The 71,787-nt window shown below is 50.0% G+C and overlaps 1 protein-coding gene across 3 annotated transcripts; it reads left to right on the top strand.

Moving 5' to 3' along the window:
• Positions 1-11,412: 11,412 nt before the first annotated feature.
• Positions 11,413-47,260, top strand: LOC144945127 (ubiquitin carboxyl-terminal hydrolase 5-like). Of its 3 annotated transcripts, XM_078873409.1 has the most exons (21): positions 11,413-11,518; positions 12,177-12,372; positions 22,240-22,365; positions 23,876-23,942; positions 24,232-24,365; positions 24,465-24,610; positions 26,231-26,415; positions 26,710-26,804; positions 26,908-27,101; positions 29,807-29,878; positions 32,821-32,893; positions 33,007-33,132; positions 34,868-35,021; positions 35,289-35,463; positions 37,369-37,457; positions 39,196-39,378; positions 42,673-42,816; positions 43,229-43,389; positions 43,806-43,959; positions 44,195-44,279; positions 45,636-47,260. In XM_078873409.1, the coding sequence occupies exons 3-21, from the start codon at positions 22,243-22,245 to the stop codon at positions 45,727-45,729; spliced, it is 2,454 nt and encodes an 817-aa protein (XP_078729535.1). In that variant the 5' UTR covers positions 11,413-11,518; positions 12,177-12,372; positions 22,240-22,242; the 3' UTR covers positions 45,730-47,260. The 3 variants fall into 3 exon arrangements, with proteins under 3 accessions (XP_078729535.1, XP_078729534.1, XP_078729533.1); XM_078873408.1 differs by lacking the exons at positions 11,413-11,518; positions 12,177-12,372 and adding an exon at positions 15,937-16,099 and having other exon boundaries at positions 39,196-39,324; XM_078873407.1 differs by lacking the exons at positions 11,413-11,518; positions 12,177-12,372 and adding an exon at positions 15,937-16,099.
• Positions 47,261-71,787: the final 24,527 nt, after the last annotated feature.

Below are 71,787 nucleotides of genomic sequence, written 5' to 3'. Positions count from 1 at the left end.
GTAGTTTATACTTTAGTTTTCTACGTGGTTGTTTAGTAACTGCAGCTACATATCAATAACATTCCTTTCCTTTGTTAATGCTACTCCCTGCACCCCCCCTTGGTGCTGTTGATCCTGCATAATGCATGGGCATAATATGCCTTTGAAACCCCCCCCCCGCCCACCTCCTACGCATTTTCCATGAATATGCTAAATTCCTCTTCATATGCACATTCTTTTTTGTTAAGGCGCTCTTCCACCTCCAACCCAGTTTATATATAAGCTCCTAGCTTGGTAGTGTCTCATTCTTCACCTGAAGACGGCTGCTTGTGTTGTAGCCGAAACGTCGTGAGAATTATTTCATTTTATTATGTTTTATTTTTATTATTTTATTACTTCCCTTCTACGTGACTTTACCGAAAGAACCAAGAAGATGGACCCTATTGACGTTGCAGCGAGATTACTTTTGGCACGGCATGACGACGGATGTCGTCGGGCACGTTTGCGCGTGTCCCGAATGTGCCCGGCGGAAGCCGCCTAAACACCCATATGTGCCGCCAATACAGTCTATTCAAGTGTCTCGGGTTAACGAGTTGGTGGCGTTGGATATTTTGGGACCCTTCCCACCATCCGCTAAGGGGAATAAATTCTTGCTAGTTGGGGTGGAGTACCTCTCCCGCTGGCCGATGGCCTGGCCCTTGCCCGACCAGTCGGCGGCGTCCATTACGGACGCCTTTCTATTCGGGTACGTTATGGACAAGGGGGCGCCGGAGAGGCTCCTCACGGATCAGGGCCGAAATTTTTCTTCAAAGTTGTTGGGGGAGGTGTGCGCAGCGCTGGGAACTAAAAAGATCCGGACATCTCCCTACCACCCGCAGACGGATGGCATGGTTGAATGGCTGAATCGGACTCTGTCCGCCATGCTGTGTCACACGGTGAATGAAAAACAAGCGGATTGGGATTTGCATATCCCTGGGGTACTCTCGGCATACCAGATGACGCCTCATGCGTCTACAAGATATTCGCCGTTTTTTCTTATGTACGGTCGCGAAAACGTGCCGCGGATGGATGTGCAGTTGGGAACAGGAGTCAGGGGACCTACTAAGCCTCTTCCTGATTACATTCAGGATACCGTTTGCCGCGTCACTGAGGCGCGGGAGGGGGCCCGCATGGCTACGGCCAAAGCCCAGGCCTGGAACGAACGGTGCGCTCGACGCTCAAAGGGGAAGTGCCCATGGAAGGTGGGGGACATGGCCTGGCTGCATTGCTCGCAGTTGCGGCCAGGGACCTCCCCTAAATTACATAAACCATGGCAAGGGCCTGTTAGGCTCATCGAGGTTCCCAACCCGCAGTCCGCACGAGTTCGGTTCGGATGTCGGCGCTGGTACATCCATACGTCTCGCTTGAAACCATACGTGGCCCCTCAAACGGATGCGTCATCTCCTGATGTTGCCTTGCCGGTGTCTGTTGCTGCCGACGCACCCTTGCCTGTGCCTGTTGACCCTGCAAGAGCGCCTGTCGTGCCTTTTACACCGCAGGAGACAGGGGACTCTGCTCTGGGTGGGCCTACCACGGCTGCGGGGACACCGGGCCCCGCCGCCCTTCCGACCCCGCCACAGACACGATTGCGGGACACCCCGGACTCTAGTCCTTCGGGGAAACGGGACCGTGGTGTTGGCGGGCCTCCAATAGTGACAGGCAGTTTTGATCCTGTCGCTCCTAAAACCCCGTCATGTTCTCGGTCTGCAAGGGGGCCGCCGCTCGTCCGGGACGGGCCGGCGACCCGCACGCGGTCCAAGTCCCTTACTTTTCGTTGATTAATGTTGTTCTTGTTCTTGTTATTATTGTTATATTCGTTGTATGCTCCGTTGTCCGTTATAGTCTGATGGTTGGTGGTCGCTCGCATTACTTGTTGTTTCAGCCGAGGACGGCTGGAATTTTCTCCACGGGGGAGGGTGGTGTAATGCAGGCATAAACGGCCTCGCGGATATGACGTAACGGGGGTAGGAGTTAGGTCACGTGGGGCGAAGGGAAAGCTCTTAAGGGCGGGAACTGGAAGAGACGGGAGGAGAGTGTAAAAATAAAGACGGGAGGAGGCCACGCAGGGCAGGGAGTGGAAAGTGGCGTGATCACCACAGGACGGGACTCGGCACCGTTGGCCAGTGGTGTCCGGGCACGGGGGAGACGGAGAGCAGCGGTGGGGCTGCAGAGAGAGAGCAGCCAAGAGACTGCATAAGGGCGGAGAGGATGAGAGGAAAGGCAGCAGCGGAGCTGCATCGGGAGCCAGGAGAAAAGGCTACGTGAGCGACGGCAGCAGAAGGGCTGCCGAGCGGGAGGTGGAGAAGGCTCTGAGCGAGGGCCGTGCGGGGCGAAGTTGTAAGAACCCAAATAAAGGACAACGAAGACAGACACAGTGAAAGAGTCCTTTATTACAAATAGATACTACTTACTCTGTTGTATGCAAGGTGTGTAGGTATATATACCTACGAGGGGTAAATATATTTTTTGAGGGGGGGGGGTCCACAATTTTCGGAAACCTTTTACATCAACTATTTACCCCACACTTTCTACAACTTTTTGGACTTGTGCAAGCCTCTCATATATTTGTTGGTATAGAAATGTACAAACGGCCCACCGGGCTTTCACAATACCTTAGTATATGTGTATATATATGTAAGGTTTTTAAGAAATATATTTTTCACCCGGGCAACGCCGGGTACTTCCGCTAGTCCCATCTAACCTATATAATTAATTTTTGTCTGTCTGTCTGTCTGTCCGTCCGTCTGCGTACGCTCGCTTCCGGGTGATTTAGCTCTCGGACCGTGGGGTCGCCGAGATTAAATTTTGCCGGTGGGCACGCCCCCGGCCCCGCGGTGAACTTAGGCATTTCCGATTTTTCGTCTCTAAACTTTAAATCGGACCGATTGTCGATTTAGTGCGATTTCTTTTTATTGATTTAATTACTTACTATTGCCGACCGGCACGTAACGAAGCACGCCGTTGCGCATGCACGAAGGCGGTTGCCCCTGGCAACGGGCGGTTGGCCCCTGGCAACGGGCGGTTGGCCCCTGGCAACGGGCAGCAACGCCGTCGCTTAGGGGTGGACGCCATTTTTAATTCCCGTTAAAAATATGCGCACGCATTAACACGCGACGCTGAGGTAAATTCATCAAAGTTTGATGTCCTCTTCACTCCCCCCACCCCAATGTGTGCAATTACTATCATAGGGTCGGTAGATAATAAAATTATAGCGATTAGACAGTATTATTGTAGCGCGGGGGGGGGGGGGTAACGGCCACAGCACCCAGCCTCGGCCGGGTGGGCAATCTAGGCGAGGCCGGAGACTCTGCACGGTACTAGGCCTCGACACCCCACACTTGTCCGGCGACGACTTTGTGCTATAAACTCGATATACCCAGCGTTGCCCGGGGGGAAAATACCTTTAAAATCTTCTGAAAACTTTAAAACATAACATACCAATGAAAATACAACTGTGTAATTTAAAATGTAAAACCGACCGCGCCAAGAATCGATTCTCTGAATCGTGCAAAGGAATCGAAGGTTGTAGATTCATTTAGAATCGCCCTGTTCCCGTTTAATATAAGTTGGTTATAGAGTTGATATAAACTGCTACGAATGGGAAATATCCAGCGTTGACCAGGGCAAAAATATAATTAAAAACTCCTGAAAACTTTAAAACAAAACATATCAATGAAAATAAAACTCTGTAATTAAAAATGGAAACCTCCTACGCGCCAGGAATCGATTCTTTGAATCGCACAAAGGAATCATCGAAGGTTGTAGATTCCTTTAGAATCGCCCTATTCCCGTTTAATATACTTACGTGTCACCACGTTTGCTTAACATTTCCGACACACACATTCACACATTTAGCTTTTACATTTAACATACAAAACGTCAGCATGTACTGCTGTCATCATAGGCAAAAATATATACACCTTCACCACTCTCCCTCACCACTCTCCCTCACTCACCATCACCACTCACCCTCAACACTCTCCCTCACCACTCACTATCACTCACCACTCACTATCACTGACCACTCACCACTCACACTCACCCTCACCACTTACCCTCACAACTCACCCTCACCACTATTCCTCACTACTCACCCTCACCACTCTCCCTCACCAATCACCCTCACCACCACCACTCACCCATACCACTCACGCTCACCACTCACGCTCACCCTCACTACTCACCCCTCACCCTCACTACTCACCACTCACCCTCACCACTCACCCTCACTACTCACTAATCACCCTAACCACTCACCCTCACCACTCACCACTCATTCCCACCACTCATCCTCACCACTCACCCTCACCGCTCAGGTGTATATATTTTTGCCTATGATGAGTGGTGGTGGTGAGGGTGAGTGAGGGTGAGTGGTGAGTGGTTAGGGTGAGTAGTGAGTAGTGAGGGTGAGTGTTGAGGGTGAGTGGTGAGTGGTGAGGGTGAGTGGTGAGGGAGAGTTGTGAGGGTGAGTGTGGTGAGTGGTGAGGGTGAGTAGTGAGTGGTGAGCATGAGTGGTGGGGGTGAGTGGTGAGGGTGAGTGGTGATTGGTGAGGGTGTGATTGGTGAGGATGAGTGGTGAGTAGTGAGGGTGAGGGGTGAGTGGTGATGGTGAGTGGTCAGGGTGAGTGGCGGTTGTGAGTGGTGATTAGTGAGGGGTGAGTGGTGAGGGTGAGCGTGAGTGGTGAAGGTGAGTGGTGAGGGTGAGTGGTGAGCGGTGAGGGTGAGCAGTGAGGGTGAGTGGTGATTGGTGAGGGTGTGATTGATGAGGATGAGTGGTGAGGGTGAGTGGTTGTTGTGAGGGTGAGTGGTGAGGGTGAGTGGTGAGAGTGAGTGGTGAGGGTGAGTGGTGAGCATGAGTGGTGAGGGTGAGTGGTGAGCATGAGTGGTGAGGGTGAGTGGTGATTGGTGAGGGTGAGTAGTGAGGGTGAGTGGTGAGCGTGACTGGTGAGCGGTGAGGGTGAGCAGTGAGGGTGAGTGGTGATTGGTGAGGGTGTGATTGATGAGGATGAGTGGTGAGGGTTAGTGGCGGTTGTGAGTGGCGGTTGTGAGTGGTGATTAATGAGTGGTCAGGGTGAGTGGTGAGGGTGAGTGGTGAGCGTGAATGGTGAGCGGTGAGCGTGAGTGGTGTATATGTAATATCTCAATTACGGCGGGAGACGAGTTGACGGGGCAGCACTTATTTAGTAACACTGATGCAACAGTAACAGTTACAGCCGAGATACAGCCTACGCTACGCGTGCCTAACTTGGCCACAGTAACAGTTACAGCCGAGATACAGCCTACGCTACGCGTGCCTAACTCGGCCACGCTCTCAGGCCTTCCGGCTACGCTCTCCCTACGGGGAGCTATCGGACCCGCCTTGCCAGGCACGGGTCTCGACCTCTGGGTTACACAGCCCGGCCCTTACAAGGACATCGGGCCGTGAATCCCAAGGTCTCGCCTCTGAGCCGCACAGAGTCCCGGCCCTTACAAGGGCAGCGGGGCTAGGGGTCTCAGGGCCCTATCTCTTCCTCCGTCTTCTGTCTTCACTGGTTGACTTCTCCTCGAGTGCTGCTGCGCATCGCCTTACATAGCCCTCCGTGCCAGGGGGCGGGGCCTATGCGGACCTCGATGTGGACACCTACCTGCGGACCGTGATGTAGCCACCCACTACGCGCTGTCTCACGATCCTCCCCGCCTGCGCGTACCACCTCTACATATACTTGGTGACACGTAAGCAAGTTTTTTAAAAACTGGAATAGGGTGAGTGGTGGTGGTGAGGGTGAGTGTTGAGGGTGAGTGGTGAGTGGTTAGGGAGAGTAGTGAGGGTGAGTAGTGAGGGTGAGTGGTGAGCGTGAGTGGTGAGTGGTGAGCGTGACTGGTGAGTGGTGAGGGTGAGTGGTGAGGGTGAGTGGTGAGGGAGAGTGGTGAGGGAGAGTGGTGAGGGTGAGTGTGGTGAGGGTGAGTGTGGTGAGGGTGAGTAGTAAGTGGTGAGCGTGAGTGGTGGAGGTGAGTGGTGAGTGGTGAGGGTGAGTGGTGATTGGTGAGGGTGTGATTAGTGAGGATGAGTGGTGAGTAGTGAGGGTGAGAGTGAGTGGTGAGGGTGAGTGGCGAGGGCGAGTGGTGAGGGTGAGTGGCAGTTGTGAGTGGTGATTAGTGAGTGGTAATGGTGAGTGGTGAGCGTGAGTGGTGAGGGTGAGTGGTGAGCGTGAGTGGTGAGGGGGGGTGGTGATTGGTGAGGGTGTGATTGGTGAGGATGAGTGGTGAGTAGTGAGGGTGAGTGGTGAGGATGAGTGGTGAGGGTGAGTGGCGGTTGTGAGTGGTGATTGGTGAGTGGTGAGGGTGAGTGGTGAGGGTGAGTGGTGAGCGTGAGTGGTGAGCGTGAGTGGTGAGCGGTGAGGGTGAGCGGTGAGCGTAAGTGGTGAGGGTGAGTGGTGATTGGTGAGGGTGAGTGGTAAGGGTGAGTGGTGAGCAGTGAGGGTGAGTGGTTGTTGTGAGGGTGAGTGGTGAGTAGTTGTTGTGAGGGTGAGTGGTGAGGGTGAGTGGTGAGCGGTGAGGTGTGAGTGGTGAGGGTGAGTGGCGGTTGTGAGTGGTGATTAGTGAGTGGTGAGGGTGAGTGGTAATGGTGAGTGGTAAGCGTGAGTGGTGAGTGGTGAGGGTGAGTGGTGAGCATGAGTGGTGAGGGTGAGTGGTGAGGGTGAGTGCTGAGCGGTGAGGGTGAGCAGTGAGGGTGATTGGTGAGGGTGTGAGTGGTTAGGGTGAGTGGTGAGGGTGAGTGGTTGTTGTGAGGGTGAGGGTGAGTGGTGAGGGTGAGTGGTGAGGGTGAGTGGTGAGCGTGAGTGGTGAGGGTGAGTGGTGAGCGTGAGTGTGAGTGGTGAGTGATGAGTGGTGAGGGTGAGGGGTGAGAGAGTGGTTAGTTGTGAGGGTGAGTGGTGAGGGTGAGTGGTGAGGTTGAGTAGTGAGGGTTAGTGGAGAGTGGTGAGGGTGAGTGGTGATTGGTCAGTGGTGATTGGTGAGGATGAGTGGTGAGTAGTGAGGGTGAGCGTGAGTGGTGGTTGTGACGGTGAGTGGCGAGGGTGAGTGGTGAGGCTGAATGGTAAGTTGAATGGTGAGAGTGAGTGGTGAGGGAGAGTGGGGAGTGGTGAGGGTGAGTGGTTAGGGTGAGTTGTTAGGGTTAGTGGTGAGGGTTAGTGGTGAGGGTGAGTGGTGATTGGTGAGTGGTGATTGGTGAGTGGTGAGTGGTGAGGGTGAGTGGTGAGGGAGATTGGTGAGTGGTGAGTTGTGAGGGTGAATGGTGAGGGTGAGTGGTGAGTACAGTCAATATGCACTGCTGTAATCATAGCAGGTACCACCACCACAGTATGTACTGCTCTCATCAGAGCAGGTACCACCACCACCACAGTATGTAGTGATGTCATCATCGCAGGTACCACCACAGTATGTACTGCTGTCGTCATAGCAGGTACCACCAGTCAGTATGCACTGCTGTAATCATAGCAGGTACCACCACCACAATATGTACTCCTCTCATCATAGCAGATACCACCACAGCAGTATGCACTGCTGTAATCATAGCAGGTTCCACCACAAGATGCACTGCCGTAATCATAACAGGTACCAACACAGCAGTATGCACTGCTGTAATCATAGCAGGTACCACCAGTCAGTATGCACTGCTGTAATCATAGCAGGTTCCACCACAATATCCACTGCTGTCATCATAACAGGTACCAACACAATATGCACTGCTGTAATCATAGCAGGTACCAACACAGCAGTATGCACTGCTGTAATCATAGCAGGTACCACCAGTCAGTATGCACTGCTGTAGTGATAGCAGGTACCACCTCAGTCGGTATACACTGCTGTAGTGATAGTAGATACTGCTATCGAGTTGGTAGATACTGCTATATAGAGTTAGTAGATACTAAAACAGTCAGTATATACCACTACAGTCAGTCAATACTGCTACAGTCAGTATATACTACTATACAGTCAGTACATACTACTATACAGTCAGTACATACTACCACGGTGAGTAGCTACTAGTCAGTAGATACTATTATAGAGTGAGTAGATACTGCTATAGATTTTGTAGTTACTACTATAGTCAGTGGATACTACTATAGAGTCAGCAGATACTATACAGTTAGTCGTTACGAGTATATAGTCGGTAGATACTACTGTAGGCCCAGTAAATACTACTATGGTCAGTAGTTATTACAGTCACTAAATACTACTACAGTCAGTAGCTACTACTGGCTCAGTAGATACTACGGTGCAGTTTAACACGTAGGCTTTCGCGACCAATGTTATTCATAATCAACGATTTTTGGGTTTAGATCGCGTTATTTATAAATGTGTCGTAACCCTCCACCACCCGACACGGCCAATCAGTAAAAATGTGTCACGTTGACAAAAGACAAATAGTTCACTGCTTTAGCCCACCGGTGTGTTGAAGCTACAACATTTACAATTTGAGTACGACGTTTCGCTGGTAATTGCATCTAGCATCATCTGGCAATTCGCCAGAATGGTGAGGCTCTGCTGTGTCTCCCGTTCTTATATAGAGCAGCAGCAGGGTGACGTCATCATTAACTCATTAACTCATCAGGTGCAAAGATTCAAGGGGGGAGTGATTGTAATTATATACTAGATTAGTAATCAGGCTATTGTTACGATGCGAGTTGTAGATTAGTAATCATTTGGAATGTGTTTTATTGTGATTATGCTACATTAGTAATCAGTTAGTGGTTGTTTCCCTTATAAGGAATTGTAATGTATCTTATTTAATAATACGCTTCCAGGCCGCACTAAGCCTGTAGCTGTCTGAGCGATTAAAGTTATTTCTGTTTCTCTCAATTTCAATCGATTCTCTAATTAGTCTTTGCCAGTAGTAACTAGTTTTACACAACACTTCCACGTTGTCAAAATCAATTAAGTGTCCCTGTTGGCATGCATGTTCTGCTACTGCCGACAGTTGTGTTTGTGATAGTTTAATATTTCTCTGGTGTTCTTTTAGTCTTACACTAACGTTACGCCCTGTCTGTCCAATATAGCATCTGCCACATACACAATTAATCCGATATACACCTTCTGTTGATAATTTAGGTAATTCGTCTTTAGTGCACGTTACTAGTTGTTGAATTTTGTGTACTGTACCAAATCTTACTGTAATGTTTTTCTTTTGCAAAACACGGGCTAATTTGTCAGTTACTCCTGAGATAAATGGTATTTTTATTGTTTTAATAATCTGATCGCTTTCAGCAGTGTTGCTTTGCGATCGTGATTTGGCTTTTAGTGCTCTGTTAATTTGAGCATTATTGTAGCCATTCTGTCTTAGTGCTTCTTTAACATGTAGATGGTGAAAGTCTAGTGAGAGAGATTAAACATGTTAAAGAAGCACTAAGACAGAATGGCTACAATAATGCTCAAATTAACAGAGCACTAAAAGCCAAATCACGATCGCAAAGCAACACTGCTGAAAGCGATCAGATTATTAAAACAATAAAAATACCATTTATCTCAGGAGTAACTGACAAATTAGCCTGTGTTTTGCAAAAGCAAAACATTACAGTAAGATTTGGTACAGTACACAAAATTCAACAACTAGTAACGTGCACTAAAGACGAATTACCTAAATTATCAACAGAAGGTGTATATCGGATTAATTGTATATGTGGCAGATGCTATATTGGACAGACAGGGCGTAACGTTAGTGTAAGACTAAAAGAACACCAGAGAAATAATAAACTATCACAAACACAACTGTCGGCAGTAGCAGAACATGCATGCCAACAGGGACACTCAATTGATTTTGACAACGTGGAAGTGTTGTGTAAAACTAGTTACTACTGGCAAAGACTAATTAGAGAATCGATTGAAATTGAGAGAAACAGAAATAACTTTAATCGCTCAGACAGCTACAGGCTTAGTGCGGCCTGGAAGCGTATTATTAAATAAGATACATTACAATTCCTTATAAGGGAAACAACCACTAACTGATTACTAATGTAGCATAATCACAATAAAACACATTCCAAATGATTACTAATCTACAACTCGCATCGTAACAATAGCCTGATTACTAATCTAGTATATAATTACAATCACTCCCCCCTTGAATCTTTGCACCTGATGAGTTAATGATGACGTCACCCTGCTGCTGCTCTATATAAGAACGGGAGACACAGCAGAGCCTCACCATTCTGGCGAATTGCCCGATGATGCTGGATGCAATTACCAGTGAAACGTCGTACTCAAATTGTAAATGTTGTGGCTGCAACACACCGGTAAGCTAAAGCAGTGAACTATTTGTCTTTTGTCAACGTGACACATTTTTACTGATTGGCCGTGTCGGGTGGTGGAGGGTTACGACACATTTATAAATAACGCGATCTAAACCCAAAAATCGTTGATTATGAATACTACGGTAGTCAGTAGATACTACTACAGAGTCAATAGATACCACTTCCTCTGTTGTATGTAAGGTGTGTAGGTATATATACCTACGAGGGGTAAAGATATTTTTTGAGGGGGGGGGGGGTGACCACAATTTTCGGAAACCTTTTGACATCAACTATTTACCCCACACTTTCTACAATTTTTTGGACTTGTGAAAGCCTCTCATATATTTGTTGGTGAAGAAATGTACAAACAGCCCACCGGGCTTTGACAATACCTTAGTATCTGTGTATATATATGTAATTTTTTTAAGAAATATATTTTTCACCCGGGCAAAGCCGGGTACTTCCGCTAGTATATAATAAACCACTGCAGTCTGCGCTCCTTCAACGCAGAACATCAGGCAGGACACGAAGCGTCTCTCCTGAAACCCTCTCGTCGTGGCCAGCAGACCTCGACATTGCACCTGAACGCATGACCATCAGACGTAGAATCTGCTATGAAAGGGCCATTGCTCAAAACGTTGACCGGAGTGCGAACGTTCCTCCTTTGGGGGGGGGGGCTGAGTTTCGCAAGCAAAGAGCGCGATTGCTGCGTCGCTTGGCCTCCTCCATTCGCCCAATCGTTATGACGTCACCTTGACGGTAGTTTCTGGCGGCCATCTTGCCCAGAGCCATGGGCCGCGCGAGACGTCACGCTCATTGTTTCCCGTAGCAACATGGCGGCCGGAAGCTTTCGTCACTCGTTTATGGCGCAGGAGGCGGCAACGGATTAACCACGGGAAGTTGTGGGAGGGCGGGGTAGGGGCGGTGAAGCGGTTTTGTGACGCTGCGCGTGTGAGAGGCGGCGGCAGTGAGACGGCCTCCGCGATGAGGTAAAAAAAAATAGTCCCGGGGACGCCGATTCCCGCTGCAGCGGCAGAACCGGGCGTTTGCGCAGTGGGGGGAACCGGATCCCAATTGCGTGGCGGTCAGGATCCGGATCCTCGTGTCAGGCAATGATGATGGGTTTAACGCGTTCGTGACAAATATGATCCATCATAGAGGGGCGGGGGGTTAGCTCGCGTAAATCTAAATGTTGCGGCGTTAAACCCGCCACCACCCGACACAGCCAATTAGTAAGTCATTAAATGCATCGATTCGTGGCGTTGACGCAGGTTCCCTGCGAGTCCACAGCCACGTGGAACATTTTAAAGATTTGTTTTGCAACCTCGGCCACGCACGGCCTCCTCCTGCGAGCGCCTAATCTTGGCAGCGGCGTTGGTTCAGCGCAACCAAGACTCTGGCCTGGTTTCGACAATCAGTTTCTCATCAGCAGTCAGGCTTGGAGCCGTGCTGGTGAGCTGCCCTGCAGGGACCCTGCCCCTGTAGCACTTGGGAGCCCCCCACCCACATGGGCGGTGAATGTGGGGTCGAGGAGATCGTTCATCAAAGAGGCACCCATAGAGAGTGGAGTAGAGAGAGTTGGGATCGATGAATGAGAAATAATCGATGTTGGCCCCGATTTTGTTTGGACTCAATTGATAAGCAGAGGCCCCAAAATGAGAACGTCGAAGGTCAGCAACAAACAACACCGTCAAAGTTGTAACATAGAGTGTGTAACGCGTTTCCCGTGTTGAGAACCGTCATTGTCTGAGCTTGGGAAACGGGCGGTGAACAGAGGGAATTCCAACGTAGAGCAGTGCGGGTGAGCAAGCAGACATGCACATGAAGTGGTGATCTGCAGTGTGGTGAGTGGATGCTGCAGTGTGGATGAGATGAAACTGTATGTGGTAGAGACCGAGACCTCAACACGGGTGGAGGAATCGACGAGTGAAGTTGACGGGAACAGTAACCATGGGAGTAGCGATATACGGCCGCCGGAGACGATGCGACATCCCGTGCCGCTGAGGCATCCGATGGAGGCACCGCCTCCACGTGTGACCGCGGATGCCAGGAATCGCAATCGCGCGTCTACAACCCAGCACTGGGGGTTGGTGGATCACACACGCACTCCCTACACATGAGCTGCCATCAACCGGCTCGTAGCCAGGTTGAGATGGGTTCATCTCTGTCTGCACAGGGATTGAGTGTTACCCCTCGCACGCCTGGGGTTTCTCCGGGGTTTCCGGTTTCCTCCCACATAAACAATCACGGGGTTGACCAAACATTCCAATATAGCACGAGCGGCCGCTGCCCTCGAACCTCCCCTTCCACCCAGCCCGGGGAAGGGCGGAGAGTCTGGCGGGACCTGGCGCGTTAAGATGGGGGGGGCAGGGAAGATGCTAAGAGGCACGGGGCTGGGGCGACTCCCCAGGCCAGGGGCGGTGCGGGTTGCTCCCCGGCTGGAAGAACCTGAGTACAAATATAGTTGGAATCCTCACCAGTGTAGTGAGTAACCGAACTTCACCGACAACCAGAGAAATAGAAAAAGTGAAAGACACATTGAGACAGATACAAAGTTAGAGTGAGACAGGCGGATACGTACAGAGACACAGGGAGATACTGAAAAATAGAGATACTTAGAGACAGAGTGAGACAAACACAGATAGACAGTGTGACATACATTGTGATGTACAGCACCGTATAGACCAAGGCCGTAGCGATGGAGTCAACATTGGGGGGGACCAAATCTTCCAGGGGGTCTGGGGGTCCCCCCCAGAAAAAAATATCTAAATTTGAAAACGAATTTCCTGTCTAAAATATAAAAAAAATTAACGAACACATAGGATGGACTTTTAATTTATTTTTTACAATAATGTGTAATAGTGTATTGTATTACATTGCTGTTTTTCCCCTTTTTACCTTTTATTGTTTCAGTGTATGTAATGGCAGATATTAGGGATTAATAAAGTACAACCATAACCACAATCATATAAACATAAATCTATTTTATAGTAATATATTGGGGGGGACATTTTGAGCATATTTGAATATTGTGGGGGATGTGTCCCCCCTTGGTATAGACAAAGACAGAGTGATACAGATAGACCATGAGACGCACAGAGAGAGAGACATAGAGACACACGGGGACAGATACAAATAGGGAGTCAGAGTGACAGTGATCCTGGTAAGTGAGTGGTAAGGGAGTAACAGAGGACAATGCTTCGAGAGCCCCCATGATTTCAAGTTGAACTCAACTGACCTTGAACCAGAGGAACAGGGTGGATCTCGGATTAATTATCCGTTTATCTGAGCTTGCCTTGCAACAGTGGTCTCGTGGGATCAGAAGCAGGGAATCCCAGTAATATAAATAGAAAGTGACTCAACGCTTGCTTACATGCCTACATGTTCGGTATAACGGTAGACGCCAGGCCGGGAATATTCATGGGTGATTCAGGTTGTCAGGCGCTCTTAGCTACTGCATAAATGTATGTGCTGGTAACAAGGTGCGTTCCTTGCCCTCGCTCCAGCGTGGAGTTTGTCGTGAACCCAGGGCCTCTTCTGCATGAGCTGTGCCCTGGAAACTCGTGTTCTTCAGAACAAGGAACCACAAGGACCGAGAGCGGAAACTCTGTGGACTGGCTTGGATGGTGCCATAAAACCGCGTGGACGTTGTGAGACAATGCTCTTTTCGTGTTTTCTTTGTGGCCCTGATATAGAATCAGGATCTTTATTTAGACTGGAATAATCCATACTCTTTGGTTATTTCGGTAAAGTCACGTAGATAGAAAAATAACTAATAGATCACGACGTTTAGATTGCAACACACGCAATTGTCTTCAGGTGAAAAAATACGTCAGGCGGACTGCTCTCTGAATTTCACCCCCACCCTCTCGCCCGTTACGACAGCCCCTCCCCTCCCTCGGATTTGCCGAGGTACAGTATGCCTCGCTCTGCGATCTTACATTTACTTGCAAATGCCATCTCCAGCCCTGCCCAGTTACCCTTGGGTTGTACCCACCTCAAACCTATATAACCTTTGTCTGCAGTAGCTCTCACGTTACATTTCTTCCTGCCTCAGCAGTCCGCCTGCTGTATTTTTTCACCTGAAGACGATTGCTTGTGTTGCGATGGAAACGTCGTGATCTATTAGTTATTTTTCTATATACGTGACTTTTCTGAAAGAACCAAAGAGTATGAATTCCTGCAGTCACGAGAGCTTTAAATCAAGATTGGAATAATCCAATGAACTATGATGCTGTTTTTTTTACAGATGTCCAGTCGGGGCGGGTGAGCAAGTTAAAACAACAAACAATATAAAAACACTATAGGAGTGCAAAATTAAGAAAACTGTAAGCAAGTGACGAAATAAAAATATCGGGAAATCCTCGATTTACGATCATAATTAGTTCCTGGGACCCGTTCATAAGTCCTCTATTTAAATGCCTATACGGTCAGTGTTATGAAATGTGTTACGGTTCAACAAAAAGGGAAGCATTGTTAAACTCATAAGTAAGAAACATTGTAAATTTGCAAGAAACTTGAAATTTGGCAGGTGGGTAGCTTCCAGACTGTACACAATTTCAAAAGTATAAAAATAGACTTTTGTATTTGGGGGGGGGGGGCGCAATAATGCATATATTTTGCACGGCAAGTGAGCGGTGACGTCACATATGCGCACCCCCACCCTCCGCGTAGGCTGCGTATTAATTCAAGACGAGAATCCAAGTCCCGGGCGAAGCCGGCTAGTAAAGCTCGTATTAAATCAAACGTAAAATAAAGTAACAAGTAGAACAAATTCTGTACATTTTCACTTACCTTGAACCCATCATGATGTTGGCTCGTTTGTCGGAAGGGGTGAAATTAGTCACCACAATTGCACAAACACCTGGATACGCACACACACAAAAGACGATCCCCGGTGTCGCCTTAAAAGACTCCTGGGGCAAGTGCTGTTCGCGAGCACACGTGCAGGCCGGCACGGCGCACGTGGAGGGTGTGGGTGGCCAGCACCACGCCCCCGCCGCAATTGTGGCGATGTTTACGCACCACACCAGGTACTCATTTGAGGCTGAATCGACCTAGGAAGAGGCAGAGGACCGATCCAGATAATTGTCACTGGTGTTGGCAAGTGCAAATTCGCGTTTTAAGTCAATGTTTACAAAAATATATATATAATTAATGGAAGATGGTTAGTAAGTCATTCGTCGAGTACTGCCTGTATACATCTTGCCATTAAGGATGAGGAAATAGTTGTTTTTTTGGTGATAATTGTATTTTGCGGCACAGTTTGGCCTCTGTATCTTGAGAACCGCAGAGACCGCGTGAGTGGATGTGGATGAGACACCTCCGTCACAAGGGCCACTGAGGTTTGGGCGGTGGTTAACGCCGGTTCTGGCTGCTGCCTTCCCAAGCGTGCGTCGCCGTCATCCCCCACGTGTGCTCCTGTGAGACCACCGCATCTCTCAGTCTGGGCTGATTACAGACTACGTCACCGCCTATCGGCAGACTCGTGCCCTTGGTATTCCGAGGCACTTGGATCAGCAGAGATTTGTTCACGGATCGAATGCCTCGGTGGCAATTCTGGCTCTCGTGGCGCGAGGCGACGCAGCGGGGGTGGGGGGGATGGGGGGGATCCGGATCCCAGCTCATATATGGAACCGGATCCTCATTCACGAGGATCCGGTTCCCTGTGAGCGGCAGCAGTAGCGGCGATGGCGGCGGCGTCGCCCCCTCGCGTGGTGGAGTTGGTGGCAGCGGCGGTGGCGTCGGTGCGCGTCCCGCGGCCCGGGGACCGCGTCTACAAGGACGAGTGCGTCTACTCCTTCCATAGCCCCGTGAGTGGCGGCGGGGGAGGAGAGGGCGCGGAGAGCGAGAAGCCGCGCGCTGCTCCCATCTTTCACCATTGTCACCGCGTCCTCCCTTCAGTCGTCGTCGCCTTCATCAAGCCGCTTTGAGCTGTGTGGTGAATGTGGTCATATCCATCCGAGGAAACCCTCATTCGCCTCGTAAATGTGTCAGCATAATCGGGGTATCATCACCTTGTCAACATCACCACCACAGCCACTATCATCATCGACATCACGAGTCGCCTCGTCCCGTGAGTGGCGACCGCGTCGTGGTTGGGGGGAGTGACGCGTGGGGGGAGTGAGGTGTGGTCGGAGGGAGTGACGCAGGGTGAGGAGGGAGTGACGCAGGGTGATGAGGGAGTGACGTCAGGGTGAGGAGGGAGTGACGCTGGGGTGAAGAGGGAGTGACGTCAGGGTGAGGAGGGAGTGACGCTGGGGTGAAGAGGGAGTGACGCAGGGCGAGGAGGGAGTGACGCAGGGCGAGGAGGGAGTGACGTCAGGGTGAGGAGGGAGTGACGCTGGGGTGAAGAGGGAGTGACGCAGGGTGAGGAGGGAGTGACGCAGGGCGAGGAGGGAGTGACGCAGGGCGAGGAGGGAGTGACGCAGGGCGAGGAGGGAGTGACGCAGGGCGAGGAGGGAGTGACGCAGGGCGAGGAGGGAGTGACGCAGGGCGAGGAGGGAGTGACGCAGGGTGAGGAGGGAGTGACGCTGGGGTGAGGAGGGAGTGATGGATGTCGCCGTAATTATTGAGCAAAAGTCCCGTCTCATCAAAGCGATCAACATCGTCACAAAGATATAAGCGAGTCTTCTTTCTCCCTGTAAATGGAAGACTTATGGGAGAGAAACGGGAGAATTTGGTGGAAGAGACATGGGGGAGATGGGATGGAGAAAAAAGAGGGAGTTGGAGTGATACTAGAGACGAAGGGAGACGGGGAGCGATGGGTGGGAGTATGCAGTGAAGTAACTCGATGTTGCATAACATTAATACCAACTATACCCGCCATTTGCCACAAATTGACGGTGACGTCACCTGTGCCAGGCCAGGTGCACTTTGAAGCCATGCGAAGTGTAGAAGGCTCTCTGACGGGAAGTCATGGGCTGACTGACTGACATGACTAGCAGATGCACAAGCTGTGCTCCTTACTGTGCCAACGTGTTCCATTTTAGCTGCCCGGCGCTCTGCTCGTTGTGAGCGTCGCTCCTCAGCCCTTAGTTTGTTGGACGGCGATTGCCTCCAACTGACCAGGAGCGTCCCTCACGAGCCTTCTCTATAGAGGCTGATCTTATCACCGCTGGTACCAGTCTTCAGCAAGTCCACTCGGCTCCACATCCTCCCATACCACATCAATCCATCTCTTCTGCAGCCTGTGACACGCCCGTTTAACCCCCTCTATCTGGCCAAACCGAAGCTTTTTGGGCGTGCAGTAGTTGGGCATGCAGGTTACATGACCTGGCCAACGCTGCGCAGCCTTGCCTGCCGGAGGAGCTCACCGATGGGAATGTGTCCAGATCTTTCAAGGATTTGTGAGCTCACAATTTAGCCTGGTAAAACCCAGGAGGGATCGTAGGCAGGCCAGCCTGAATGTTTTTAACTGGCGAAGATGTTCTATTAGGGGGGTCCACGTTTCACAAGTATAGAATAGGGAGGGCATGACTCTGGCCGAGAAGACCCGAAGCTCCTTGTGGAGCGACAGGCCAGGTGGCTTTCACACGGTGTTACACAGCCAATGGAAAGATGATGCCACCTGACTGATTCGGAGTGAGACCTCTGCTCGAACCAGAGCTGGTCATAACCATGCTGCCCAGGTATGGAATACTCTGCATTCCACAACTGCTCCATCACCAATGGGGAGTTGATGGGGTGGAGTGTTTGATGGCAAAAAATACCCAGGCAGGTACTTGGTTTTGGTTCAAGTTCATTTATTAGGTATAGCCCTGTAAGCCATCCGGCTCTTGAATCGGGTGCAACCGCAACAAACAAAAAACAAAAACATGAACAAAAAACATCTTAAAGTGAATATGTGACTGAGTGCAAACAGAAAATCCAAGAAAAGACAGTAAAATATTGCAGAAAAAGCACCGTACACAAAAATGTGCAAAAATCCCAGTGGGATGCAAGTCAAACAACAACAACCACAAGACAACTTAGATTAAGGCCATCAGTCTAACTCTGTACTACAACAAACAAACATGGCCAAACCAAAAAACTTATCGAAAATCACCAAAATAAAGTCCTTAAAGCAATGAAACAGTGGTCATAGGAACTGACCGAATTTTCACAATAAACGACATAAACAACATGTACTGTACTACCAAACTCTGCAGCCATAGCTGGCTGCATGAGTCACTCCACAACAGTAGGAGCATCAGTCGGAAGTATCAACATTTTTCAATGCACCTTTAAGATCAGCACACTAAATCAAAACAGGTCATACTTTGCAGCGATCATCCGGAGCGAAACATTGTATTTTAGGCCACTAAATTGAAGTGGCAGCTAGGGGTGTACAACTCCTCTAGAGCAGTTTTGAGTGAAGATCTCATAGGTAGTGATTCCAGTTGCAGTATATTGGCAATAGCATTCCAGACCCTTTGGGCATCAATAGCAAAGGCCCTTCCAGTATTTGTACGGCAATAGGGAATGTGAAGCTGGTAAATGAGCGAAGACCTTAGGTCAAATTTGTTCTTTGAAACAGAGAGGAGATCCAGCAGGTAATCTGCGGATTTTTTTGTAAATACATCATGAATAAATAAGATCTGATGCACAAGTCGTCGAACATTGAGAGATGTTAAGTTTGACCCAATGTAGAGATCACAGTGGTGAGTCCTATATGGGCAGTTCAATGCAAATCTTAAGGCCGAGTGATACATTGAGTCAAGCTTCTTCAGTACAGTACTTGGGGCTGATTTATTCACGATGTCACAGTAATCAAGTAGAGGCAGTATGGTAGCTTTTATCAATTCCAAACGGAACATAGGGGGAAAGCAGTGCTTGTGTCGATACAGAAAACCCATTTTTATTTTTGTCTTTTTACCAATATAATCAATGTGATCTTCAAATTTCAGTTTTGAATCAAGAATGACCCCAATATACTTATAGATCTTGACTTACTCTATTTGATAATTATTTAAGGAATGTAATTGGGGAAAAATAACTTCCTGCTTTAGTCCTGGTGAGAAGCATAGCACCTTGGTTTTGGAGGTATTCAGGACTAGTTTAAGAGCAACTAGCTGATGTTGTAGTTTGTTGAAATCACCCAAGAGCTTAGCAATCACGTCATCCGGAGAGCGGCCAGCAGTAATCAGTATCGTGTCATCTGCAAAAAGATTCACCTTGGAATGATCCAGGTCAGTGCCCAATTCATTGACGTAAAGAGAGAACAGGAGGGGGCCGAGGATTGAACCCTGTGGAACCCCTTTTGTTATCTTAACACTGTTTGACCTCCAACCATCTGTGAGTACAGTTTGGGTGCGAAAAGAGAGGTAATTTTTAAATCCTTTATATTAAGTTCGCATGCTTGCTTGCTTGCGTGCTTGCTTGATTGCGTGCTTGCTTACGACCGTGCAAATCTTTCGGTCGTTTTTTAACCCACTTCCCGTGATCCAATCGAGCTGACATTTTCCACACAGACTCGTTGTGACAGACAATGTTCGTGAAAAAAAATTCCCAAAATTTTACACTTTTTAGGCAAAATTTTTTTATTTTACATGTATTCAAATAGAACTCATTCTTGGCTTTGGCTGAACGTCACAGTATAAGAGCCCAGAGCGTAACCCCTCCACAGGCCATGGCGGAGTAGCGCAGTTGGTAGCGCCCTCGCTTCCCATGCCAAAGGTCGCGGGATCGATCCCCGCGTCCTCCACAGGCGAATATATTTTTAAATCCTTTATATTAAATTCGCTGCCACGCATATAAAGGATTTATAGTGAAAAACTTTGTTTTTACGGGTTATACTTATTTAACCATTCTACTGCGTGTTTGGAGAAACGGAGGCAACTTAGTTTACTAAACAGGGTGTTGTGGTCGACTGTATCAAAGGCTTTGGACAAGTCAAGAAAAAGACTGGCGCAGTACTGATTATTATCAAGGCTACTGTAAATGTGATTCAGAGAGTCTAATGCAGCAGATGTGGTGCTGTATTTTTTTCGGAACCCAGATTGTTTTCGATGTAATAGATTGTTGTCGGACAGGAAACTGCTAATTTGGTAGTTCAATATTTTTTCTAAAATTTTCATCAATGGGGACAAAATTGAGATAGGTCGGTAGTTATTTGGATCATCTTTAGGGCCCCCTTTGTGAAGTGGACGAACATATGAATGTTTCCATTCTAGAGGTATTGATGCTTCTTTGATGGACAGGTTGAAAATATGGGCTATAGGTTTGTATATTAGGTGACCAACAGTTAGCAGAGCAAAGATAGGAATATTATCTGCTCAGGTAGAGGAGGACCCTTTGAGGTAGGACAGTTGTTTCAGAACATTACTTTCGTGGATTGGCTGGAAACTAAATTCGTTTAATGTTTGAACAGGGGTGTAGGAATTTGCATGCGCAGGGGTGACTCCCAATACATTATCAAAAAGGTCACCAGCTTCAGAAAAATGAAGGTTAAAATTGTCAACTATTTTTTGGGGCTGTGAAAAATATTCCCCATTTCGGTTAAGCTCAACGGGCAGATTATATGTGTTAGATGCCTTTTCGATACTTTTGATTGTTTTCCAGAAGATCCTGGCATTTCCATGTGATTCCAGGAGAGTGGAGGAAAAGTATGCATTTTTTGCATGCCGTATTTTTTTGACGCATCTATTCCTTAAAATCCTGTATTCTAGCCAGTCATGGACCAAATTACTTTTCTGAGCACATGCCCAAGCCTTGTCCCTAGTTTTTATAAGCTTAGTAATCAAGGGATCAAACCATGGTGGACGGTTGCCTTTAGTTTTAAATCTAATCAACGGAGCATGTTTGTTAAGAATTTGGAGAAACGTGTACCTGAAAGTCTCCCAAGTCGTAGTCAGGTTTAGGATATCACAGGCCTTGTCAATATCCGAGTGAAGCACATCATTAATAAATGCCTGAGAGCTGAAGTGTCTCATGGAGTGCTTCAAAACCAATTTAGGGGGGGCTTTGGGTCTGGCTGATGATCTCACCCCAAATATGAAGGAGTGATCACTAAGGTTATTACCCAGAACACCAGTCAGCGCGAAATTGTGAGGGGCATTTGTTAATAGGACGTCAAGCAGAAATGACTGTCATGGGTTTTTTAGGTTTGGGTCTTGTGGGGACATTTATTAATTGAAATAGGTTAAATTCATCTGTAAAATTTGTGGCCACGGCCGGCGGGTTTAGCCAATTCCAATTGAGATCACCCATTAAAATGATGGGGCTGATGGTAACACCCCACCTCTTAATGGCACACTCCAGGTTCAGCAGCATCACCTCTAACTCCTCTGAGTGAGCAGCAATCAGTAGAACATCAGCATACATTACATGGTTGACCAGTAGTAGTCCCCACTACCCCACGACCCATGGATCAGGATTGCTAACCAGGTGGATGGCATTTGGGGCCGTCCATAAATTACGTCACGCACCTGGGGGGGGGGGGGGGTCAGACATTTGTGACGATGTGTGACGAGGGGGGGGGGTTTGAGAAATGTGATGTCGCATCAAAATGCACAACTTTAAATAAATATAGACAACACGTTCTACTTAATTAAATAGACTTTTTAATGTTTTCTCCTACAACATCAGAGTGCAGCGCCACATTAAATACGCACTACAATGCATTTTTTTTTTTTGGGGGGGGGGGGGCAGAGCTTTGTGACGTCATATTTGAAGGGGGGTCTGACTTTTTGTGACGCCGTGTGACGAAGGAGGGGGGGAGGCAAAAATCGTCCAAAATCGCGTGACGTCATTTATGGACGGCCCCTTGTGGATTGTAGGATTCTCAAGCGTGCTGTACAATTCCGTCGTCAAAATAGCGACTTGATTTCCTATTCCGTTTAATGGAGATCCAGGATTCCCTGTTGAAGTTATTGGGAATTTCTGGGAGATTTCTCGACTTTATATCATGTTCCTTTCATTGACGACTCCTGCCATGACGTCGTGTGACTGCCCCCCCTCCCCCATGCTGTAGGAGATGGAGGGTGGCCTCTACTTGTGTCTCAACTCCTTCTTGGGGTTCGGCCGCGAGCACGTGGAGCGGCACTTCCGCAGAACGGGACAGCGCCTTTACCTACACATCCAACGCACGCGCAAGCAGGCACGTGTACACACACCATGCACAAATATCTACGTATAGCCTACACAGACTGTTGGCGCAAGTGCTGTTAGTGAGCACCTATTAATGCCAGAACGGCACAAGAGGGGGTGGGTGGCCAGCACCACGCCCGGCTGCCTTTGTCTCACTCGTGGCGATGTTTACTATACACCGCACCAGGTACTCATTTGAGGCTGAGTCGACCTAGGGGAGGCCTAGGATCGGTTCAGATAATCATCACTGGTGTTGGCCATGAGCGGGAATCGAACTCGGGTCGCCATGTTCGTGGCACGTTGCGCTAACCGCTACACTATCTCTCCCCTCGTATACATACACGCCTGCTCACACACGTGTTCGTCTACACACACAAGAAACAAAGACTTCCCATTAAGCCTTCACCAGACTCTTAGGGCAATCTTGTATACAAACTCGTACAAACAAACAGGTATGGGCAAACACACGTGTACATGCACAGAAACTTGAGTGAGTGAGAGGCTGGTGGGTGAGAGGTGGGTGGGTGAGAGGCGGGTGGGTGAGAGGCGGGTGGGTGAGAGGCGGGTGGGTGAGAGGCGGGTGGGTGAGAGGCGGGTGGGTGAGAGGCGGGTGGGTGAGAGGCGGGTGGGTGAGAGGCGGGTGGGTGAGAGGCGGGTGGGTGAGAGGCGGGTGGGTGAGAGGCGGGTGGGTGGGTGAGAGGCGGGTGGGTGGGTGAGAGGCGGGTGGGTGGGTGAGAGGCGGGTGGGTGGGTGAGAGGCGGGTGGGTGGGTGAGAGGCGGGTGGGTGGGTGAGAGGCGGGTGGGTGGGTGAGAGGCGGGTGGGTGGGTGAGAGGCGGGTGGGTGGGTGAGAGGCGGGTGGGTGGGTGAGAGGCGGGTGGGTGGGTGAGAGGCGGGTGGGTGGGTGAGAGGCGGGTGGGTGGGTGAGAGGCGGGTGGGTGGGTGAGAGGCGGGTGGGTGGGTGAGAGGCGGGTGGGTGGGTGAGAGGCGGGTGGGTGGGTGAGAGGCGGGTGGGTGGGTGAGAGGCGGGTGGGTGGGTGAGAGGCGGGTGGGTGGGTGAGAGGCGGGTGGGTGGGTGAGAGGCGGGTGGGTGGGTGAGAGGCGGGTGGGTGGGTGAGAGGCGGGTGGGTGGGTGAGTGAGGGGTGGGTGGGTGAGTGAGTGAGTGAGTGAGAGGCGGGTGGGTGGGTGAGTGAGTGAGTGAGAGGCGGGTGGGTGGGTGAGTGAGTGAGTGAGAGGCGGGTGGGTGGGTGAGTGAGTGAGTGAGAGGCAGGTGGGTGGGTGAGTGAGTGAGTGAGAGGCGGGTGGGTGGGTGAGTGAGTGAGTGAGAGGCGGGTGGGTGGGTGAGTGAGTGAGTGAGTGAGAGGCGGGTGGGTGGGTGAGTGAGTGAGAAGCGGGTGGGTGGGTGGGTGAGAGGTGGGTGGGTGAATGAGGGAGAGGCAGGTGGGTGAGTGAGAGGCAGGTGAGTGAGTGAGAGGCGGGTGGGTGAGAGGTGAATGCTCATCTCCCATGTGCTATGGGCAGGAGGAGGATAAAAGTGCAGCCCGAGACGAGGACCCGCCCCGCAAGAAACCCACGCGGCTCGCCATCGGTAACTCACTACTTCTCACAACACACAGACAATAACCACTACTCACAAGTACTTACTTCTCCCCACCATACCCATCACTAATCACCACAAACACATACTCACCGCTTGCTCACTCCTAACTCACTGCATCCTTCCCACCCTCAACTATACTCAGAACTCGCCCACACACTCACTGCAACTCGCCCACACACTTGGTGGTGCTGATGGCAGGTGTGGTGGTGGTGGTGTTGTTGATGATGATATTTCTGATGGTCATGTTGATGGTGTTGATGTCAATGATGGCGTGTAGGAGTGGAGGGCGGGTTCTCGGTGGAGGCTGACCGGGCCGAGTATGATGAGGTCGTGACACTTGTGGTGTTCCCCGAGTATCTGCGCCTGAGTCTTCCCGAGCTCGAGCAGCTTCCGGCCATCGCCCGCGAGCGCGTGCGTGACGCACCGCACCACACCTTACCATTTAGCACATCGAATCACACCACGTCACACCGCATCACGCTGCCCGCTGCCCGTGCACCATGCCCCCAGGTGAGCCAGGCATGCACTGCGGTGCTGGCGGCCGACTCAGCGTCGCGTCGCCAGGAAGTGGAGGCGTGGGACGGGGAGGTGAGGAACGTCTCCCCCCACGCGCTTGGCCTGCAGCAGCTCGACAACGGCGTGCGTATTCCTCCCAGGCAAGATTACTCATTTGCACCCTCGCACAATAACAAAAACAGCCGCCATTGGTCACAAAGTGCCGATGCCGTCACAACACAGTTCTTGTGCCAGGCGAGATGACAGATCCAGCTGCCATAGGGTTGACTTACTGGGATTACTGGCAGATGGAGCACCTGTGCATCCTACTGTGCCAACTTGCTGCGTTTTAGCTGCCCAATGCTCTTGTCGTTGTGAGCGTCGCTCCTCTGCGCTCCGCTGTTGTTGAAGGGCAAATAGCTCCAACTTCCTAGCAGCGTCCTTCACGAGCCTCCTCCACAGAGGCTGATCTTAACACTGCTGGTGCCAGTCATCAGCAAGTTCACTCAGCTCCATATCCTGTACCGCATCAGCCCATCTGTTACCTTGTCCATGCAGTGCCATTTAGCCCCCTTGATCAGGCCAAACAGAATCTGCTTGGGTATGCGGTGGCTGGGCATGTGGGCTACAGGAGCCAGCCAATTGTTCCTTTCCTGGCGGAGAAGTTCATCAATGGAAATGTGTCAATCTTTCAGAGATCTGTGAGCTCCTCACACTAATCCAATCTGATTAAACTGAGGATGGATCATAGGCCAGCCAGCCTGAATATTTGAAACCGACAGATATTCCTTTAAGGGGCTCCACGTTTTAGCAACCATAGAGAAGGGAGTGCATAACTGTGAACAATAATGCCCGATAAGTATTGCCTGGTAGAGGAGGTCATATTAGGTATTTGACTTGTCAGCTTTGCTTGCATCCCTCCATTACTATTCATCTTCGGTGGAGACTTAAGCCACCACCATAGGGAGGCATGCCCACAACAGTCTGGGATTATCTGCTTCCCACACCTCCGTGCCTTGCTCCCACGCCTCCTTCATTCATTTATGCAGAATACCTTTGTATCACAGTTTTCTGTTCTGAGTAGAGGATTATCCACCCCTCATAGTTACTGGAACTAGAACCAGTCCACTGGACCTCCAGTATTCCACAGAAGTCCAGACGTTACCAGTCCAGCTCATGACAAAGGAATAATAGCCTCTCCTCTACATTGAATGTTAAATAATTCCACGTGGCCACCCGCTGTGGTATCCTAGTTCTGCAGAAACCCCAGCGGGGAGGGATTTTAACTCCTGGATCCACCAATTGGGGTTTTTCCGGAGAAGTCACAGCCGCCTGTCCCTTTGAGGCCTTTCGCACAAGATTATATTATACTATGGGAACCTCATTTGCCAGTAAAAATATGATAATTGGTTTTTTTACCCTTCTATCTGGAAGTTTTGTTGCCAGATAGAAGGGTAAAAAACCAATTATCAAGATTATATTATGTTCTTTTATTTTGTCGTATTTTGGTAATTTAATTGAAGGTGGAGGCATTGCCAGCCCCTTGTACTCGTCCAGAGCCCCCTTTGGCAGCTGTGAACACGCCATGAAGAGAAAGCTGATTATTATCAGTCGTAACTCACACTCTCACTCACACCCGAGACTCACTTGTTTTCAGCCTGCATGCACTTTTTCTATGTGACAAGTTTCTCGTAATTTGTATAGAAAGCGTTAAAATTGTTTTATTGACAAACGATTTCATGAAGCGCGAAACAAACCTCTCTCTCCACATGTCCGGGCAGCGGGTGGAAGTGCTCGCGCTGCGACATGCGTGAGAACCTGTGGGCGAATCTGACGGACGGCACGGTGCTGTGCGGGCGCCGCTACTTCGACGGCACTGGTGGCAATGGCCACGCACTGGAGCACTTTCGCGAGACTGGCTTCCCGCTCGCCGTCAAGCTCGGCACCGTTACACCTGACGGCGCCGGTGAGTGGCCAGCCCCAGAGCACCAGCTGCGCATGTCTCAAAACCGGGCAAGCGCACGGCGAGTTCCGGACCCCAGGGGTAGCAGAGGGGAAATGGGTCGACCTCCTGCTAAGTGAAGGTCGGCCAGAGGCTTCATTGATAAAAAAAATTAACAGAACTCCTGAGATCCCTTGCACTGACCTCTTGTCCACATGGGAGGGGAAGTCTGTATGAGACTAGGGTCCGTACTTGCGATTGCCCTGACTCCGGTCATTGTGTAACTCTCTCACATTGTGACCCCGTCACCCCACGCAGATGTGTTTTCGTACACGGAGGATGAGATGGTTCTCGACCCGAGTCTGTCCGATCACTTGGCGCATTTTGGCATCGACATGATGGCGATGCACAAGGTGTGTGGTACACACACGTGCATACACAAACGTGTTCTCATTACGCATACACACGCATGCGCGTGACCATGTCCCATGTCTCCATGTCCCTCCCAACTGGCAGACGGACAAGACAATGACGGAGTTGGAGATCGACGCAAATCAGCGCGTGGGCGAGTGGGAGGCGCTTCAGGAGTCAGGGACGCAGCTCACGCCACTCTATGGCCCGGGCTACACGGGGATGGCCAACCTGGGGAACTCCTGCTACCTCAACTCCGTCATGCAAGTGCTCTTCAGCGTGCCTGACTTCCGCAGCAAGTACGCAGTCGTGTTGGTATGCACGTAGTTGTGTTCCTGCATGTGTGTGTGTGGAGCAGTGGCACAGCGGTTAGCGCACTGCAACATGAACCTGGTCACCCGAGTACGATTCCCTCTCATGGCCAGCATCAGTCGCGAATGTCTGAACCAGACCTGGGCCTCTGCCTAGGTCAACTTAGCCTTAAAAAATTGTACTTGGTGCATTGCGTAAAATATCAGCACTGGGGAGACAAAAGTGCCAGGGTGTGGTCCCGACCACACCAGCTCCTCATGTGTCGAGTTGGCCTTCAAAGCGACTCGCTAACATCACTTGCCCCAACATCTTTGCGGGATCTTTGTTGAATACAGGCAGACCTAGCAGAACGCTGATTCATTGTAGCTCTATGTCTTGTAGACATTAAAAAAAAGTTTTAATAAAATACAAAGATATAAAAAGCGCTTGCAAGTAAGAACACGCAGCGCTGGCCGAGAAACGTACCCGCCCAATCATTCACTCGGCCAATGAGAGTGACGCATGCTTTGACCCTGTTCCTCCCACGATTCAATTATCACGGTTTGTAGTAACAATTACATTTTAAAAATATCAACAACAAAAAAATCTGTGAGCCAGTTGAGATGTCAAGATCAGGATAGAATCACAGGCTCCAATGGGGAGACAAAGGTCGGTCGAGCATGGTGCTGGTCATCCACCCCCTCATGTACCGTGCCGGCCTTCATAGGTGCTCGCTAGCAGCACTTGCCCCAACAGTCTGTTAAGGCTTCATGGGGGGTCTTTGTGGGATAGTCACTACTGTCTGTGTATAGGTATGTAGATGGGTTGTGAATTGTCTGGTCCCCCTTCTTGAGTACCTTAAAAAGAAGGGGGACTGCAACTACAGGCGCATCTCCCTCATTGTGCCGGGAAAGGTCTTGGCAAGGATTATTTAACATCGCCTTACCATGCACGCTGAGGAGAGGCCATATTCTCTGTCCATCTGCTGCAGCATAGTTGTAGGGAATCACAAGACCTACATGTCTGTTTTATTGACCTGGTCAAGGCCTATGATTTTGTCAATAGGCCTGGGCTCTGGGTTGGTTGTTTTTCATGGTTTTTGAGTCTCTGACTCTGCTCACAATCATCAAGTACTTCATGATGGTGGGCACTCTACGTGGCCGAGAGTCAGAGCCATTCCCTGTTCACCTGGAGGTGCGACAGGGATTTCCTCTGGCTCCTACATTATTTAACTCTTCTTTTCGACCACGTAGTTTGAGTAACCTTCTACGGCAGTTCCGGAGAAATTTACATCTGGTCCAGTTATAATGGGAGGCTGATCGATACCCAGGTGTGGTCAAGGGATGGCTCACTGTTGGTATGCTGATGTTCTGGTAATTGCCTTTCACTCAGGGAAGGAGTTAGTCATTGCTGCTGAACCTGAAGCGTTTTACTAAGAGGTGGGGGTTTCCATCAGCCCCATCAGAACTAAGCACCTACCGAGGTATTTTGTGTCATCATACACTCCACCCCCTCAACTCCCCATTGGTGATGGGGCAGTTGTTGAGAGGTTTCCATACCTGGGCAGTGTGCTTTTGACCAGCTTCGGTTTGACAGCAGAGATCTTACTCCGAATCAGCCGAGTAGCATCTTTTCATTGACTGCGTAACGCTGTGTGGAAGCTACGTGGTATGTGGCTCCACACAAAGGTGTGGGTCTTTTTGGCTACAGTAATTCCCTTCCTTCTCTTTGCTTGCGAAAAATGGACTCCCCAATGGAACATCCGTGCCAGTTTGAAACGACCAGGCTTTCCTGGTTTAACCAGTATGGATGGTATTTGGAGTTCACAAATCCTTTAAAGGTTTGGATGCTACCATAAGTGAGCTCCGGCAGGCAAGGCTGCATTGGCTGGGGCATGTCGCCCGCAAGTCAAAACAACTTTTGTTTGGCCAGATAGACAGGGCTAAATTTGCGGGGCATGGACTCGAGAAGAGATGGACTGATGTGGTACAAGAGGATATGGAGCTGAGTGGACTTGCCGATGACTGGTACCAACGGTGTCAAGATCGGCCTCTGTGGCGAAGGCTCATGAAGGACGCTACTAGGCAGTTGGAGGCAGTCACCCTCCAACAACAGTGGAGGGCAGGGGAGTGATGTCACAACAACGAGCGGAGTGCCGGGCATCTAAAACAGACAGTTGGGACAGTAGCGGGCACAGGTGGTGCATCTGTTAGTCATCTAAGTCAACCCATTGCACTTAGGTCTCTCCCTTGACCTCCTGCCAGAGCGATCCTTCAACGATTTACTTGGCCTTAAAGTGCCAGTAGCCTGGCACCAGCGCTGTCGTGATATCACTGCCACTTTGTGACGAATTGTGGTTGTTTTTGTTGGTTGATAGGTAATGTGTGTGTTGAATTGTAACTGCTGTCGATGTGTAGGTATGTGGATGGATTGTACAGGCAGTCCTCGACTTACGAACTTCGTCACCGACAAACCAGCTTCCTTGAGATTTTTTTACATCGTCTTAAAAGACAAACTATTTTGTTCAGCGGGGTTATCCTCCTCGACATGTCAACCTTGCTCTGGGAGTTAGTGCATGTGCGTGGAAAAGTGAGTGTGCGCGCATGTGTTTCTGTGAGTGTGTGGGTTGTATGTGTGTTGAATAATCACTACTTTCTGTAGGTATGTGGATGGGTTATGTTCGTGTTGGATAGTCACTGCTGTCTATGCGTAGGTATGTGGATGGGTTGTCACGGATCTTTGAGGAGAGCCCCATGGACCCAGCCCAGGACTTCAACACACAAGTGTGAGTCCTATCGCTAAGCACACAGCCCACAAGCTCCACTCTATCACTGGGAAAACAAAGGTGTCTGGATGTGGTGCTGACAATATAGCCACGTATGTGTGCGAGTTGGCAAACTGGGGAGCGCATGTGGTGAATCTGCCATCTCAGTCAGTCGTAACACCTGTCTCGTAACCTCCTGTCAGTGAGCCTTCCACACTTCATGCGATAGCCTTAAAGTATGCCTAGCCTTTGACAAATGGTGTGGTGACATAACCAACACTTAGCACTGAATGGCCGCTGTTATATATGTCTGGGCGTGTCTGTGTTTTTGTTCCATGTGTAGTGCAGTCCAACTGCGCGGAGACTAGGAATACTATAAGGGCTGGTTGCCATTTATTAATACACACTCTCACACTGCATCCTACACTCACACCAGTGTTGGTGCACTCTATTCTCCATCCTTCACTTGGACCTGGGATAACTATATACGTCGGTCCTACTTCGGCTACCCCTAGGCCCTCTCACCCGTCTGCCTGGGGCGGGGGATCAGCCAACACCGCCCCGCAACGAGGAGAGAGACCTTTTTCAGCCGATCCTTACCCTGGCTCCCCGATGACAACCACGTGTCCGTCAGGTGGTCCCCCTTAAGAACCCTCTCAGCAGCTCTTCCCCCCAGCTCGGCCCGCCCACTTTCCAGAAAGTGCTTTCCGAAAGTCCCCCCCTACGTAACCCCCCATGACGTTGTGTCATCTTTGGCCTCGCATAACTCTGCACCAACTAGCACTTCCTTACGCGTATCCCTCATTGGCTGCTCACAGTACTCCTCTACACATGTATTGGAGTAGAGAGGAGCATTAATTCTAGATTTGAAGTTTTCGTGACTGCAAGGGTCCATACTCTTTGGTTTTTTCGGTAAAGTAACGTAGGTAAAAAAAGGAAAAGAAATTAAATCACGACGTTTCGGAGGCAACACAAGCTTCCGTCTTCAGGTGGAACCGTCACAGCAAAATTGCTGTATCAAGCGAAGAGAGCTCTAAGAGAAACGAGATTATATACAGGTTAAGGGGGGGGGGGAGCTAGGATGGGCCATGGGGGGGGGGCTAAGTTAACCCGCCTTTTGTTATGCTGCAGGGGATTAGGGGGACGGAGAGAGCGCCGTGTGCAGGTGATGGCAAGTGGTTGAAAAAAGTTAGACACATGAACAGGAGGCAGTATTTAAGCTGACAAACTGGTTGCCTTGCAGTATACTGCAGTAAACTATACTGCAGTAAACTATACTCCTCCCCCCCCTTAACCTGTAGTAAACTATACTGCAGTCATCTGGCCCCTACACCATTAAACATCTTTTACCACGTAGTTTGAGAAGCTTCCCATGGATGTGTAGTGATACACTCAGAGACACTAGGAGTAGGAGGCACTATTTATTATAGCCTTCACAGGGTAACTACACTTACAGTCAGGACAACTAATAGACTGCCTGACTGACAACGCCGAGAAGGTGAAGACTGTAACGAAGACTCCAGCAGCCCGACGGGATTCCACTCCAAGCAACAGCCCCGAGCCTTCGCTCGGGTCCCCTTTTATCTTCCTAGCATGGCCTTGCTCCGCTCCAGGCCACGCCCCCCTTCTAGAACCTACTTGCGGGTTCCCGGGTTTACCTCACGTGCCCCCTCTATCACCTTTGCCCTACATCCCTCTCTCTGGCTTAACACGTGACCTGCTGACAGACAGGGCTTCTGCAACTGCAGATCCCCTTCTCTGCCAGCAACCAGCGCTATGCTCCATAGTGACCCATTCCATGTCACTACAGATGTACCGGTGGAATTTTTTTTCCATCTGGTATAGGTACAATGGAAGGCTAATCGATGCTGTGTGCAGTCAAGGAATAGCTCCCTATTGGTCAAACATGTAATATATACGGATGATCTAGTAATTGCTACCCACTCTAAGAAGGAGTTGTAGATGTTACTAGTGAACCTTGAGTATGCTACTGAGAGAATGGAGCCTTACCCTCAGCCCCACAAATACAACGGGGACCTGCCTGGGTATTTTATGTTGAATGTTCACTTCTCTCCACTCCCCAGAAGTGATGGAGCAGTTGTGGAGAGAAAGCAGAAGTTTCCAAAACTGGCCAGTGTGCTTATGATCAGCTCCAATTTGGCAGCAGAGGTCTCACTCCAAATGAATTGTGCGGCATATTTTAATCGGCTGTGTAACGCTGTGTGGAAGCTACCTGGCCTGTCACTCCACATGAAGCTTAGTCTTCTCGGCTACAGTCATGCCCTCCCTTCCCTATGCTTTTAAAATGTGGATTCCTCTTAAGGAACATCTCTGCCGGTTTGAAACATTTGGGCTGGCCTGCCTACGGTCCATCTTGGGTTTAAACAGGCTGCATTGTGTGAGATGCTCACAAATCCTTGAAAGATCTGGACACATTCCCACCAGTAAGCTTCTCTAGCAGGCAAGGCTGGGTCATGTAGCCCACATGCCCAGCTACCACATGCCAAAGCAGCTTCTGTTTAGCTGAATAGAGGGGGCTAACCGGATGTGGCACAGACTGAAGAGGAGTTGGACTGATGCAGTCCAGAAAGATGTGGAGCTGATTGGACTGATGACTGGTACCAGCACTGTCAAAATCGGCCCCTGTGGAGGAGACTTGTGAAGGATGCTACTGGACATTTTGAGGCAGTGCCGGCAACAACAGCGGAGGGTGGAGGGAGCAACGTTCACAACAACGAGTGGAACACCGGGTGGATAAAACGCAACAAATTGGGACAGTGGGGAGCACAGGTGGTGCAATCTGCCAGTCATATCCATCTGAGTGTTCCATGACCTCCTGCCAGCAAGCTATCCACATTTAATGTGGCCTCAAAGTGCACCTAGCCTGGCACAAGCGCCATGATGATGTCATTGCCATTTAGTAGTGAATGGCGGCTGTTGTGTGTGTGTATTTGTCATCACAGAGCGAAACTTGGCCATGGTCTCCTCTCTGGCATCTACTCGCAGCCACCCGCTGACACAAACAGCACTGAGCAGGTACATCAAACAACCACCAGCAACATTATCACCAGCACCATCACTAAATCTACCATCAGCACCACCACCATCGACACCATCTCTAACACTGCATGTGTGCACATGTGCACTAGGTGGAGCAGAAGGGAGTGTCTCCACGCATGCTAAAGACTCTGATTGGCCGAGGACACCCGGAGTTCTCAACTAATCGGCAACAAGATGCACAAGAACTCTTTCTCCACTTCATCAACCTCATCGAGGTGGGGAAACACGAGGGGGGGGGATGGTGGTGGTGATGCATGTGAGTGTATGTGTGTGATTGTCAGTGTGTGTCTCTTGTAGGAGTGTGAATGAGTCTTATTATGCATTTGTATGGATGAATGTGTGAGTTTGTGTGGGTGAGAGTAAGTCTGTGTGTGGATGAATATGTGTGTGTGTATGTGCGCATTAAGAGACACCGGCATAGGTGTGTAGCTACAAAAGGGCTGTATGTGCGTGTGCCTTTATTTGAGATGCGTTACGTTGATTTGTAAACTATTTTATAATGACAATCATTTTCATTGGTGCCTTTGCCTTTACATGTACAGTAAAACCTTGGATAGCGAGCATAATTCGTTCCGGAAACGTGTTTGTAATCCAAAGCACTCGTATATCAAAGCGAATTTCCCCAGAAGAAATAATGGAAACTCAGATGATTCGTTTCACAACCCAAAAATATTAAAGTAAAAATGATTAATACAAAATACCTTTTTATATTTTTATTATTTAAATGTAATATAAAGTAATCAAATTTATTAATTAAATTTAATCGTGGCTGGTGTGAGTGAGGGAGACGAGGAGGAGGGTTATTGTGAGGGAGACGAGGAGGAGGGTTATTGTGTAGGACGACTTTCACTGTCAAACGGAATCACTGCTATCTGTTGGCTCACTGGAATCTTTTTCTTTTTGTGCAACTTTAACAAGGAACCTATCCAATGACACTTGCTTTTGCCTCCTTTTGACGATTTCGCGGAAATGGTCACAACACTATAGTAAACAGTATAAGCTCGCACGGCAGACAAAGCGTATACGTACTACTCGTATTGCAAGACCTCGCTCATTTATCAAGTTAAAATGTATTTTTAAAAATTGCTCATCTTGCAAAACATTCGCAGACCAAGTTACTCGCAATCCAAGGTTTTACTGTATTCCATTTGTACACCTCTATATACATACACTAGCGGGAAGCACCCGGCGTTGCCCGGGGGAAAAAGATATTGAAAAACTTCTCAAAACTGAAAAACATAACATGTAAAAATTAAAAAAAAACTTTGATCATTACCTCATTAATAAAAATTTTAATAAAACCCAATGCGCGGTGGAAAAAAACTTACGCTCACGCAAAAGAATCGAAGGTTGTAGATTTCTTTAGAATCGGCCTATTCCCGTTTAATCAATACCACAAATGCTCACCAGATATTGATTCTCGCCACACACTTCATGTTCATTCCCCCCCCCCCCCCCCTAAAATACAAAAGTAAATTTGTATACGTTTTACATTGTGTACAGTATGGGAGCTAGCCACATGGCAAATTAAAAGTTTGTTACCTATTTCCCCCCCCCCAGCTGCGCACTTGTGCGGGATACACGGCCTATGCGGAGGGTTGGGGTAGGATGCGTGATGTTAGCAGGCACACTGCGTCACGCTGCCACATGCGAGTGACATGACAGAGATGTGACGTCACCGTTCACTTGCGTGCAAAATATATGCATTATTGCGGCCCCCCCCCCCAAAATACAAAAGTCAACTTTTGTAATTTTTGCATGGTGTACAGTCTGGAAAGTACCCACATGGCAGATTTCAAGTTTGTTGCATGTCAGAAAGTACGCTAAACATTTTGAACAGACACACATATTCACAAATTTCCCTTTCATATATATACATAAGCACATATGAATGATTGTGCGTACATGTGCACACATCGACTCACGCGTACACACATGTGCTGACTGTAGCGCAACAGCCGGGGAGCGGAGAACCCGACGGAGGCGTTCCGCTTCCTGGTGGAGGAGCGCATCCAGTGTCAGCGTTCACAGCGTGTCAAGTACACGCAGCGCATCGACTACATTGTGCAGTTGCCCGTGCCTATGGAGGTGGCTGCCAACAAGGGTGAGCACACACGGGGGTAGGATGTTAGGGGGGGCATGGGGGGGGGTGGGGGGCGGGTGTGGGAGGGCAGTAGTTGACGGGCGAGTTGGTGGTAGCCAGTGTAAGGCGATGGGTGAGGTGAGAGCAGCTGGAAAGGGCAGTGTGAAGAGGTCGGCTCGCCTAGAACCTTTTGTCCTGTGACACTTTAGTGATGCAAATTGTCGACGTTCTCTAGCAACGCGACGTTCTCCAGTGACGCAACGTCGTGACGTTGCACCCCTGTCCAAGGTGAGCTGGAGGAGTACGAGTGCCGGCGCCGCGAGTCCGAGGCATCGGGCTGCCCGGCGCCCGAGCTGGTACGCGCACACGTGCCCTTTTCCGAGTGCTTGCGCGCATTCTCTGAGCCGGAGAGCCTTGACGACTTCTGGAGTAGCGCCCTGCAGGCCAAGAGCCACGCCATCAAGTAAGTCTCACTTGCGCCTATAGAGACACACTCGCAGAGACACAGAGCCATGCCATCCAGCAAGTCTTGCTCACATCGAGACAAAGACGGATATCACACTTGGCTACACAATCACAACGTCACATGCATGCATGCACATACATGCGCACAGAGGCAGGCTCAGTGGCACAGATCCTGGGTTTGAGTCTGGGTCGTAGACACCCCCCCATCATTCAACCGGTTTTCAAGTGCAGTGAGTGGATGGTCTCAGCCCGGTCACCAATGACTGTGTAGTGACATACGACATCACTACTGTGTTGGGACTGTACGAGCGTAGGGACATATGACGTCACTACTGTGTTGGCTCGGTATGGGTGCTGTAGGCGGGTGTCACGGGGGTCATTTCAGGCCGTGACACTCTGCGTGAAGCCAACAGGACACGTGACCCGATAAAGGGGGGCTAGGGGCCCCAGGGGGGAGCTTGGGGGTCACGTGGTTGGGGGCCCGGACTTTCTCAAATGATCGAGAAGGGGGGTGTGGCCTGGGGCGGAGCCGGCCTAGCTGCAGCGGTTATAAGCGGGGCGTGAACAGAGAAGCGGCGCTGTTCAACTCCGGGATAAAGACGCCATCAACGGTCTTGAAAGTCTCCGACCTTCGTCTGTGACCAGGCAGCCTGTCACCTGCCCTGGTCACACTGTGTCGTATTCCCCGACTATTAGTGAGATTAGGAACGGTGGTCACCACCCTGTGTATAATGTTCCAGTTGGTTGTTATGCATTAATAAATGGTGTTGCCTCCAAGTTGAGTGTGCGCCTCAATTGAACCCATTACAACTGTACAAACAAAAACATCAATATAATTTTAGTATTTTAATTAAATCTTCAGAATTCTGCTTTCAGAAGGAAATATTTTGGTTTGACTTTATATTTTAACAGTGGCTGAGTACAGACCCAAGACATCAAGCAGCCAGAAACAAACAACGTACACCATTACAGTTGTATATGGATGCATGTGTAGTGACTCAGATCTGAAACAGTAATACTTGGAGGCACTTATTTTATTTAACGAGTACCATCGGGATAACACACACCCTACGTGGGTGCACACTGTTATAATTAAGACGGTCTATTGTCGGCGGCACTACTTAGTACAATTGGTAGGCTGTCTGACTAACAGCACCCCGGGATGGTGAAGACTGAGACGACGACGAGATGGTGACGACAACGAGATGGTGACGACAACGAGATGGTGACGATGACGATCTTGAACAGCACGACGGGGATCCCACTTCCAGCAACAGCCCCGAGGTCCCGCTCAGGGGCCCCTCTTATACTCCCAGCATGGCCTTGCTCCGCCTCGGCCACGTCCCCTTTCTGGAACCTACTAGCGGGTTCCCGGGGCTTCCCAATGGGCCCATTCTGTGACCTTTCCCCGAGATGTCCCCCTCTCGTATATATCGTGGCCTGCTGACGTGAGTACTGCTGTACACCGCAGTTACCCTTTTCCAACAGCAGCCAGCGCTATACCACTACACATGTAAAACGTTTCTTGTATTAAGCAAGGTTATTATTGTGAGAGCTTGGGAAAAGAACGGTGATGGGAAGGAATTCCAAAGCGGAGCAGTGTGACGGAAGAAGTGGGTCACAACGCTTATTTTTCTAAAGGGAAGTGTTCTGTGATAGATATGTAACAACTGCTCTTAGCAGGGCGTATAATAGGTGTGCCTCTCGTGTACATCAATGGCTGTGGGAGTGTCGTGTGAAGTTGCATCATACCGTCTTGCAGAGTGATGAACTTGCTCGCTGTGAGAGCTCCGGGGTTGTTCATCCCACGAGAACTCGGCGCCCAGGTTGTGTGATAGTGGTGTTCCGTGTGCGTAAGAATCTGCATTTGATCCCCCAACCCGTGTGTGTGTCCCACGTTCAGGACAACACGTTTCGCCTCCTTCCCTGACTTCCTCGTGATCCAGGTCAAAAAATTCACGTTCGGCCTCGACTGGGTCCCCAAGAAACTGGGTAACGCGCCTCCCGTCCTCTCTGTTCCATTGTTTTTGTTCTTATTCTGTTTTCTTCTCTATTAGACTTGTTTGGATGTTGTAAAAGTCAGCGATTTTCTTTCTCAAATGAGCATTGAGAGAGTGCTCATATCCTGATGGGAGGGAATTCCAGCCCAGAGCCAGTGGTGAAACATGCACATTCCAATGCCAGGGGTGAGGATATCCCATAAAGTGGTACTCATGTTGTCAACTCCAGAAGGATGATGGACTGAGTTAACCCTCAACCAGGATTTGAACTCAAAAACTTGCTATTGTGCCCTGCCTGCTCTACCGTTGAGCCACCAGCCCAGTTAAGTGCTTATTGCTGTAGTGCTTTGGTGGCTTAGGTCACTTTTGCAAATGAGACGCCACTTTAACACGTAGGCTTTCGTGACCAATATCCATAATGTTTTTTGGGTAAGATCGCGTAAATATCTGTGTCGTTAAACCCGCCACCACCCGACATAATGCACATGCATAATGTACGTTGATTACCATCTAAATAACCCAAACGACAATGGATACCCATAGTCATTTATATGCGTTCATTAATCCCCCCCCCCCCACTTCACAGAAGAAGAGCACACAAGTTTTGTCATCATATCTAAGGAACGAAACATGAGGACTTTTGTCGCCTGATGAAGCTAGTTATAATTACTGGCAAAACGTTGTACTCAGATTATGAATCTTGATTTGAAGCTTTAGTGACTGCAGGAATCCATACTTTTTGGTTCTTTCGGTAAAGTCACGTAGGTAGAAAAATAAAACAAAATAAAAATAATATATCACGACGTTTCGATCGCAACACAAGCGGTCATCCTCAGGCGGAAAAAATAACCCAGCAGTGGAACTGCTGAACCAGCGAGAGAGCTGTTACAACAAGAGGTTATATATGTGGCGATAGGCAAGCAAGCGGGGTCTGAGCTGGAAAGGAATTCCATCCACGGACGCAAGCATGTCAGTTGTGTTAATGGGGGAGATTAGGGAGAGAGATTAGCATGAATGAGCTTCCGTCGCCGCATGCCCTTTGGATTGCACTCTCATGCCCACGTGTCCTTTGGATTGCACTCTCATGCCCACATGTCCTTTGGATTCCACTCTCATGGTGCTAATCTCTCATCAACACTGCTGTTGTGCACATATGCGGGGATGATACTCTTATGTGGCGACGGAAGCTCATTCATGCTAATCTCTCTCTCCCTAATCTCCCCCATTAACACAACTGACGTGCTTGCGTCCGTGGATGGAATTCCTTTCCAGCTCAGACCCCGCTTGCTTGCCTATTGCCACGTAAATAACCTCTTGTTGTAACAGCTCTCTCGCTGGTTCAGCAGTTCCACTGCTGGGTGTTGCGATCAAAACGTCGTGTTATATTATTTTTCTTTTGTTTTATTTTTCTACCTACATGACTTTGCCGAAAGAACCAAAGAGTTCAGATTATAAATGTTGTGGCTTGGCTCTCCAACACACCGGCGTGCTGTACTTGTAATGAATTGGCATGTTCTGTTTACGTGACGGGAATTAACAACGTAAAAATATTTTGCGACCTAACCCAAAAAACTTGTATAATGGAGACTCCCCTTGTCTCTTCAGTTTTCACTTGGTTAAACAAACTTAAGGTTTAACCCTCTGGCTCCCGACCCTTGCCATTGACCCTAACGGTTGCCCTCTTCTCCTGTGTGCCCGATGCGTTGTCTCATCTCCTCCGCTCGGTCAAGACGTCTCCATCGACATGCCCGAGGAGCTGGATCTGTCGCACCTGCGGGGAGCGGGGCTCCAGCCAGGGGAGGCGGAGCTCCCGGACATGGCCCCGCCTCCCCTGGCCACCCCAGATGAGCCCCCGAAAGGTATCGGGATTGGAGAGAGGGGCGCCCTTCTGTCCCCCGACACCATGCCGTCTAGTTAGTAGCCTCTTCCTTCTTCGCTTTCCCTCCCACTGCTTCCCGCACTCGCCATGGAATCTTATTTCTTCCTCCTCACCCCTGTGTTTCCTGCTTTACCTGCTTCCATTTCCCTCTCGTTTTGCTTGCAAGTCCAACGTAAAGGAAGACGCAGCTCAGAGATATCTATGGCTTTCGGTTTTGAGAATTGGCACGCAAACTGAAAATATATTATTGAGAGACAAATGGTTGTCTCTAGGCATGATTAAAATAATAACATAAATTATGCCTTTTTCTTACTCACGGAGGCCTCACTGAGTCTAAGGCTCTGAATTATGAGGGTCCTGCAATGGGACGTTTTGCCAGTTCCTTTAACAAGTGTGGCGTATGGGAGGAGACCCGAATACCTGGAGAAAACCCACATGTGGAATCAATAATATATTTCTACCCAAGTCAGGCTTGTACATTAACTAAACAATGTGTTGTTTGGCATCTGAGAGGAAAGTGGAGAATCTGGAGCAAACCCATGTATATGAGAGGGTAATGCTGAAAGTTCTGCTCGCATAGATTAAATAACCCATTGCTCAGCTTACATCTCCTGGCCACCTGACAGCCCAAGTCTACAATACCTGGTATTACCATGAAATCTCTCCACCAAAAACTAACCACATTCTATACTGCTAGACTTTTTAAAAGCTGCGACCTGAAGTTGATTTGGTTGAGAACGCTTAGAAGTAGTTTATCTTCTCCTTCTTCAGCCCTTAATAAAGCTGGTGATTCGGACTGATTAGTTCAGTCACTTCATTGTTACTCTTTTATCGTATTTACCACGGTCATTCTCTTTATTTAACTTTTTTCTCTCTGTGACCGATCACCATATTGCGGGATAAATCATTTCTCTTCCTTCTGTCCTCAAAACTGTTCAGCTTTGGAATTCCCTTCTCTCGTCTCATTTTCCAAGTTCCGATAACTTTCTTCAATTCAAGAAAGATGTAAGACCTCAACTGCTGGTCTCTTGCAGGCCGCCTTGTTATTGGCCTTTTGGGCCTGTGCTCAGCAACTGCGATCAGCATGCACAGAATGGAAGGAGTTTCTGACCATCTGATGGAGCCCAACTCTAAAACGTCTCTCAAGAATGTCTCCGATTGTTTTTCCCGAAACTCATAATAATGGCTCTTACCTTTTAGCTGCGCACCTCAGCCATGTGCCACGCGAGCTGTCCCCGCTGTGTATAAAGCTTCGTGAATGAGAAAAACAAGACGTGAAAGTCAGCCCAGGTCCACAGTTATAGCCGTCACGTGTTGTCACTGCATTAATGTGTGTAAACGCACCACGGTGACCTCACTCGAGTGGCCTAAAGACATTCTTGGCTAGAACGGATAAAAACTTTTTTCTTATTAATGAAGCTTCTCACTCTATGGGCTCATCCCATATAGTGAGAGGCCGGGTGCTTGGCTGCTCGGGGAGATGCACGTGTCGTGTGGCTCGCGTCTGTCGTTAATCAAACCCCTCGTTCATGTTTGTGTGTGCGTGCGCATGCACGTATGTGTATTCGTCTGTGCATGCATGTGTGTGTGTATTCGTCTGTGCATGCATGTGTGTGTATTAATCTGTGCATGTGTGTATTCATCTGTGCAAGTGCATGCATGTGCTTGTTTCTGTGTGTGTATTTGTATGTATCAAGACAAAGTGTAGTAGTTCGCGCACTGTGCTACAAACCCGGTATCTGAACTGTGCCTGGCCTCCCCTAATTTCACTCAGCCTTAAATGAGTGCCTGGTGTGATGTGTAAACATTAGCACTGGGGAGACAAAGATGACCATGCGTAGGACTAGCCATACCACACAATTGTGTGCCCTACCAGCCTGCATAGGTGTGTGTATGTGTTTCAAGAAGGGGGACTGTACTAATTATACTAACTACCAGGGCATTTCCCTCTTCAGTGTGCCGGGAATGGTCCTGGAAAGGATTATTTAACATCGCCTTGCCAGGCACGCTGAATAGAGGCTTGCAAACTCTCAATGTGGTTTCAGACTGGGGTGGCCCTGTACAGAAGCCATATTCTCTGTCAATCTGGTACAGCAGTGTTGTAGGAAATTGCAACGGGACCTACATATCTGCTTTGTTACTGCTGAACTTGGAGCATGCCATTAATAGGTGTGGCGCCTGACTATTATAAGGTGGAGGTCTTACCAAAACTCAGCACCTGCCTGAGTATTTTGTGTCATCCAATAATCCACCCCCTCAAATCCCCATGGAATGATTGGGCGTAGTTGGGCAGCGTGCTTATGACCAGCTCCGGTTCAGCAACAGAGGTCTCGCTCTGAATCAGTAGAGCAGCATTATATTTTCGTCAGCTGCGCAATGCTGTGTGGAAGCTACTTGGTTCTACACTATGGGAACCTCATTTGCCAGTAAAAATATGATAATTGGTTTTTTACCCTTCTATCTGGCAACAAAACTGACACCTTTTTAATGTGCACTGTCCTTGAAGTTGATTGGTCCACACCCGAGACAGCTTTCCTTAGAGCCTAGTCTCACATGGGTTGGACCAGATGACGCCAAAAGGCGCACAACTCAAAGACAATGCACCATCAGAGTATGAGAGCTCGGGGCAAGCATCTACACTCGGGTGTGGACCAATCAACTTCAAGGACAGTGCACATTATCAGAGTTATGTCTTTTGTTTGTATTATGACTGCAGGTATTGCTGTCTATGCAAACATGACTCCTTGTAAAAAGGTGTCAGTTTTGTTGCCAGATAGAAGGGTAAAAAACCAATTATCATATTTTGACTGGCAAATGAGGTTCCCATAGTGTAGATGCTTGCCCCGAGCTCTCATACTCTGATGGTGCATTGTCTTTGAGTTGTGCGCCTTTTGGCGTCATCTGGTCCAACCCATGTGAGACTAGGCTCTAAGGAAAGCTGTCTCGGGTGTGGGCCAATCAACTTCAAGGACAATGCACATTATCAGAGTTATGTCTTTTGTTTCTATTATGACTGCAGGTATTGCGGTCTATGCAAACATGACTCCTTGTAAAAAGGTGTCAGTTTTGTTGCCAGATAGAAGGGTAAAAAACCAATTATCAGCTACTTGGTTGTTCCACATGAAGCTTCATCTCTTCTCGGCCACGGTTATTCCCTCCCTTCTCAAAGCTGGGCATGGTGCCAGCCACCCTCCCTACCCCCCTCAGCTTGGGTGAAGTGCCAGCCTTTGTAGGCACTCACTAACAGCACTTGCGCCAGCAGTTTGTTAAGGTGATACGGGGGAACTTTGTCTTTCATTTTTGTGTTTCTCTGTGTGCGTATGTGTAGCCCCCGAGTTGGATGAGGCTGTGGTAAGCCAGCTGTGTGAGATGGGCTTCCCCGCGGATGCCTGCCGCAAGGCCGTCTACTTCACGGGGAACGCCGGCGTGGAGCCCGCCATGAACTGGGTCATCACGCACATGGAGGACCCAGGTAGACGGCGCTGCTCACTCTCTTCCCTCTTGCTACCGTCCACTTCTCACTCTCGCTTCCCTCCACTTCTCCCTCTCGTTTCTGTCTTGCTTCCCTCCGCTTCCCTCCATGTCTTTCTCTCTCTTCCCTTCCGCTTCTCTCCACTTGTCCCTCTATCTTTCCTCTTTTTCCTCTCGCTTCCCTTCACTTCCCTCCTTTTCCCTATGCTTCTCCCTCCTGTGTCTTTCTTGCTTCACTCGCTTGCGTCCCTCCGCTTTTCTCGCCTGCTTTTCCCTCTTTCTTCTCCCCACTTCTCTTGCTTCTGTGCACTTCCCTCCACTTCTATCACTCTACTCCTCTTCGCTACCCCCCCCCCCCCCCGATGCTCCTCACATTCGGTTCTCTCATGCGCTCCTCCCCCCACCGTCATTAGATTTCGCAGAGCCGCTGATGCTGGGAGGCTCGGGGGCGGCGACGCCGTCGGGGGGGGCCCGCACCCCCCAGGAACCGCCCCCCCCAGATGAGGAGAGTGTAGCCATGATTGTGTCGATGGGGTTCACTCGCGAGCAGGCGGTGAGGGCACTCCGAGCCACGGTGAGCAACATGCATGCACCACGTACCGCACGCACCCTGCACACGCACACCACAGACTTGTACGGCAAGTGCTGTTGGCGAGCACCGATTAAGAGAGGGTGGTGTGGTTAACACCATGCCTGGCCGTCTGTCTTGCCAGTGCTGATGTTTCATACACACTGCACCAATAACTCATTTAGGGCTGACTCAACCTAGGAGAGGCCCAGGACCAGATCAGGACCTTGTATCTTAATTCACATTTACACATGAACACGTAATTACACACTTAGAACAGATGAAATTTCCCACGAAGCGGCAGTGTCAATATCATGTCACTTGTGTCAGGCTCTGTGCACACACGCGCACACCGTGCCGTAGAAATTCCATTGCTGAGCCGTCACCTCTTCCCTGGTCCCTCCCCACCTCCCCCTCTCCAGAGTAACAACCTCGAGCGTGCAGCTGACTGGATATTCAGCCACGCTGACGACCTGGATGCAGTCGCCATGGAGACATCGGAGGGTGGTTCCCGTGGCGACCCAGCGAGCGAGGCTCACACGCCGGCCGGGCCTCGCGTGCGCGACGGACCCGGGCGTACGCGCACTGCCTCGCTTTCACCCTCTCACTTATTCGTTCACAAATTTACTTACTCGTTCACTTATTTGTTCCTGTATTCTTGCATCCACTCATTCACGTGTCCATTCACCCATTTATTCATTCATCAATTGACTCATGCATTTATTAATTTACTCACTAATCCATTCACTCACTCAGCCATTCACTAATTTGTTAATTCATTCACTCATTGTGTGTGTGTGCGCGTGTACAGGCTACCGCCTGTTCGCCTTCATCAGCCACATGGGCACTTCCACCATGTGCGGCCACTACGTGTGCCACATCCGCAAGGAGGGCCGGTGAGTGAACACAACATCAGAGAGGTCCCACAGACAAGCTGGAAGGCAACCAGAAACTGCCACCAACAATTGCCCAAGCTCTGGTCTGCCAGTAGAGTAGGGGGATACGTGCTATGTATAATCCCAGTTAATCAATATGCGGTTTAGTTTTTTAAAATTTGGACCATGATGCTGGCACATAATGGCCTACTCTTGCCAGATACCATGGAATATTTAATGTCTTCTGCAGCAGCTGGATTCAAACAGTGAGCATTGTGGGTGGCTTGTGGCAGAGCACCACAACCTCAGCACGAGCTGCTTTGGGCGGCATTTGAAACGTCTGCATGCCACGTTCAGCAGCAGTAGCAACAGCAGTGGAAGCATGCTCCTTCCGCTTGTGGAGTTCCCATTGCTTGCCCTCGTGTGGCGAGACGAGCAGTAGTGAAGTAATGTGTGATATCAACATAATTTGGCTCTTCTCCAGCAGCTATGCTCCCAGCTGCTATTCGTCACACAGAACTCTGCTCTCCTAGCTACACTCCCAGATGGTGTGACAAACATTCCGTTATCCAGCAGGACAGGAGGGAAAAATTTCCCTGCTAGTGTGGTGGTCATGATTGACACACACGCGCCACAACCAGGGGGAGGGGTAGAAACCGGTCCGGACCGGTCGGGCCAACGGCGGTTGGAACCCCTCTGAGGGGAGGGGGCTGGCAGGAGCTACGATCCCCCAGAGTATATAAGGCGGGTCCCTGAGAGCGCGAGAGAGTCCGTCTCAAGCCGAAGCCAGAAGCCGCCTGAAGAAGAAGAAGACCCTGGACCCCAAGCCGCCGACGTCCTTCTAAGGGCCGGGGCTCAGTGCGGTGCCAGTGGTCGTGGGGTTAGGACCCTGAGGTTCCCTTGGCCTGATGCCCTTGTGAGAGCTAGGTCCGGGCGGGCCAGTGGTCAGGAACCCACCGGGCCAGCGGTGGGTCAGCCTCCCCTAGGTTTCATTAGCCGGAGGCCTGGAATAGGGAGAGTTGTAGGTACGATAGCCCGGAGGCTGTACCTCCCCAGGTTGTGGGTGAAAGGGGCCATTACCCCTTTGTGTTAGGGATTAGTGTAAACTGTTTGGTGAAATAAAGCGTGTTGCCTCTACGAAGACTCCGTATCCCTCCAAGAACATTACACTAGCATGGATAAGACAATTTAAAGGGAACTAAAAATTAATGCTGTCATATCCGCGTGCAAGAAGCATTCTCTTACATGGGGTTACATTGCACTTTTAGGGTTCTAAGTGGATTCATCGTATCTTTACATGAACAAAAACATCGAGAAACCCTCATAATAGGTGACCAACCCTAACCTCCCATCTTACTCTCTCCCCTGTCACGCCAGCTGGGTGATCTTCAACGACCAGAAGGTGGCGGCTTCTGAGAAGCCTCCTAAAGACCTTGGATACATCTATGTCTACGAGCGTGTGGCAAGCTAGGGCAGGGGGAGTGGTGAGATTGAGGGAGTGGTGAGCTAGGAGGGGTGGTGAGCTATGGAAAGTGGTGAGCTAGAGGGAGTGGTGAGCTATTACCTGTGATGCAACAGACTGTGGCTCTCGGCATCGCAAGCGTCACTCACTAAGCAATATAAAGGTCTTGCCAATGCCCGGGTGTTTGCCCAGGCAAGTTACAGCCCGGTGTTGCCTGTGTGGATCACGGCAGCAGGGAGGTGAACGGTGAATCGCCGGCAATACCGAGTTATGGCATCATGATCCAGACGCCGCTTATCCTGGTGCCGGAAGTGTGAATGTGACACCAGCACTACCACCGCTACCATTGGCCCACCACTACCACCCCCAGCACTACCCCTGCCCAACACTACCACTTCCCGGTACTACCCCACCGAGCAGTACCCCTGCCCAGCACTACCACCACCCGGCACAACCACCACCCAGCACTACCATCTCTATACATGACCCAACACTACCACCACCCTGCAATACCACCTGTACCATCACCTAGCACTACCATCACCCAGTACTACCACTACTACCCCTCCCAGCACCCTGCACTACCAGCTCCCATCACTACTGAGTGGAGAATCGCATGCGCTCTGCCGATGGTGCCGCAAAGAGCTGAACAACTTGTGGCTTAAGTCTCGCCACCACCTCCCCACAGATTGCTCCCACCTGTCTGGGATCCTACATTGACATTCACCCTGTGTGGTGAGCTTCGGCACAGTGCTGGGATTCGGTGCAAACCCGTGAGATTTGGCACAGGGTATCGAGATTCGGTGCGTGGTGGTAAAATTCGATCGTCGTGCATTGAGGTTTTGTGTTGCGTGTAAAGGTTCCACATTACATTGAATTTGTCCCTGGAGTTGCTACCTGTCCAGGTTTGATACGGACATCCCGGGACTGGCATCTGTGTGCGGTTGGCAGGAATTGATTTGTGCTGAGATCTGGGGCCAGTATTGCTGGTTTCATGACAGTTTACTGCACATTTTTCATATGCCCAGGCTGACTGAGAATATAGGCGTGTTTGGGCTGCAGTGGGAGAGCTAGTGACCCTATTGGGGATGGCGTGATACCGATTGGCACAGCACGATGGTCCAGATTTCGCGCCGATTTTATCGGCCCAAACCCTACCCCTTCCCTTGAGGAATGCTAACTGTCGAAACTACACGTGGTGCCAAACCCTGACCATTGCTTTCCTTTTGCGAGGGTTGTGCCGACTCAGCTGGTGCCACACGTGTGGGTGCTACTGGCAAGAGGGGAGTGGTGGTCGTGAGAGGTGGTGACGGCGGCGGTGGTGGTGGTGGTTGTTGCTGTTTTTTGGGTTTGGATTTTTTTTGTATTGTGTTCGACTGCGTGCCGCCCCTTTTGAGTGCGTCTCGGTGTCTCCCGGTCGTCCCGTGGAGGGATAAGAGATGCTGCGCCTCGTGGGCTTTTCCCCGCGCGTCATTTAAACGAGCGTTGCGTGGCAGCTTGTGCAAATTATAAAAAGGCGGCTGAACCGCCGGTGCCTCCCGCTTCCTTCTGCGTCGTACTTCGCTGATTAACTTTTTGCTTGTTCAGCCCTTTAATCTACTGCTGGATGAGCCCCCCCATGCCGTGTAGGTCATGGGGTTTGTTAGACCGTACTTCACCACCTGCTTAGCCCAGGTTGTTGAAGGTGGGGTCGGCCCAGAACTGGTTGCAGATATCACTCGCTCCTTGATGTTCACCGTAGCCAGGAATATAACTAAGGTGGTCGAGTTCGTCACACAGTGCGCTCACCGCTCCAACCGTGACTGACACGGTTGAGTGACAGCTGAAGCGGTTTTGGGCCCCCCACCTACACCAATCCACACATGGCAGCTCGGTGACGTATGGCCAAACCACCCCCATGACCGACACCGTACGTGGGACCATCCAGCAGTGGCATAAAACGTCTGAAATTAAGGCCGTGTCTGTCGGTGTGAATGTTTTTGAGTGGTGTGGGTCAGACTGGGAAAGGATGGTGTATTGTCCTTTTAATGTAGGTTTCTACATTAAAGAATCAAAACTAAATCAGCTCAAGCCTCCCATTCGGAATCCCCACAACCACCCCCTATGGGAAAAAAACACGCTGCTTATCCGTGCAGATCCCTTCTGCTCTCTCATTCGAACTCCCTCTTTCATCTTCATCATCGCCCTCTCATCCGTGACATCGCGGCCCAGTCATTCCTTCTCCCCTTCACGGTGCTCATTTCTTCCTGCTGCTCATCTTGAGCCATGCCCTCTTGGGGAATTCCGTCCCGGCTTCCCTGCGCTTTCCACCTCATCTTGTTTTGCACTTTATTGCAAGCGACGACTCTCCCTGCCTGTCGTGTGCCACGGGTTACGCAGTTCAATCGCAAATTAAAACAAAACCATTCGCGTCGTGTTGGACAGTACAAAATATTTAAGCAGGCAATCGCCTCCACGTATCTTATCTGTCCCTGCACGTGAACAATACAAGCTGTATACAATTATACGCATCCCATCAGCAGCAATGATGCAGTGTGTTGTGGGGAGAGACAGCTGTGGCAGAGGTCGCAAACGGGTTTTGATTCTTTACCCGTACCCGGCCGCACCAGGGTCACAAACGGCTACCCGTACCCGGCCGGGTACGGGTAGCCGGGTATTGGGTAGGGTAGCTGGGTATCGGGTACCCGATTGCGACCTCTTGAGCTATGTCTCGGCAAGGTAAGTTACCCTTTTTACCGGGTAAAAGGGTAAAGATGTCGACATGCCAAGGGGTAAGGTAAAGGGTAGGGTAAAGGTAGCTCGGAAGAATTACCCGGTAGGGTAAAGGTAGGGCGAAGTATTACCTGGTAAATACGGTACCTTGTTTACCGCTAAAAGCTCCGTGGCGCAGTCCGTGGCCTCCATTTAATAAGTAATATTAAAACAAACTTTCTTAAAAACACGCTTTTATTAAATGTACTAGTAATGACAGAACTCTCCGACTCCAGGAAGTGGCCCTGAAGCTCGCCATAACGTAAGGGGCCGTGGTGATTTACAGCCAACGTCAGTTGAGCGTGGACAATTAGACCCAAGCCGAAACATAACATAAAAAATGATTTTATGATAGAATATAGTGTTGTCATCAGTATGACATAAGTATACCAAGTTTGCAGTCGATACCACATTAGGAAGTGGATAAAAAATTTAGTTACAAGATTTGAGGATACAATGATAACAAGCGTATAAAATTCTAGATTTGAAGCTTTCGTGACTGCAATGATTCATATTCTCAGGTTTTTTCGGTAAAGTCACGTAGGTAAAACATTAAAAGTAATGAAAGTAAAATAAAACAAAACAAAAATAAAATTCACGACGTTTCGGAGGCAACACAAGTCTCCGTCATCAGGTGGGACCGTCACAGCCAGATTAGCTGCATCAAGTGAAGCAATGATTCAAGATGTAATCCCTTATAAGCAAGTTGAAGGGGGGGAGGAGAGGGGGGGGTTCATCAGAATGTGGTGGCCAATGAATGGAAACGTATCGGGAGGGAGGGGGGTGGGAGGGGGAAGGAGCCAACAAAAAATTTGGCGACGGCTTGGACGCGGCTGCTGCGCACGCCAACACAATGGACAGAGAGGGGGGAGGGGAGGTCTGATACACATGATAGAACAAATGAACGAAAATGCCCATGTTTATACCAATGCAGGCTGAAAAATGAAGAGAGTACTGTTAAAAATAACTGGGGATGTTAACACTCGGTGAAGTAAATTAAAATAGTGCCTGTCAGATAAGATGGTCCAAAAAGTGTAATTAAGTCATCGAGAGTATTCTATATTAATAAAGCGCTCTACCTCGCATTTACCGTTATAAACCTTGTTCATGTGTAGTTCCCTAACAATTACCCTGTAATTGGGTAATTTGTATGGGGTAAGGGTAAAAAGGTAGACTCGTTGCGTTTTACCTTACCTGCTAAAGGGTAAAATGTAGGGTAGAGTGATTGTATTGTGATAAGATAAAAGGTAAGGTAAAAATCGGCTCGTTTTTATCTTTTAACGTTTACCTTACCTTGCCGAGGCCTGCTCTGAGCTGTGGGCAGGGAGCGTGGAACGAGTCCCTTGCAACGGAGCCCCAGGACACGTGACGACAGCGAGCAGCCGTTACTTTGGCGCAGCCGTTACATCTCGCGCTGAAGGCGTAGAGACGCGGATGCGCGCACAGACGAAATGCCGTCTATCCACCCCTTCTTCCAAGTTCTCCTGCTGCTGCTCGTCCCAACCGCGTGTGAGTGCTACTGGTCGAGCCAAAGTGATTTCCCCGCTCAATAGTGAGCTGAGGTGGTGCTCACCTGCTCACTGCCCTCAGCCAGTGGCGGGCAGGCAGGTGGGCGGGTTCGAGTGTCTCCATCGCATAGCCACTGACGACCTCCCCACGAAGTGGCACTCGTTTTGTCAACCCCAGAGGGAGGGATGATGGGCTGAATCAACCCCCTGGTCAGGGTTTGAACTCGCAACCTTCCGATTGTGAGCCGCTCTCTCTCCTGAAGAGCCACAGGGCCGGGTAATGATGGTGGATCGATGGAGGTGATTTGAACATCACTAACCAACGTGAAGTTTGGTCAAACTATCCACACGGTGTCGGGCCGGCCGCCATCCAGCAGTGGATTGATCAGTGACTGTTCCCTCTCAATCAGTTTGGTTGAGAGAGAACAAAAGATATTAACAATGTCTACCTCTCCGCGTAAACAAAAACACTTAAATAGCATTAAAGGATTCGAGTGATATGTGTAGTGAGCTCAAACGCAGACTCAGACGTACAGTACTCTTGGAGGCACTGTCGGAGCCAGTGGGGGGTGGCATGTCCCCCCCCAATGATCCGATCGAAATCCCTAATTTCGATCGGATCATTGTGGTTTATTAGTAATAAATCGGCATTTTGCAACTCCCACTGCTACTGTTTAGCATAGTATTAAGTGTCAGGGACTCTGAGATGATAGGACCATAGTCTGAGTCCATAATTGGCAATAAGTAACGGCAAAGCAGTTATAAGTGACTGACGGAATTGTGCGCAGTTGCGTATACAGGACACGACTTTCCTGAAGGCATCAACACCTTCAGCGAGCGCGATGCCGATCACACAACGCGGTTCGAATTCGACCCTCGATCGACGGCTGCGCCATCGCCGCACACGCGTCGAATAAAAAGCAAGGGACAAGTCCTTACTAGCAACTCTATTTTTCATTGCTGGAGGGGTTGCCCCCCTACCTGAAAATCCTGGCTCCGCCATTGAGTTGGAGGCAACGCGTGTATTAACATTAAAACGTAATACGAAGGGGTAACTGCCCCTTCACCAGATAGTAAGCTCTGGTGTTGGACCACCAGGCTATCTACACTACCACGCGTAACTAGCTACAGCGAACCGGACCCCAGCTCGGGTCCGAGTCCCCGTGCTGGAGGCTGAAGGACGTGGAACGTGGACGTCTTCAGGATGACAACAGCAGCCGCTGCCGCTCAGGGCTCCGGCTTTTCGCCAGTGTGGCGGGGCTCGCTCCGCCCCTAGCCACGCCCACCTCCAAACCTCGAGAAGGATCTTCACCTCACCTCAGCCCCCCTTAGGGGGTCTCCCGGTCGATACCTCAAGTCACGTGTCCTCCGGGGTCAAACATAGTGCCATGGCCCCCTTTAACCCCCGTTCCGTGGTGCGGCAGCCGTCGCTCTCAATCAGCGCTCACCGAGCCCCGCTTCGGGCCGGTACAGCATCCACATTACAGCGGTGTTGGCGATGTCATTACACCGCACGCCGTGCCTCTCACGGCCCGTCTTCACACAGTGACATCCCGTGATGTCACTACATATGTAGAAAGGCGTTAACCCTCATAAATACAGGATGTGTTAAGATGTTCACAAAGTCATAAAAGAGGCTGTCTGGTTCAGGCCAATCAGCTTCAAGGACAGTGTACAGTATCAATCTCTATCAGTTTTGTTATTAATGCTGGAGAAATCCGATAGGCTATGAAGCTCTTTTTCACAGATGTCCAGTCGGGGCAAATCAGAAAATTACAACAACAAACAGGACAAAAAAACGATAGGAGTGCAAAGTACAGGAAAGGTAAACAAATAATTCAACATGAATATATAAAATAAACAAAGTTTCTACGTTCAAATTGCACAAGTACAGTACATACACTCCAAAGCCTGAGCACAGCAGAACAACAGCAAAAACAGAGACCACACCAAGACAACACACAGTCCCTCAATAAAATCGCACGTTAAAAGTGAATTATTCATATGCGGGTAAGGATCAAAGTTACAAATCATATTTGCAACTGTGGTTGTATCCAGCACTAATCTGCGTCAGGATATTTGTTGAAGTTAGATGTATCAAGTTAAGGGAGAAAACAAGGTTGTTCCAAAACGTTGATGCTGCAACTGCAAAAGCTTTGTTAACTATTCCAATTCTTGTTCTTGGGAGAGTTAAACAAAACAATTAGATGGACGTCTTAGGCTTATTGGATTTGAAATTGTCGTTAATGATATAGCTAAGTATAGCGCAGCTTTACCATTAAGTTTATGGATGAATAGGGCCCAATGTAGCTTCATTCTTGATCAAGCGATGTAAGATTGGATTTGAAGTAGAGGTCACAATAGTGGATCCTGTATGGTACATCCAGTGCAAATCGAATAGTAGAATGATAAAATTGGTTTAGTCTATTGCGTGTTTGAATTAGTAGCTAATCTGTAAACAGTTCAGTCGTCAACAAGTGGTATAATGATAGATTCAACAATTTGTAGGTGCAATCGAATGGGAAAACAATGTTTGTTCCCGTATAAAAAACACATTTTTGATTAGAGTTTTGAATTAATCCGTAAACCCAAGTATTTGAAACACTCCGTTCTATGGTGTTTCTGATATCCGTAATAGGTGAAGGGAATTAAACTAGTTTGGCATTGGAGAAGCCGGCTCGTACACGTCCGCCATCTCAGCATATGCACCTTGAAGTGTAGCCTTCTTAGCAGCAGAAATAGCCCTTTAAACAGCAAGAGCGTCGTCATCCAAAACAGTCGGCAGAGCCATTAGCACCTCATCTTCTGTCCAGTGTCCTGATCAGAAAGCTGCTTCAAATTACCAAGTGAAGGCGCTCCAATCGCCTCCTGCCGCGACAAATTCTTTATCTTCTTGGTTCTTTCGGTAAAGTCACGTAGAAGGGAAGTAATAAAATAATAAAAATAAAACATAATAAAATAAAATAATTCTCACGACGTTTCGGCTACAACGCAAGCAGCCGTCTTCAGGTGAAGAATGACGGCTGCTTGCGTTGTAGCCGAAACGTCATGAGAATTATTTTATTTTATTATGTTTTATTTTTATTATTTTATTACTTCCCTTCTACGTGACTTTACCGAAAGAACCAAGAAGATGAATCCCTGCAGTCACGAAAGCTTTAAATCGAAATTCTTTATCCTCGTTTCTAGTGGCGGGTGCCACATCTTGCGTATCACGCTTGTTTCGTAAAATGGCGGACTCTGTCCGCACCTCCCCCGTACCGCCCGTAATGGCGGCATCCGACTGCGCGTTCTCCATGCCACGTGTAATGGCGGCCGTCACGCTTGCGGACGTTAATAATAATGCAATTTATAACGTGCGCAAATTTGCGGACGTAACGGCCGCAACTCAGAGGTGCGGAGCCAAGCTCGGAGTCGCTCAAAAGCATGGTTATAGAGGTGAGTTTTAAAGTCTCTCGTGAAGGAGGCGATTGAGGTGATGCTGCGAATGTGCAGAGGGATAGCGTTCCAGACTGTTGGGGCTGCCACCGAGCAATTGTATTGATACTCAATTTCGTCAAAATCATGTTGGCAATTCTGTTTGACTTTGTAGATTTACCCGATACTGGCATGACAATGTCATCAGCAAAGATTTAATTCTGAGTGATTAAAGTTTAGTCCAAGATTGTTTAAATTTAAGGATAACCGAATTGGACCCAGCACAGAACCTTGTGGAACACCTTTTGTTACTTTAATATTTGTGGATGAGATGTTATCACTATGTAGTTTGTTGTACTTCACCCACACCTACGATAATCACGGTTGGCTATGTACAGTGCAAAAGAAGCTCAACATATTTTACCGAAAAAACCTAAGAATATGAATCCTTGCAGTCACGAAAGCTTCAAATCTAGAAATATATACGTGTAGCGACTAACTCGGAGACGTTAAGACTTGGAGGCACTTCTTTATTAGTGAGCACCATCGGGATTAACACACTTAATATTTAGTCCGTCTATTATTCGCGACGCTACTCAGCCAAGTCAGTTGGTAGGCTGCCTGACTAGCGGTGCCCGGAGGTGGTAGAGATGTAGACGACAACATCCATAACACAATCCGCAGGTGCAACCACCTCGGCGGGCTCAGTGTCCTCGAACGCTGCCATGACAGTAGCTGAACTCGCCGTCAGAAGTTTACAACGGCCCGCACCAGACGAACATGCACAGCTAGACGATTGAGGCAACCGGGACAACGCGTCAGCGTTGCAATGCCGAACCCCTTTTAGATATATCACATGGAACGAGTATTCCTGCAGAATTTCAAGCCAACGCGAAAGTTGGCCAGAAGGTTGATCAACCTTCAAGGAGTACTGAAGGGCCACGTGATCCGTGCGGACAATGAATTCTCTGCCATAGAGGTAAGACCTGCACTGTTGTACGAAATAAACCATGGCCAACAGTTCTCTGCGACTAACACAATAACGCCGTTCTGCGGGGGACAGGACACAGCTACCATACGCGACTACTTTTAACTTGGGACAGGACGGCGCCTATGCCCATATCGCTAGCGTCTGTGTCAAGAATAAATGGCTCGGAGAAATCAGGGTACTCAAGTGTGGGTGCATCGGACAACCGCTCACAAAGGGCTAAAAATACAGCCTCTTCTACTCCCCACTGGAACCTCTGGTTTTTAGCCGTCAAGGCGTGCAAGGGCTTAGCAACTGTGGCAAATTGCGGCACGATGCAAACCCGACGAAGCTGTGCACATCTCCCACGGACATGCATTCTCCAGCTCCTCTGACGCCACGCGGCATCCCGTCTCCAACTCCACACCGGGAGTGCAGCAGCGATGTCCTCTTCCGAAGTCGCATCCTTAGCCGGCTACACCACGACGTTCCGTGGTGACCACTCCTTCGGCTCCCCATCTCGGCTGGGGTCCCTTGTCCACGCCGCCATTTGAGCCCATTGGTACAAATTCTCGTGGGCCTGAAGACACCTGGCGGCCCACCGGGACGTCTGTTCGTCTTCGTCACACAGGTAAGACAACTCCCATCTCTCGTGCCAGTCCCAACATCCTTCCCATGACGAGCGAGTCGAGGGCTTTCGGATCCACGCCGGGGTAAGCTGCTCCCGCCAGCGCCAACAGCGTGCTGCGGTAGGCGTCTCGGCCTCCCCTCGCCTATACTGAAGAAACTTCCTGCGAGTGTCGGAAGCCGGCTCGTACACGTCCGCCATCTCAGCAAATGCACCTTGAAGTGTAGCCTTCTTAGCAGCAGAAATAGCCCTGAAAAGAGCAAGAGCGTCGTCATCCAAAACAGTCGGCAGAGCCATTAGCGCCTCATCTTCTGTCCAGTGTCCTGATCAGAAAGCTGCTTCAAATTACCAAGTGAAGGCGCTCCAATCGCCTCCTGCCACGACAAATTCTTTACCCTCATTTCTAGTGGCGGGTGCCGCATCTTACGTATCACACTTGTTTCGTAAAATGGCGGACTCCGTCCGCACCTCCCCCGTGCCGCCCGTAATGGCGCCATCTGACTGCGCGTTCTCCATGCCACGTGTAATGGCGGCCGTCATGCTTGCGGACGTTAATAATAATAATAATGCAATTTATAACGTGCGCAAATTTGCGGACGTAACTGCCGCAACTCAGAGGCACAGAGCCAAGCTCAGAGTCGCTCGAAAGCATGGTTATAGAGGTGAGTTTTAAAGTCTCTCTTGAAGGAGGCGATTGAGGTGATGCTGCGAATGTGCAGAGGGATAGCGTTCCAGACTGTTGGGGCTGCCACCGAGAGGCGACGCATAGACATGATCATCCTGGATCTTGGTATCAAGAGGAGGTCGTGAGTCGCGCTGCGCAGGCATCTGCCGTGTGCTGAGCTGAAAGTTGTCAATAATGAAGAAATATACGGCAGGCAGGCAGATGTGAAGGCATTGTGGCAGAGGCAGGCGATCTTGTATATGACCCTATTGGTGATGGGTAGCCAGTTGAGGGCACGGAGACAGGCTAGTGAGTCGACACGGGGATGGGTGTGGCCAATGATGACGCGTGCTAGGTTTTTTGTAGTCTTTGAATTTTTTTTAGATTGCCAGTGGATGTCCGGACTAGGACAGAGTTGCAATAGTCAAGGCGAGACCCAACTATGCAACATGCCAATGTGTTGGCAATTTCAGTGGAGATGAGAGGACGTAGGTGTCTGAGAGACTTCAGGTGAAAGTTACATGAACTGATGATATGGTTGATTTGACGGTCGAAGGATAAAGTTGAATCTAGGATGACACCGAGGTAGCTGAAATGATCGGTGAATCTGATGCTGTGACCGAAGATGTGTATGTGTGTTGGGAGTGCTGATGAGTTGAGACGTTGCTTGGTACCTAACATGACGGCCACTGACTTTTTCGGATTAAGGGCAGTGAACCACCGTTGCACGGCGGTGGTACATTCCAAGAGCCTCTCGAATCCAGATGCATTGCTATAATCGATGGCGGTGAATAGAAAAGTGTCATCCGCGTATGAGTGGTGCTTAACACCGAAGCTTGCGATGCGCCGGCCGATCGGGGAAGTGTAGGCTGTGAAGAGCAGGGGACCTAGTACAGAGCCCTGGGGAAACCCGCATAATGCTTTTATTTCAGGCGATGTGGACGTGCCCACCCTGACTGAAGATTACCAGTCAGAAAGGTACGAAACTATCCACTTAAGCGCTGAGCCACATATACCGAAGTCGGATTTCACAAGGAAAGTAAGGAGCGAGTGGTTGATGGTGTCGAAGGCTGACGAAATGTCCAGACTTACAAGTGCAATAGCGGAGCCGGAATCCATGATCGTTAAAATGTCATCGAGCACTCGAGTGAGTGCTGTTTCTGTGGAGTAGTTTTGACGGTAAGCTGACTGGAAGCAGCAGTAGTTTGCGGAGGAGGTGATGTGTGGTTTTAGCTGGACAAGGGCTAGTTGTTCAAGGAGTTTAGAGAGTCATCTTCTTGGTTCTTTCGGTAAAGTCACGTAGAAGGGAAGTAATAAAATAATAAAAATAAAACATAATAAAATAATTCTCACGACGTTTCGGCCATAACGCAAGCAGCCGTCCTCAGGTGAAGAAACAGGTCTGTCGAGAAGACAGCGTCTGAATGACACGCCCCAGGCTTGGAGCGTCTATTTAAGCTAGGTTGGAGCAGGAAGGTGCGCCTTAACAAAATAATTTGCATATCAATCATCTTTTCAGAAAGGTGAGAGACTCGATTAGCTGAGCCTTCTTATCACGGAGCTTGTTGAAGGCTCTTAAAGTTTTATGGAATCCCACCCCGTAGTGGCGGTTACATTTCGATTTAAAAATTTAAAGAGTTTAGAGAGGTTCGAGAGATTAGTGATGAGACGATAACTAGATGGGTTATCCGGGTCGAGACTTGGTTTCTTTAACAAGGGAGAAACCAAGCCAGATTTGAGGTTGGACGGAAAACACCCCATAGAGGACGGAAAACACCCCATAGAAAATGAGTCATTTGCGATGTTCCTGATCATGATGGCGAGTTCCGGGGCACATTGCTTGAACAAGGAACCTGGGAGCACGTCGAGTGGAGATGACTTCAATTGAAGTGATTCAATTAAAGAGAAAACGTCTTTTGTAGACACCGGCTTTATCGTAGTCAGAAAGGTGTCTGGGTGAGTGCTTACAATTTCAGGTAACTTGAGCGGGGTACAACGGTGCGATGTGTGAGTAGACATGCAAGAGTTTGCGACGGTGCTTAGCTTGTTGGTGAAATAAGTATTAAAATAGGTGGCAAGTTTCAGTGAGGCCAGGGGATCGCTAAGGTGAGGGACCATGGTGCTACCAGGATGTATAAGATCATTGAGGGTTGTGTTGCCTCCGAAACGTCGTGATTTTTTATTTTTTGTTTTTATTTTACTTTTAATAATTTTAATTTCAATTTTTTTGCCTGCGTGACTTTACCGAAAAAACCTAAGAATATGAATCCTTGCAGTCACGAAAGCTTCAAATCTAGAATTTTCCATAGAATGTGCGGTTTTCCGGTTGCTGTTTTGATGCGATCTTCAATGTAGGAGGAACGTGAGACGAGGATACGTTTGTTAGTTTTCCTGCAGGCAACTCTGTAGGCAAGTCGATCAGCAGGTAGACCACTACGGGATGCGATACTTTCAAGGCGCTTCTTGGTTCGCTTAGCAATGATGGCGTCTCTTGAGAGCCAATGAGTGTCGTGGGAAGACTGCCTAGCGATTCGTGATTTTAATGGAGCCAGTTTGTCCAGCGCCGCCCTCATGTCAGCTTCTAGTTGGAGAGCGCAGACGGTTGGATCCGATGATGGGGATAACATTGAAGGCGAATTTGCAAGGAGGTGGCGAAAAGCAGAAAACTCGATACCCTTGAAATTACGCGAGTTGCGGGTGAATTTGATGGTGATTGGCTTGGGAATTTGGAGGGAAAAAAGTATGAGGCGGTGGTCGGAGTAACCAGTTTGGAAAACTCCCTGTGCAGTGATGCGTCGATGCTGGTCAGGTTCCAGAACCAGGTCGAGTATGCTCTCAACATTTGTCGAGGAAGCTCTGGTGGGGCCTGAGTTTCTGATGACCAGGTTATGGCAGGCCAAAGTTGACTCAAGGCAACTATCGATGGAGGCTGGGGTATTGCTGGGGCAATTAAAGTCACCTGTAAGCACGAGCCTGTGAGATGGGTTAGGAATCAGATAAAGGAATTCCGAAAGCTCGTTTAAGAAGGTATTGATGCTGCCATCTGGAGGGCGATAGATGGAAATGATGGAAAAGCACTCATTGTTAGTAGTGAGGGATATGTACTGGACCTCGAAGGTGGCGGGAGCCATTGGTAGATAGAGCTCTTTAATTTTCAAGTGTGCATTGTAAACGACTGCTAAGCCACCACCCCGCTGGTTAGTTGCGCGAGGTTTATGAAGAACCTTGTATCCCGGGAGCGCAACTTCCAGAGAGATTGCTGGCGGGAAGTCTTGCCTGCACCAAGTCTCAGTGATGAGCAAAAGGTCGATGTGGTGGTCCGAGATAATATCGTGAATCAGGGCTGATTTGTTGGTAATGGAGCTGAAGTTGTGTAGGCCGAGGCGGATGTGTGAAGGTGGATATGAAGATCCGTAGATGTGAGGCATCGAGGGAATACAGGAGTTGGCTGGATTGATGGTTGACCTGTGAACGGCGGCCCCTACCACCTCTACAACCACGAAGCCAATGCAGTCTCTGACGTTGACCGCGAAGAAGCCCGAGGCCAGAGAGCGTCCTCAGGAGCGCGGGTTCCAGGTGCAGGTGATGAAGAGATGGTGCATGTCGAAGCCCTATTATATCAGCCCATGCTGTACCGATGGTGCTGATGAAGGGGCCCGGATTCGGGTGGACTCGAATCAGCGTTCTCGCCAGAATGCCAATTCTGGACTCCTGGTCGCTCCTTCACAGCGATATCAGTGCAGAGTGCCCAGCCACCGTAGTCTATGTGACGAGCGTCACCAACTGCACGACAACCACCCGCAACAGGTCCAGCTGCACTGACACCCTTCGCCAGCCATTTTAGGGCTGCTGGCGCAGAGTGGCTGCTCCCGGATCCACCGCTTCTGGCGAAGCCAATTCACCCGCCGTGGCTTCAATAACCGGTACCACGGTTCCCGGGGCTGGTAGGAGGTCTTGGGTCGAATTTTCATCGTCGTCGAAAGACGCCACAGGTGGATTCCATTTTTTATGATGTTTAGACGTACTTCCTTCTTCGCTGTCTAACTCTAATTAATGTTTTCAACCAATTCTGACTACAATGTAATGAGCGACTTCCGCGACACGTCGTGTAGAGGGTACTTCTTCTTTATTACTCACACTGGGCACAATACAGGCCAACATTTGTTCTTCCTCACACTGAGTATAACTCTAGATATTAACACCTCTACTGGCTACACACACAGCCGATCACTCAGCGTGGTCCCATCGCCCTCACTCGGCTACGCCGCTGGCTGGCGGTGTGACGATGACGGCGATGGAAACCACGCAGAAGATCTTCCACGTGACCGGACGACAGAGAAAGATGTCAGTTAGCAGCGATGTAGCCAAGACCCAGGACCCCACACACAAGCCCCGAGCCCCGGGTCCGCTCCCCCTTATATCGCTCCAGGTATGGCTAGGCCCCGCCTCCGGCCACGCCGTCTCGTGGAACCTTCGAGCAGGTTCCCGGAGTATCTCGGCTAACCACACCTCTTATCTTTTCCCCAGATACACCCTCTTTTCTGATTGGTTAGTACTTAACTGTGCCCGTACCCATGATTCCCTTTCGAGGCCAGCAGGTGTCACCCTGTCATTACACAAGTATCAAAGCATCTTTGTATTTTTTACCTTAAGTCTATGTGGTTAATGCAAATTTGATGTTTTGTCTTGGGTGTCTATTTGATGTTTGGACATCTTAACACCACTCATATTTATGCTAGAAAGGGTTAATCCATTATTTATCATTGAACATCTTGATACTGGCAAATCGATCTCATAGATAGGAATGGTTTTATTGAAAGTGACAGACACATGAAGTAGGAGATGCTGATTCTCTACTTTGTTATTGACGGTGATACCGTGTGCACTGTGCATCTAATACAGTTAAACACCTCCTCTGGTGCTGCTGCGGTGGCAGTGGTGCACAAGCACAGACAACAACATCTTAACACGTTCCGGGTCAAGAATAACTCCAAGGCCTTAAAGAGAAACAAATATGTAGTGACTGTACTCGTCACTGTATGGCGCCGGGACTTGCGAAGTGACGGCCGGTAATGTTGTCATTACGGGCAGCCCGGGTTATGGGCTGCAGTACCAACCCTAGCGGTGGTTGGGTGAGTGCTGTTTAGCGCGGAGGCACCACGAGCGGTGTGCGATACCGGGTCCCAGTGAAGGTTACTCTGGGGCATGACACTCTGGCTGACCTGTTGTCACGTGACCGGACGATACTGGAGGGGGGCCACCGGTGGATGGGGGCCGAGGGGCGGTCACGTGGTCCCGATGGGCTCTCGGGAACATTCGAGAAGGAGCTCGAGAAGCCTGGAAGGTGGGCGGGGCTGAGGGCGGAGCCAGCCCCAGCCCGAGAGCATATAACGAGAGCTCCGTGAGGAGCTCGGGGTTCTTCAAGTGTTGGTGTTGGAAGATCCACGTCGGGGAGAAGAAGCCTCTAGCCACGTGGTCCGGGACCCAGCTTGTGGTCCGGGACCCAGCTTATGGTCTGGACCGGGATAGCAAACCGTGTCTAGTTCAGCTGTTAGCGTGGTTAGATGGGTATTCGAGACCCGAGTGTAGATTGTGTTGTGTTACGTGTTAATTCGGAATAAATAGTGTTGCTCCCAAGATAACCTCTGCGACTCAGTTGGACTCACTACAAATATATAATAGGCAACGTTTCAGGCAATGGGCCTTTATTTGGCCAGTTAGTCATGAGCAGTAGTTCATTGGTTAACACACCACGCTACATATCCGGCGAGCTCAGTTCAATTCCTGGCCATGGCCAACTTCAGTGGTGAGTGAGATGTGAACTGTGCCTTTGCCTCGCCACCTTATTGTTGTTGTTACTTCTGCTGCTATTGCTGATGCTGTCGATGATGTTGGTGTTCTCCTTCGTGCGCGCAGGTCATGCTGCCTTCTCGTGGCCCATGAGCGCCCACTGGCCACGGCCCCTCACCCCCAGTGAGTACCCACGCTTTCTGCGGGTCCTCCGGCCGCGGAGCCAGGCACGGTTCCTGTGCCAACAGCACGCAGACTGGGGGTGTGCGGACCCCCGCGTGCGCATGCATGACCAGAGTGAGAACAGGGGGATCATCCCGAGAGGTGAGGCACAGTCCACTCACCTTCTCACATACTCATCTCCTCTCCCACTCACCTATTCACAAACATGTACACCAACATATTCACATACCTATCTGTACCTTCATATTTGCTCACCAACCTACTCTCTACTACCTATTCACATGCTCAAGTACTCATCCACACCCACCATTCATCCATTCTTCTGCAAGCCCACATACCAACGAACTTATCTACAGACCAATCCACTCACCTACTCACCTACCCACCCATTCACCCACACACCCAGTCACCCATCCAGTCACGTAAACTCATCCTTAAATAAGTACCTCACTTAGCGTGCAATTCATGATCATTAGGGAAATAAAGGTGGTTGGACACGAGTGATGCTGGCTACAACACTCCGTCGTGCACCGTGTTGGCCTTAATAGGATCTCACTAACAAAGACACAGATCCCCTGTATAGCCTTAACAGACTTTTGGGCAAAGTTCTGGTCGCAAGCACCTATGAATGCCAGCACAGCACACGAGGGGGTGCGTGGCCAGCACCACACCCATTGGAAATGTTTATAAAGTGAGGGAAAAAAGTATTTGATCCCCTGCTGATTTTGTACGTTTACCCACTGACAAAGAAATTATCAGTCTATAATTTTAATGGTAGGTTTATTTAAACAGTGAGAGACAGAATAACAACAACAAAATCCAGAAAAACGCATGTCAAAAATGTTATAAATTGATTTTCATTTTAATGAGGGAAATAAGTATTTGACCCCTCTGCAAAACATGACTGAGTACTTGGTGGCAAAACCCTTGTTGCCAATCATAGAGGTCAGACGTTTCTTGTAGTTGGCCACCAGGTTGGCACACATCTCAGGAGGGATTTTGTCCCACTCCTCTTTGCAGATCTTCTCCAAGTCATTAAGGTTTCGAGGCTGACGTTTGGCAACTCGAACCTTCAGCTCCCTCCACAGATTTTCTTTTGGGATTAATGTCTGGAGACTGGCTAGGCCACTCCAGGACCTTAATGTGCTTCTTCTTGAGCCACTCCTTTGTTGCCTTGGCCGTGTGTTTTGGGTCATTGTCATGCTGGAATACCCATCCACGACCCATTTTCAATGCCCTGGCTGAGGGAAGGAGGTTCTCACCCAAGATTTGATGGTACATGGCCCCGTCCATCGTCCATTTTGTAATGCGGGCGTAAACGGCCTCGCGGATATGACGTAACGGGGGGAGGGGTTAGGTCACGTGGGGGAGAGGGGTAAGCTCTTAAGGGCGGTAACCGGAAGAAACGGGAGGAGAGTGTAAGAATAAAGACAGGAGGAGGCCACGCAGGACAGAGGGTGGAGAGTGGCGCGATCGCCACAGGACGGACTCGGCACCGTTGGCCAGCAGTGTCCGTGCACGGGGGAGACAGAGAGCAGCGGTGGGGCTGCAGCGAGAGCAGCTGAGAGACTGCACAAAGGCGGAGAGGCTAAGAGGGAAGCCAGCAGCGGAGCCGCATCGGGAGCGGGGAGAAAAGGCTACGTGAGCGACGGCAGCTGTCAAGCTGCCAAGCGGAAGGCTCTGAGCGAGGGCCGTGTGGGGCAAAGTTGTAATAACCCAAATAAAGGACAACGGAGACGGACACAGTGGAAGAGTCCTTTATTACACTGGTGTCAGAAGTGAAACGGCATGTCAAAACAGCTCAGAAGAAAGAATATTCCTGCACCATCGTCTGCTACATCATCCGACGACGACGACCTTCCTCAGGCGGTGGACCTGCCTGCGATGGAGGAGGAGATCCGAGCGGGAACAAGTACGGGTCTGGGAGTTCAAGATGTCGCCGCATCGGTGGACCCGTCCGCGCCGGAGGACGCTGACTTACGATGGAGGCAGATGGCGGCGCAGATGGAGACCTTGAAAACCGTGCTGGCGCAACTGTGCGACCTCGTCACACCGGCGACGGCGTCGGAGAGGCCCGGGGGTGATCCGCAGGCCTCAGTCTTGCCTGTGCTGCCAGCGCCATCTGCCACGCGGCACGAAGGCGCCATCTTGGGCGTGGCAGGGGAAGAACGGTGGGAAGCCGCCATCTTGCGCCCTCCGCGGCGGGGGGCCGCCATCTTGGACACGTTGCGGTGCGACGCCATTTTGAATATGCCACGCGACGAGTCACCTGCTGAGGACGGCGCAGCGAGGAGTCGCAGCCGTCATTTGACAACTGTTAAAGAATTCTCCATCAGTGGCGACTGGAGTGCTTTCGCCTGCAGATTTTTGGCGGCGGTGCGCTCCGCCAGGTGGACCGACGCAGAGGCCCTGGAGGTCCTGCCAACTCTTCTCGACGACGAGTCGGTGCGATTCTTCCGTTCTATAAAGGCCGAGAAAAATAAAACGTTGAGAGGAGTTTTTGACGAGATGGCGGATGCGTACGAGCCGCCGGATGATGCTCACCGCCGGTTCGTTCAACGCCAGCGGGCACCCGAGGAGTCGCCGGTGGCATACAGGGGTGCTGTCTTGGAGTTAGCCATGGCCGCATACCCGGAGACGGAGCCTGACCTAATCGAACCCCTCATTTTGGGCAAAATGCTCGAGCTGTCCCGGGATTTGGGGATCCCTATGCCGGTGTGTGGCCACGAAAAGCTGACATCCTGGGCGGCCGCAAAGTGTCTTGATGCCCAGTTTAATCTACGCCGCTGGAAGCAAGTCACGGCGTGGACGGGGGGGCCCATTATCAAGGGAGGTGCCGTGGGTTGGGATCCCAAGAAGGCGGTGTACGTTCCTGATGGGGGGGGCCCGCAGGAGCTAACAGCTGCCTCTGCGCAGTGGTCGGCCCACGGTGGGCCGGGGCCGCGATCTGCGCCGCCGACGCGGGAGCGTCGGGATGGGGGGCCTGCGGCGCGGCGCAACGACATCGAGTGCTTCCGCTGCGGTCGTAAGGGCCATTACGCCAGGGACTGCTGGGCCCGTATCCCAGGTCCGCCCCAGCAGGAGGCCTCGACAGCAGACGTGCCGCGGAAGGATCCTCCTGGACAGGCAAGTCGGTGCGCACCAGACACCCGGCAAGGCTTGACACCTCATTCATCACCATTGCCGCACGATCCGGGTGTTGTTAATAGCGGGAGGCCATCGACTGGCCCATGTCGCTCAGTAACGCAGTGGCGTAAATTGGCACGGCGGGTCGGCGCGGCCGCTACTGGTTCATCCACTGTACCGGGTTCTATACAGGGGGTTGACGTGCGCATTTTAGTGGACTCCGGGGCGTCCGCGACCATTATATCGGATGTAATTTTCCATCTGTTGGGCATCCCACCAGAGGCCTTGCGTCCGGTTTACGATTCCTGCGTTGCGGCGAACGGGGGTAGTATGGGCATTGTGGGCCAGGTGGACGCCAATATATCTATCGGGGGAGTGTCGGCCTCGGGAATTGTGTTAATCTCGAGGTCCCTTGCGGTTCCGTGTTTGTTGGGAACTGATTTTCTGGCCAAAATGCCCATTCTAATTAGAATTAATGAAAACTGTATCGAATTACCGGGGGGTCGATAAATTACATTTCTGCCGTCGCCCTGGGGGCGACCTGCTCCAATCGGCCAGCTGCAGGCGCTGTCCGAGGTATCTTTTGACATTCCACCGGGCTCACAGATGCTTATCCCTTTGCGGTATCGGAAACCTGTAGCTGGTCGGGAGGGAGCAACTGGAGTTTTGTTGTCGCCGTCCGCTACTATAATGGGCGGATCGGCGCTCGTCGGGGCACAGACTATTATCCGGCCGGACCAGCAGCCATTTTTGCAGGTGCTTAATGGGAGTACGGAAAATGTGTGTGTGCCGGCTGGAACGGTTGTGGCACACGCCACCATAGCGTTTACGGCCCAGGACTATCTGGGCCGCCGGGAGATGGTTGCCGGTGTTTCGGCCTATGCGGCCCCAGATAATCGCTGGATCGCCGAATTGTGCGGAGAAAATTCTTCCCTTTCCGGGGAACAACAGTTCGCGCTTCGCACGCTATTGTTGAGTTATTCGGATGTGTTTAGCTCCGACGATCTGGACTTGGGACGCACCTCCCTGCTTTCCCATCATATTGACAGGGGGGACGCTGCTCCCATTCGGTTGAACTCGCATCGGATGAGTCCAGCGGAGCGAGATCATGTTCGAGGGGCAGTGGATGACATGTTGGCTGCGGACATAATATCTCCATCTAATAGCCCATGGGGCGCGCCTGTTGTCTTGGTTAAAAAGAAAGACGGGAAATTGCGATTTTGCGTGGATTTTCGGAAATTAAATAAAGTGTCCGTGGCAGATGCGTACCCCCTGCCGCGTATGGACGATTCCCTCGATGCCTTGTCGGGGGCGAAGTTCTTTTCGACGCTGGATCTCTCTTCGGGATTCTGGCAGCTTCCCCTCGACGAGTCCTCGCGGGAAAAGACAGCTTTCCGTACGCCGCAGGGGTTATTTCAATTTAATTGTCTTCCGATGGGGTTGAATGTTGCCCCCGCCACATTTCAGAGGTTGATGGAACTGGTATTAACGGGGTTGCAGTGGGAGACATGTCTGATATATTTAGACGATACTATCGTCTTCAGCCGCACATTTGACGAACATTTACTGAGGTTGGAGGCGGTGTTCGCCAGGATGCGCTCCGCCAATCTGAAATTTAAACCTAAGAAATGTCACCTACTGCAACGGTCCGTGCGCTATTTGGGACATATCGTTAGTGCGGACGGGGTTGCCACGGATCCGGACAAGACGGCGTGCATCCGTGACTGGCCAACCCCGGCCACAGTGGGGGATGTGCGTCGGTTTTTGGGGTTTGCCTCATATTATCGTAGGTTTGTTCCCAATTTTGCAACGATCGCGAGGCCTCTGCACCTCCTTACGGGTAAAGGACGAAAATTTGATTGGGGACCGCCTGCGCGATCGGTTGGCTACAGCGCTGACGTTGGATTATCCAGATTTTGATCACCCCTTCATTCTGGATACGGACGCGAGTGACACGGGAATTGGGGCCGTGTTGTCACAGTCCAAAGGCGGTGTGGAGCGCGTGGTGGCATACGGTAGCCGGGTTTTGTCTCCCGCCGAAACCCGCTACTGCGTCACTCGCCGGGAACTTTTGGCTATTGTTTACTTTCTCCGCCAATTTCGACCGTATCTCTACGTCCGTTCGTTTATTGTGCGCACGGATCATGCGGCCTTGCAGTATGCCCTGAAGGTGGACCAACCATCCGGCCAGTTGGCGCGATGGTTGGACACGCTGCAGGCATTTTCCTTCCAAATTCATCATCGGAAGGGGGTGCGTCACGCGAATGCGGACGCGCTCTCTAGGTTGCCGCAGCGATCCCCTTGCGCGTGCGCGTCGGGGACGCATAGGTGTGCGCCGATCCAGCAGCCCCATCAGCCTGTTGCGTTGGCGGTCGAGGTGCCAGAGGCTCCAGTGGGGCCGGGACCGGCTGATGGGATTTTGAACCTTCCAAGGGCTGTATGGATTCGTGAGCAAATACTGGATGATTCATTGGGGACCCTGCGGAGTCGGGCTGCGAAGGAGAGTGGGGGACCGTGTTCCGGGGGAACGCCGGGAACCGCTCTCCGCGACGGACTGCTGATGTGGAGGGAATGGTTAGAGGAACGCTGGCGTCTTGTTGTACCGGCATCCTTGCGGTACGAATTGATTAGGACTCTGCATTGCGACACACTGTTACATCTGGGGGTGCAGAAGACCCTATTGACGTTGCAGCGAGATTACTTTTGGCACGGCATGACGACGGATGTCGTTGGGCACGTTCGCGCGTGTCCCGATTGTGCCCGGCGGAAGCCGCCTAAACACCCATATGTGCCGCCAATACAGTCTATTCGGGTGTCTCGAGTTAGTGAGCTGGTGGCGTTAGATATTTTGGGACCCTTCCCGCCATCCGCTAAAGGTAATAAATACTTGCTAGTTGGGGTGGAGTACCTCTCCCGCTGGCCGATGGCCTGGCGTCCATTACGGACACCTTTCTATTCGGGTACGTTATGGACAAGGGGGCACCGGAGAGGCTCCTCACAGATCAAGGCCGGAATTTTTCTTCCAAGTTGTTGGGGGAAGTGTGCGCGGCTCTGGGAACTAATAAGATCCGGACATCTCCCTACCACCCGCAGACGGATGGTATGGTCGAATGGCTGAATCGGACTTTGTCCGCCATGCTGTGTCACACGGTGAATGAAAAACAAGCGGATTGGGATTTGCATATCCCTGGGGTACTCTCGGTATACCGCATGACGCCGCATGCGTCTACAGGATATTCGCCGATTTTTCTTATGCACGGTCGCGAAAACGTGCCGCCGATGGATGTGCAGTTGGGAACAGGAGTGAGGGGACCTATTAAGCCTCTTCCTGATTACATTCAGGAAACCGTTCGCCATGTCACTGAGGCGCGGGAAGGGGCCCGCATGGCTACGGCCAAAGCCCAGGCCTGGAACGAACGGTGCGCTCGACGCTCTAAGGGGAAGTGCCCCTGGAAGGTGGGGGACATGGCCTGGCTGCATTGCCCACAGGTGCGGCCAGGGACATCCCCTAAATTACATAAACCATGGCAAGGGCCTGTTCGGCTCATCGAGGTTCCCAACCCACAGTCTGCACGCGTTCGGTTCGGATCTCAGCGTTGGTACGTCCACACGTCTCGCTTGAAACCATATGTGCCCCCTCGAACGGATGCGTCATCCCCTGATGTTGCCTTGCCGGGGTCTGTTGCTGCCGTCGCACCATTGCCTGTGCCTGTTGACCCTGCAAGAGCGCCTGTCGTGCCTTTTACAGACAAGCCGGCCGTGACACTGCAGGAGACAGGGGACTCTGCTCGGGGTGGGTCTACCACGGCTGCGGGGACGCCGAGCCCCGCCGCCCTTCCGACCCTGCCGCGGACACGATTGCGGGACACCCCGGACTCTGGTCCTTCGGGGAAACGGGACCGTGGCGTTGGCGGGCCTCCAATAGCGACAAGCAGTCTTGATCTTGTCGCTCCTAAAACCCCGTCACGTTCTCGGTCTGCAGGGGGGCCGCCGCCCGTCCGGGATGGGCCGGCGACCCGCACGCAGTCAAAGTCCCCTAATTTTCGTTGATTGATACTGTTCTTGTTCTTGTTGTTATTGCTATATTTATTGTATGCTTCGTTGTCCTTGCATGTCTGATGGTTGGTGGTCGCTCGCATTACTTGTTGTTGTTGTTCAGCCGAGGACGGCTGGAATTTTCTCCACGGGGGAGGGTGGTGTAATGCGGGCGTAAACGGCCTCGCGGATATGACGTAACGGGGGGAGGGGTTAGGTCACGTGGGGGAGAGGGGTAAGCTCTTAAGGGCGGTAACCGGAAGAGACGGAAGGAGAGTGTAAGAATAAAGACAGGAGGAGGCCACGCAGGGCAGAGGTTGGAGAGTGGCGCGATCGCCACAGGACGGACTCGGCACCGTTGGCCAGCGGTGTCCGGGCACAGGGGAGACGGAGAGCAGCGGTGGGGCTGCAGCGAGAGCAGCGTAGAGGCTGCACAAAGGCGGAGAGGCTAAGAGGGAAGCCAGCAGCGGAGCCGCATCGGGAGCGGGGAGAAAAGGCTACGTGAGCGACGGCAGCTGTCAAGCTGCCAAGTGGAAGGCTCTGAGCGAGGGCCGTGTGGGGCAAAGTTGTAAGATCTTAATTTAGGAGCTTTCGTGACTGCAGGAATTATTCTTTGGTTTTTTTCGGTTAAGTCACGTCTAAAAATAAAATAATAAATTAAAATAACATATTACGACGTTTCGATTGCAACACAAGCAATCATCATCAGGTATAAAAGAAATAGCAACAAAAATCTAACTAGAAAACTATAGACAGACATACAAGCAGACAGACATCACAACGGCACACAGAGAGAGGACACAAATCGGCACAAAGAGAGGGGTCGTTTCTGTGACGGTCCCTTAAATATAGAGAGGGGGGGCGGGGACGGAGAGAGGGAGGGGGCAGAGAGAATTAGCATATCAATGAGTGTACGGCAACGTACTGCTGTTGCAAGTAAGATGACAATGTGGAACGGGCACGCAAAATTGAAAACGGGCACGCAAAATTGAAAATTAGGAGACAGGCACACGAAAATTAAATAACCTAGCAACATATCGAAATGTGATGTAATACAACACAGAGAGTCGGTTAACACACAATTAACGCATAGCCTGGTTGATTACGTGTTTCAAAATTTGCTAAGTTAGAATTTTAAGTGTGAAAATTCCAAAGAGAGGACACAGGCAGAGAGAACAAATAGCCAGAAAGAAAAAGGATAAGCTTAAAACTTCCCCGTAGAAGTGGTTCAATCTTAATTTAGGAGCTTTCGTGACTGCAGGAATTATTCTTTGGTTCTTTTCGGTTAAGTCACGTCTAAAAATAAAATAATAAATTAAAATAACATATTACGACGTTTCGATTGCAACACAAGCAATCATCATCAGGTATAAAAGAAATAGCAACAAAAATCTAACTAGAAAACTATAGACAGACATACAAGCAGACAGACATCACAACGGCACACAGAGAGAGGACACAAATCGGCACAAAGAGAGGGGTCGTTTCTGTGACGGTCCCTTAAATATAGAGAGGGGGGGCGGGGACGGAGAGAGGGAGGGGGCAGAGAGAATTAGCATATCAATGAGTGTACGGCAACGTACTGCTGTTGCAAGTAAGATGACAATGTGGAACGGGCACGCAAAATTGAAAACGGGCACGCAAAATTGAAAATTAGGAGACAGGCACACGAAAATTAAATAACCTAGCAAAATATCGAAATGTGATGTAATACAACACAGAGAGTCGGTTAACACACAACGCATAGCCTGGTTGATTACGTGTTTCAAAATTTGCTAAGTTAGAATTTTAAGTGTGAAAATTCCAAAGAGAGGACACAGGCAGAGAGAACAAATAGCCAGAAAGAAAAAGGATAAGCTTAAAACTTCCCCGTAGAAGTGGTTCAATCTTAATTTAGGAGCTTTCGTGACTGCAGGAATTATTCTTTGGTTCTTTTCGGTTAAGTCACGTCTAAAAATAAAATAATAAATTAAAATAACATATTACGACGTTTCGATTGCAACACAAGCAATCATCATCAGGTATAAAAGAAATAGCAACAAAAATCTAACTAGAAAACTATAGACAGACATACAAGCAGACAGACATCACAACGGCACACAGAGAGAGGACACAAATCGGCACAAAGAGAGGGGTCGTTTCTGTGACGGTCCCTTAAATATAGAGAGGGGGGGCGGGGACGGAGAGAGGGAGGGGGCAGAGAGAATTAGCATATCAATGAGTGTACGGCAACGTACTGCTGTTGCAAGTAAGATGACAATGTGGAACGGGCACGCAAAATTGAAAACGGGCACGCAAAATTGAAAATTAGGAGACAGGCACACGAAAATTAAATAACCTAGCAAAATATCGAAATGTGATGTAATACAACACAGAGAGTCGGTTAACACACAATTAACGCATAGCCTGGTTGATTACGTGTTTCAAAATTTGCTAAGTTAGAATTTTAAGTGTGAAAATTCCAAAGAGAGGACACAGGCAGAGAGAACAAATAGCCAGAAAGAAAAAGGATAAGCTTAAAACTTCCCCGTAGAAGTGGTTCAATCTTAATTTAGGAGCTTTCGTGACTGCAGGAATTATTCTTTGGTTCTTTTCGGTTAAGTCACGTCTAAAAATAAAATAATAAATTAAAATAACATATTACGACGTTTCGATTGCAACACAAGCAATCATCATCAGGTATAAAAGAAATAGCAACAAAAATCTAACTAGAAAACTATAGACAGACATACAAGCAGACAGACATCACAACGGCACACAGAGAGAGGACACAAATCGGCACAAAGAGAGGGGTCGTTTCTGTGACGGTCCCTTAAATATAGAGAGGGGGGGCGGGGACGGAGAGAGGGAGGGGGCAGAGAGAATTAGCTTATCAATGAGTGTACGGCAACGTACTGCTGTTGCAAGTAAGATGACAATGTGGAACGGGCACGCAAAATTGAAAACGGGCACGCAAAATTGAAAATTAGGAGACAGGCACACGAAAATTAAATAACCT

Source organism: Lampetra fluviatilis, chromosome 36 (genome assembly GCF_964198595.1).
Source record: "Lampetra fluviatilis chromosome 36, kcLamFluv1.1, whole genome shotgun sequence".
Classification (NCBI taxonomy): Eukaryota; Metazoa; Chordata; class Hyperoartia; order Petromyzontiformes; family Petromyzontidae; genus Lampetra; species Lampetra fluviatilis.
Note: the sequence above shows the minus strand (reverse complement) of the source record. Positions and strands in the feature narration are given on the sequence as shown.

Excerpts from the sequence above, each read along its gene's own strand:
- LOC144945127 (XM_078873407.1), top strand. The coding sequence starts at position 15,977 with ATGGCGGCGGCGTCGCCCCCTCGCGTGGTGGAGTTGGTGGCAGCGGCG. Across the intron at positions 26,805-26,907 it reads ACATGATGGCGATGCACAAG|ACGGACAAGACAATGACGGA; the intron begins GTGTGTGGTACA and ends CCCAACTGGCAG. Across the intron at positions 42,817-43,228 it reads CACGCACATGGAGGACCCAG|ATTTCGCAGAGCCGCTGATG; the intron begins GTAGACGGCGCT and ends CACCGTCATTAG.